Source organism: Rana temporaria, chromosome 3 (assembly GCF_905171775.1).
Source record: "Rana temporaria chromosome 3, aRanTem1.1, whole genome shotgun sequence".
Classification (NCBI taxonomy): domain Eukaryota; kingdom Metazoa; phylum Chordata; class Amphibia; order Anura; family Ranidae; genus Rana; species Rana temporaria.
In genome coordinates, this window is record NC_053491.1 from 488,214,729 (window position 1) to 488,286,817 (window position 72,089).

Here is a 72,089-nt window from a genome sequence, read left to right on the forward strand (position 1 = left end):
GCATACATAATTCTGTGGAGGAGGAGGTAGTGGAAGGAGATCCTGCATACATAATTATGTGGGGGAGGTAGTGGAAGGAGATCCTGCATACATAATTCTGTGGAGGAGGAGGTAGTGGAAGGAGATCCTGCATACATAATTCTGTGGAGGAGGAAGAGGTAGTGGAAGGAGATCCTGCATACATAATTCTGTGGAGGAGTTTAGTGGAAGGAGATTCTGCATACATGATTCTATGGAGGAGGAATGTACAATATCTGCAGTTAAAAATGGCAATAATCAAAACAGTTTTATACAATCTGATGACTATTGGCCAGATTCAGAGAGCTTTACGCCGGCGTTGTAGCCAAGATACAACTGCGGATGCCGTTGTATCTTAGCTGACTATTTACGCCGGCCGCTAGGGGCGTGTATGCTGATTTACGCCTAGAATGCGTAAATCAGCGAGAGACGCCTATTCACGAACGTATGCTTGCCCGTCGCAGTAAAGTTACGCCGTTTACGTAAGGCGTTTTCAGGCGTAAAGTTAGTCCAACAAAAAGCTGACCTAGCCAATGTTAAGTATGGACGTCGTTCCCGCATCAAATTTTTACATTTTAATGTCGTTTGCGTAAGTCGTCCGTGAATGGGGCTGGACGTCATTTACGTTCACGTCGAAACCAATAAGTCCTTGCGGCGTAATTTGAAGCATGCGCACTGGGATACGTCCACGGACGGCGCATGCGCCGTTCGTTCAAAATGTCATTTACGTGGGGTCATGGTTTATTTCCATAAAACACGCCCACCTCAACACAATTTGAATTAGGCGCGCTTACGCCGGCCCATTTACGCTACGCCGCCGTAACTTAGGACACAAGTGCTTTGTGAATACAGCACTTGCCTCTCTAACTTACGGCGGTGTCGCGTAAATTCGATACGCTACACCGGCTAAAACATACGCCGCCCTACGTAAATCCAGCTATATATCTTTAGGTTGATTTCTAAACATTTGCTTATGTGGGTCCTCAAACATCAAGAAAATTAATTGTTGAGAATTGTTTTTCTTTCTCAGATAAAAATATTGAAGATGCAATTTCACAGCTGAAGAGTAATAGTAAGTATTCAATGCCTCTGTCTTTTCATCAATTCAATTGTATAATAATGTAGCACTACCCCTGGAGGAGCTGCTGGATTGTTTTGAGCGGCATGTTACCTCTATTTCCTCACCGTGTAGGGTATCAGATTGAGTTGAGAAAAAGTTCAATGTCCACGCTTAGACTTCTTTTTCTTTGCTTTATTTGCTGAACTTGGTAAAAGGATAACATAACTAGTTGAAGGGGTGGAAGGGTAATAGGTAATAGGTTCAGGTGTATAACTGTCCGGAAACACTCCTGCTTCCAGTAACACAACTTTCGTTGCCACTCTAGCCAGAGTGGGTATTGCGCACCCGGATAGGCCTCCCTCACTAGCCTAGCAGCCAAGATGGCGCACAGACAATTTGGTAAAGTCTCTGCCACAGACCTTCCCAAAGATGGAGGTATGTTTGGTCCAAAATCCTCTCAACACAGGATTCAGCACCCGGATCTCTCCCGACTAACTTCTTGTGAACTTAGAACTGACAGGCGACCATCATTCAGCCTTTCAGTAATAGTGCGTCCTTCAATGAAGTTCAAGGCCTCTCCTGAGATTCCAGCCTTGTGCTCGGTGTTCTCCAAGATAGGTTCTTCATCAAGTGGCTTCCTCCCTCCAGGACAGACAGCACAGGACCACTCTGCAAACTTAGACCCAGTCTGACTACCGGGCTTACTTAGTAGATCACAACCCCGGACCAACGTGTTCCCGCAGCCAGGAACACTTGAACACGCACCCCCGGCCAGAAGGGCCACACACGGGGGTGGTGGGATGACAGACCATGATTAACGACCCCAGGCCAATGGCGTCTGTCCCTTAAGTACTCCTCCCCAGCATGCACAGCGAGATGATCAACAACCACTGATTGGCTGCCAGAGGGGAACACCCAAACACTTTGACCAGACTGCTGCCACCCTTGGCCTGGGGTGGTAACGGTACCCCAGGCAACATTAGTGGTCACTCACAGTACAGCCATTGCTGGAACAGAGGCCCAAATTTGGAAAAATCATACAGTCTGAGTCAACTAACTCTCAGACTCCCCTCTAAATTTAAAGCAGTGCCCGCTAAAAAGTAGCAGGCCGCTACACACTCCCCCCACTAAATTAGACACTGTCCCCAGTTTCAAAACCATGGTGTCTCAAGCCTGAGCACCACACCTGAACCCAGCTAAACAATGCAATGACAGTAGAGAGGAAAAGAGAGGGAATAATAAAAAATATAAGTGTTATCACATCACAGTATTCTGTACAATTCACACTATGGGCCAGATTCACAAAAGAGATCTTCTGAGATCTTCTGATACGCCGTCGTATCTCTGAGATCCGTCCGTCGTAACTATGCGCCTGATTCATAGAATCAGGTTACGCATAGATCTCCCAAAGATCCGACAGGTGTAATTGACTTACACCGTCGGATCTTAGGCTGCAATTCTAGGCCAGCCGCTAGGTGGCGATTCCATTGCGGTCGGCGTAGAATATGCAAATGACTACTTACGCCGATTCACGAACGTACGCGTTGCCCGTCGCTGTAAATTTACGTTGTTTCCGTAGAGATACGCGGCGTAAAACTAAACCTGCCCTCTAGGTGGTCTAGCCAATGTTAAGTATGGCCGTCGTTCCCACGTAGAAATTTGAAATTTCACGTCATTTGCGTAAGTCGTCCGTGAATGGCGCTGGACGCCATTTACGTTAACGTCGAAACCAATGACGTCCTTGTGACGTCATTTAGCGCAATGCACGTCGGGTAATTTTAGGGATGGAGCATGCGCAGTACGTTCGGCACGGGAACGCGCCTAATTTAAATGGTCCCCGCCCCATTTGAATTAGGCGGGCTTGCACCAGGCGGATTTACGCTGCGCCGCCACAAGTTTACAGGCAAGTGCTTTGTGAATCAAGCACTTATGCTGAAAACTTGCGGCGGTGTAACGTAAATGGGATACGTTACACCGCCGCAGCGTAGCCCAATTCTATGTGAATCTGGCCCTATTATTCCTATCTATCTAGTCTTCCCCATTCTCCGACGAAAGAAAACAAAAAGAAAAGCGCCTCTGAGTATTCTGTTTTTAATGGTATAACACTTAATGTATCCAGCACTTACATCACAGTAAGCATGGTGAAGCTCGGGAGGCTGGTGCAGTCCTGAGCTTCGCCATGTTTACTATGGTGTAAGTGCTGGATACATTAGGGCCCCGTACACACGAGGGGATCTCCGCTGGAAACGGTCCGCCGGACCGTTTCCAGCGGAGATTCCTCCTCTGGATTTGGATCCGATGGCTTGTACTCACCATCGAATCAAAATCCGCGAGGAATTCATCTGCAGTGACGTGTCGTACCGTCGCCGCGATGATGACGCGGCGATGTGCGCGACGCTGGAATGTAAGTACTTCCACACATGCGTCGAATCATTACGACGCATGAGAGGGAGGGGAGTGGACGGATTGATCCGGTGAGTCTGTACAGACCACCGGATCAATCCGCTGGACCCGATTCAAGCGGATAAATTTCTTAGCATGCTAAGAAATTTATATCCGCTTGAAATCGATCGGCCCGAGAAATCTCCGTGGATAAATATCCGCTAGGCCGTACAGACGACCAGATTTATCCGCTGGAACTGATCCGCGGATCAATCCCAGCGGATAGATCCGGTCGTGTGTACGAGGCCTAAGTGTTATACCATTAAAAACAGAGGGCCAAATTCTCAAAAAGTCTGCCTAACTTAAATTTCAGCAGTTAAGTTACACTGACTTAAAATTTCTACCTAAGGGCCATATTCTCAAACAAGTTACACCGGCGTATATGGAGATGCGCGGCGTAAGTGTAAAGATGCGCCGTCCTATCTATGCGCCGTAGTCACAGAACCAGATCCGCCAGAAATCAGGCTACTCCTGTCCGTCTTAACTAGTTTAAGTTTACGCAGCGTAGGCGTATATTTCAGCTGATGGCATCCTAGGCTGCCATAGAATTAGTATTCAAATATGCAAATGATGTAGATGCGCTGATTCCCGAACCTACGCGCGATCGGCTTAGGCTACGCGCTGTGCGCGTAAGACGATTGTCCGGCTGAAAGTTACCCCTTATAAAGCTCGGTTAACTTTGCTCCAGACCTGAGTAAGTTAGCTTGAAAAAAGCAAATACAGCAGCACCATCCCGGACGAGCTGAGCAACCAAAATTATCGGACAACACATTCGTATGCCAACATGCCAGGGGCAGGCGTGGTCTTAGCACTGCTAGTGTGTGAGGAGGAAGAGGCACTTAGAAGGAGGAGGGCACGGAGGAGGGCACGTGAGAGGATCTACCCACAGCGCATTAGCCTCTTTGGCATGGCTGATGTGGATGTGTATCACCGTTATAGATTCAGCCCTGATGCCATACTTGAAATTACCAGAGCCCTGAAGAATGACATCAGCAGCCCAACACAACGATCCCATGCAGTGCAGCCACTGGTGAAGGTCCTGGCAACATTGCATTTTCTTGCCACAGGCTCTTTTCAAAGAACCAGTGGAGACGTGGTTGGGATATCCCAAACCAGCATGAGTAGATGCGTGCACCAAGTTGTCCCCGCAATACTCCGACGCATGTCGCACCACATAATCAGACCCACCCAGGAGGACATGCGGCTGAAGGCAGTGACAGATTTCTGCCTAATTGATGGTTTCCCACGCACTGTGGGTGCAATTGATTGTACCCATGTGGCAATACAGCCCCCCCACGAGACCGAGCACATATACCGCAACAGAAAACATTGGCATTCTATCAATGTCCAAGTGATCGTGGATGCACATGGCCTCATATGGCACGTCCGTGCAAAACACCCCGGATCCAGCCATGACAGCTTTATATTCAGGCAAAGTGACATCCCAAGACAATTTGAGCAGAATGTGTATGGGGACAGTTGGCTGGTTGGTGAGTGACATGGGTGTCAGGTATGACTGTCCCCCCCCATGATGCAGACATCACGAGGGGCACATGCATGACTAACATCCTCCTGTCTTTTCCCTTCCAGGTGACTCTGCCTATGCCCTGGGACCTCATCTCATGACTCCATTCCGCAATCCGCAAACACCAGGAGAGAGAAGATATAACGAAGCACACGCACGCACCCGTGCAGTGGTTGAGCGAACATTTGGCCTCCTTAAGTCACGATTTCGATGCCTGGATAAGACTGGGGGTACCCTGCTGTATTCCCCCAACTTCGTGTGCCAAATCATCGCTGCATGTTGCGTGCTGCACAACTTCGCAGTGAGAAAGGGCCTGCAGATTGACCTACGTGATGACCTGACCCCCCAACCACCATGTCCCCCCCTAACCGAGGCTACCCCGTCTGCTGATGGTACAGCAGTCAGGAGATGTCTCGTGGAGCGAATCTTTGAACGTTAAACACAAACATTAAACATGGCACACAGAAAATGCACGCATGCACACCACTGTGGTCCCTAACACACACCCCACATGCACAGAACATTGGATTAGACCGAAGTACACCGCACGGTACTAAGGAGCAGCAACGCCGCGTCAAGGCCCCAATGATGTTGCTGTCCATTCATACGTCATTCATACGGACCTGGGGAGAACTTATCACCAGCGCCCGAGGGTGACACCCCTTACTGGCAGGAATGTCACCACCCCACATTCACACACCATTCACACTGTACTCTGCAACACTGCCTGTGTGCAGCACCCAAACTAAAAAAAAAAGCTCTTAACCAGAGCAAATAATAAAATAAGCTCTTAACCAGAGCAAATAATAAAATAAGCTCTTAACCAGAGCAAATGAACAATAAATAATCACTTGCCCCGGCGCGGGCTACGCCTGGTGCCCAGGTTCCTGGCCCTCACTTGCCTGGGGGGAGCTGGGGCATCAGGTGGAGGAACATCTCCAGGTGGAGGAACATTCCCAGGTGCCTCCCTGCCTGCCTGTCTGCCCTCCAAAGCTAGTGCTATGCGGGTGAGCAATGACTCCTGGGTAGCTGTCTGGGCCTGAACAGCCCTTCGCAGGCACCTGACCTCCCCCACAAGTTCGGCAGTTGTAGTCTGCAGCTCACCCAGGCTGGTGATTGTGGCTGCGCAGTTTCCAGCCACATCTTGCAGAGCATCTGGTACTGCTCCCGAGGAGGCCAAGCTGTCGGACAGGCGCCTCAACTCCACCAAGATTTCACCCATATGACGGGTTTGCTGGTCCTGCTGCCTGGCCAGATTCTCATGAAGCATTTCTGCCGCACCCCTTGTCCTGTGGGTAGCCCTCCTGGGGACAGGAGTGGCTGGGCCCCTTGCATAGAGTGAGGACCTGGAGGGGCTGGAGATGAGGGGGATGGGACGGGAGGGACTGGAGAGGGTGTTGGAGGACCCTGAGGGGCTGGATATGCGGGGGCTTTGTGATGGTCCTGCCACCACATGCGACTCCTCCAAAAAAAGGAAGACCTCCTGCTCGCTGTGGACCACCTCTTCCTGGACCACCTCTTCCTGGACCTCCTCTTCCTGGACCTCCTCTTCATGGACCTCCTCCTCAACAACCTCCTGCGCGGAGGACTGACCACTCCCCTCCACCAAGGCCTGTTGGCTTCCCAGGAGGTCAGTCACAGAAGCAGACTGCTCAGTGGATGATGGTCTGTGACGGCCACTGGCAGCATTGGATGGCCCCGCTTCATCCTGCTCACCTGTGGATGACACAAAACAGTCACATGTTGGTGGACCAACACACTTGTCACATAACCCACCACCCCCACCACACATGCAACACACCAGAAGATAAAACACACTTACCTGTCCTCATGGGTGGCTCACTTGAGTCATGGCCCTCCAGGCCCTCCACCTGCTCCCTCCGAAGGCAGCGGGCAATCACTTCCTCCTCTTGAGTGAGCCGGGTAGAACAGGGTGGCCCCCCTCCTGTGCCCCTGGCATGCTTTGCAATGATGGCCATCTTGTTCCTGACCACACCACGCAGGTCATTCATTTTTTTCTGAATTTCCTGGGGGGTCCTTGCCTCATGGCCTAAGGCATTGACCTGGGCAGTCACTTTCCTAAGGATCTCCTCCTTTTTGGTTTTACTTGTGCTGCCACTGTCAGCACCATGGAGTCTTGAATCGTATCTCTCCATGGCAGAGACTACGATGGCCCTCTCATCTTGGCTGAAATTCTTTTTTCTCCTTTCCTTCCTGGGTCCAGGCATTGCAAAGCTAAAGAGAAAAATCTCCACCAACAGAATCAATGGAGTCACTTTGCACTCGTTGGGCGCATGTGGTGACGCATTTATACACTGGGCCGGCCCAACTCAGCAGGGATTTACGCCTACTGTTGTTTTGCGCATGCGCAGAGGGCGGGGCACGTCCGGCGCATGCTCCGTTCGGTCTGGACATCATTTGCATGGGGTCACGGTTCATTAGCATTCTTCACGCCTACATCCCTCCTACCGTCACTTGCGCCTACTTACGCCGACACATTTCAGCTCCGCGAGCGCAACGTAGGACGCATGTGGTACGGGAATATGGGAGAGCTCTCTCCAAGTTAAGCCGGCGTAGCGCAACTATGATGCGCTACACCTGAGTAAATATGCGCCGATCTACGAGAATATGGCCCTAAGTGCCCGATCGTCAAAGCACTTACGTAGAAATTTCAGGCCGTGTAACTTAAGTGCGGCCGTCGTAAGGCGGTCCTCCTCTCCTGGGGGCGTTTAAAATTTAAATGAGGCGCGCTCCCGCGCCGGCCGTACTGCGCATGCGTGTGACGTCATTTTCCCGACGTGCAGCGCGCGAACGTAATTAACGCCGTGCGGCTTTGAGAATTTCGACGGGACACTAAAGTTGCGACGGGTGAAAAAAAAAGACGCGCCGGGAAAACAAATAATTATAAAAAAAAATGACAGCGTTGCTCAGCATGCATTCCTGAGAGGGAGAACTCCATGCCAATTTTCAAAGAAAAAACCGGCATGGGTTCCCCCCCCTAGGAGCATACCAGGCCCTTAGGTCTGGTATGGGTTGTAAGGAGACCCCCCCCACGCCGAAAAATCGACGTAGGGGGTCCCCCTACAATCCATACCAGACCCGTATCCAAAGCACGCTACCCGGCCGGTCAGGAAGGGAGTGGGGACGAGCGAGCGCACTGCGGGCCCCCCCACCCCAGAGCACCCTGTCCCCATGTTGATGAGGACAGGACCTCTTCCCGACAACCCTTGCCGTTGGTTGTCGGGGTGTGCGGGCGGGGGCTTATCGGAATCTGGGAGTCCCCTCAAATAAGGGGGCCCCCAGATACCGGCCCCCCACCCTAAGTGAATGGATATGGGGTACATCGTACCCCTATCCATTCACCTGGAGGCAAAAAGTAAAAGTTAGTAAACACACAACACAAGGCTTTTTAAAATAATGTATTATTCTGCTCCGGATGCCCCCCCTGTCTTCGTTATTAGCTCAATTACCAGGGGGGGCTTCTTCTTCCACTCTCCGGGGGGGGTTTCTTCTTCCGCTCTCCGGGGGGGGCTTCTCCGGACTCCGGGGGGCTTCTTCCATCTTCTCCCCTCTTCCGCTGTTGACTCGGCGAATCCCCGGTTCTTCTCCAGCTGGCCGGTGCCTTCTTCTTCAGCGCTGGCTGCCTGCTATGTTTGTGTGTTAGCTCAATTAGTAACAGGCAGCCGGCGCGGTCTTCTGTGACGTCAGGGTCTTCTGTTCTTCTCCCCTCTTCCGATGTTGACTCGTCGCCTGTTGTCGCTGTAATGATGGAAGCGCGCCTTGCATCCCATTTATATAGGCATCACCGTCCCATCATGCTCCGGCAGGTACCCACGTGGTGGGTGCACGTGGGTAGGCACCCACCACGTGGGTACCTGCCGGAGCATGATGGGACGGTGATGCCTATATAAATGTGATGCAAGGCGCGCTTCCATCATTACAGCGACAACAGGCGACGAGTCAACATCGGAAGAGGGGAGAAGAACAGAAGACCCTGACGTCACAGAAGACCGCGCCGGCTGCCTGTTACTAATTGAGCTAACACACAAACATAGCAGGCAGCCAGCGCTGAAGAAGAAGGCACCGGCCAGCTGGAGAAGAACCGGGGTTCGCCGAGTCAACAGCGGAAGAGGGGAGAAGATGGAAGAAGCCCCCCGGAGTCCGGAGAAGCCCCCCCCCGGAGAGCGGAAGAAGAAACCCCCCCCCCGGAGAGCGGAGAAGACCCCCGGAGAGTGGAAGAAGAAGCCCCCCCTGGTAATTGAGCTAATAACGAAGACAGGGGGGGCATCCGGAGCAGAATAATAAATTATTTTAAAAAGCCTTGTGTTGTGTGTTTACTAACTTTTACTTTTTGCCTCCAGGTGAATGGATAGGGGTACGATGTACCCCATATCCATTCACTTAGGGTGGGGGGCCGGTATCTGGGGGCCCCCTTATTTGAGGGGACTCCCAGATTCCGATAAGCCCCCGCCCGCACACCCCGACAACCAACGGCAAGGGTTGTCGGGAAGAGGTCCTGTCCTCATCAACATGGGGACAGGGCGCTCTGGGGTGGGGGGGCCCGCAGTGCACCCCCCTGCCCCAGAGCACCCAACCCCCCCATGGTGAGGGCATGCGGCCTGGCACGGCTCAGGAGGGGGGGGACGCTCGCTCGTCCCCACTCCATTCCTGGCCGGCCGGGTAGCGTGCTTTGGATACGGGTCTGGTATGGATTGTAGGGGGACCCCCTACGTCGATTTTTCGGCGGAGGGGGGGGTCTCCTTACAACCCATACCAGACCTAAGGGCCTGGTATGCTCCTGGGGGGGAACCCATGCCGGTTTTGAATTTAAAAATTGCCGTGGAGTTCTCCCTCGGGAATGCATACCAAATGCCGTCGCTGGAATGGGCCTTTACAATGTGTGACTAACTTTCCACATTATAAAACCAGCCCTAGTTTTGCGCAGGCAAATTCGGAACTTAGGCAGAAATCACAGTGCTGAAATGCTTTGAAAATCTGCTTAAGTCCTTATTTGCATACGCAAAGCTGCATTTCAATGAGAAATGCCCCCAGTGGCGGATGCGGTACTGCATCCTAAAATCTGACCGTGTAAGTGTCTTACACATGTTAGATTTTCTGCCTAACTTTGGAAAAAGCCTTTTGAGAATCGTTTCCAAAGTTAGGCACAGGGATACGCAGGCTGAACAGCAGTTAAGTCTGCGTATCTCTTTTGAGAATCAGGCCCAGAATACTCAGAGGTGCTTTTCTTTTTGTTTTCTTTTCTTGCATATTCTGAGCTGGCTTCACTCTTGAAGAGCTGCCCTGAGCACCTGCCAGCCATCCTCATTAACCCTATAGTATCCTTTATGGACTGGAATTTATTAGACCAACCATTTTATGGACTGTTTGACCACCAACATATGTTGTGGCTTTAGTTTTTCGTTTTTGTGCTATTTTAAATTGTGTATATCCCATGTATGATTGATTGTGTATGCAGACACCCTGAGCACTGTAACCATTTGCAATTCCATTCTCCGAAGTCTTGATAGAAGATCAACTGGACCTGAAAAATAAAAATAGAAACACACACACACACACACAATACCAAATTATTATAATACCAAATCTCCGCTGGAAATTATTACCAGGGGGGGCTTCTTCTTCCGCTCTCCGGGGGTCTTCTCCGCTCTCCGGGGGTCTTCCGCTCTCCGGGGGGGCTTCTCCGGACTCCGGGGGGGCTTCTCCGGACTCCGGGGGGGCTTCTCCGGACTCCGGGGGGCTTCTTCCATCTTCTCCCCTCTTCCGCTCTTGACTCGGCGAACCCCGGTTCTTCTGCAGCTCTCCGGTGCCTTCTTCTTCAGCGCTGGCTGCCTGCTATGTTTGTGTGTTAGCTCGATTTCAAACAGGCAGCCGGCGCGGTCTTCTGTGGCATCATCTTCTCTTCTGGTCTTCTGTTCTTCCGATGTTGTCTCGTCGCCTGTTGTCTCTGTAATGATGGAAGCGCGCCTTGCATCCCATTTATATAGGCATCACCGTCCCATCATGCTCCGGTAGGTACCCACGTGGTGGGTGCACGTGGGTAGGCACCCACCACGTGGGTACCTACCGGAGCATGATGGGACGGTGATGCCTATATAAATGGGATGCAAGGCGCGCTTCCATCATTACAGCGACAACAGGCGACGAGGCAACATCGGAAGAACAGAAGACCAGAAGAGAAGATGACGCCACAGAAGACCGCGCCGGCTGCCTGTTTGAAATCGAGCTAACACACAAACATAGCAGGCAGCCAGCGCTGAAGAAGAAGGCACCGGAGAGCTGCAGAAGAACCGGGGTTCGCCGAGTCAAGAGCGGAAGAGGGGAGAAGATGGAAGAAGCCCCCCGGAGTCCGGAGAAGCCCCCCGGAGTCCGGAGAAGCCCCCCCGGAGTCCGGAGAAGCCCCCCCGGAGTCCGGAGAAGACCCCGGAGAGCGGAGAAGACCCCCGGAGAGCGGAAGAAGAAGCCCCCCCTGGTAATTGAGCTAATAACGAAGACAGGGGGGGCGTCCGGAGCAGAATAATAAAATATTTTAAAAACCCTTGTGTTGTGTGTTTATTAACTTTTACTTTTTGCCTCCAGGTGAATGGATAGGGGTACGATGTACCCCATATCCATTCACTTAGGGTGGGGGGCCGGTATCTGGGGGCCCCCTTTTTAAAGGGGACTCCCAGATTCCGATAAGCCTCCGCCCGCAGACCCCGACAACCAATGGCAAGGGTTGTCGGGAAGAGGTCCTGTCCTCATCAACATGGGGACAGGGTGCTCTGGGGTGGGGGGGCCCGCAGTGCGCCCCCCTGCCCCAGAGCACCCAACCCCCCCATGTTGAGGGCACGCGGCCTGGCACGGCTCAGGAGGGGGGGGGGGGGCGCTCGCTCGTCCCCACTCCCTTCCTGGCCGGCCGGGTAGCGTGCTTTGGATACGGGTCTGGTATGGATTGTAGGGGGACCCCCTACGTCAATTTTTCGGCGGAGGGGGGTCTCCTTACAACCCATACCAGACCTAAGGGCCTGGTATGCTCCTGGGGGGGAACCCATGCCGGTTTTGTTTTTACAAATTGCCGTGGAGTTCTCCCTCGGGAAAGCATACCAAATGCCGTCGCTGGAATGGGCCTTTACAAGGTGTGACTAACTTTACACTTTGTAAAACGAGCCCTAATTTTACACTTGCAAAATAACACTTACGGCGCAAAAAAAAAGCTAGAAAGCTTTGTGGATCGCCTTAAGTGCTAATTTGCATACTAGCAACGGCATTTCGACTCGAAATGCCCCCAGCGGCGGATGCGGTACTGCATCCTAAAATTAGGCAGTGTAAATCAATTACACATGCCGGATCTTCTGTGTAACTTTGGAAAAAGCCTTTTGAGGATCGTTTCCAAAGTTACACACAGACTGAACAGCAGTTAAGTCGGAGTATCTCTTTTGAGGATCTGGCCCAAAGTCTCTCCTGATTGTTATGGAACACTGCCCTCTGGCGGCAGAGTATATCATCTCATTGTGCACCACTTTCTGCCAACGAAGATACTTTCTTGACCACAAAGTCCTCATGGGCCCTAATCTAAACTGACTAGGTTCTTCCCCCAAAGTCAAACACATCAGCAACAGCAAGGAAGAAAGTATAGTTGCTCATGGACTTCTTGAAAAGGGGGAAAAAAAACCCTGTGAACAAGTTCTGCCGGTTCTCCTTCTTTGTCCTACAAATAGAACCTAGGATCGGGCAAGGTAAGGGTTTTTCCCTGGTTGTCACAGGTGGTAATCGAGTAGACCTGGTCATCCTTCCCAGGATGGCTTTGGCACTTTAAGGTAGTCCCAAATGGCTTCCTGATACCATTTCTCTTGGTTCTCCTCAATCTCCTTAAAGCAGCGCCGGCTAAAAGGTAGCAGGCCACTACAATAAGATTTCCTGAATACATAGAAGTGAAAATTTTGTGTAAAGTACAAGGGCCCATATTCTCATAGAGATACGATGGCGCATCTCCAGATACGCCGTCGTATCTCTGCCTAGCGCCTTCGTATCTATGCGACTGATTCTTAGAATCAGTTACGCATTGATATTCAATAGATCCGACAGGCGTAAGTCTCTTACGCCGGCGGATCTTAACTGCAATTTTTTTTCTGCCCGCTATGTGGCGCTTCCGTCGTTTTCCCCGTCGAGTATGCAAATTATCTAGATACGCAAATTCCCGTATTCTAGGTCGCACGGCCGACGCAGTAAAGTTACGACGTTTACGTTAGGCTTTTCCCGGCGTAAAGTTGCCCCTGGGTCTATGAGGCGCAGCCAATGTTAAGTATGGCCGTCGTTCCCGCGTCAAAAATTTAAAAATTTACATCGTTTGCGTAAGTTGTCCGTGAATGGTGCTGGACGTAATTTATGTCCACGTCAAAACCAATGATGTCCTTGCGATGTCATTTAGAGCAATGCACGGCGCATGCGCAGTTCGTTCGGCGCGGGGACGCGCTTCATTTAAATGAAACACGCCCCCTACCCGCCGAATTTGAATTCCGCCGGGTGATTTACGCTACGCAACTTTACAGGCAAGTGCTTTGTGAATAAAGCACTTGCCTGAAAAACGCCCTAATTTACGCCCATCTACGAGAATCTGCCCCAAGAAATATAACTCAGTAGTGGAGGAGGATTGTAGTGGAAGGAGATCCTGTATACATAATTCTGTGGAGGAGGAGGATGGTACAATATCCGCTGTTAAGTTGACCAATATTCAAAACACTTTTGTCCAATCAGCTGACTATATCTTTAGGTTGGTTTCTAAACATTTGCCCATGTGAGTCATCAAACATGATGAAAATAAATTGTTGTGAATTGTTTTTACTTCTCAGATAAAAATATTGAAGATGCAATTTCACAGCTGAAGAATATTAGTAAGTATTTAATGCCTCTGTCTTTTCATCATTTCAATTGTATAATAATATTTCCTGAATACATAGCAGGAACATTTTTTGTGGAAATTACGGGAAACAGTTCTGTGGAGGAGGAGGTATTGGAAGGAGATCTTGCATACATAATTCTGTAGAGGAGAAGGTAGTGGAAGGAGATCCTGCATACATAATTCTGTGGAGGAGGAGGTAGTAGAAGGAGATTCTGCATACATAATTCTGTGGAGGAGGAGGAGGTAGTGGAAGGAGATCCTGCATACATAATGCTGTGGAGGAGGAGGTAGTGGAAGGAGATCCTGCATACATAATTCTGTGGAGAAGGAGGTAGTGGAAGGAGATCCTACATACATAATTCTGTGGAGGAGGAGGTAGTGGAAGGAGATCCTGCATACATAATTCTGTGGAGGAGGAGGAGGTAGTGGAAGGAGATCCTGCATACATAATTCTGTGGAGGAGGAGGAGGTAGTGGAAGGAGATCCTGCATACATAATTCTGTGGAGGAGGAGGGTAGTGGAAGGAGATCCTGCATACATAATTCTGTGGAGGAGGAGGTAGTGGAAGGAGATCCTGCATACATAATTCTGTGGAGGAGGAGGAGGTAGTGGAAGGAGATCCTGCATACATAATTCTGTGGAGGAGGAGGAGGTAGTGGAAGGAGACCATGCATACATAATTTTGTGGAGGAGGAGGTAGTAGAAGGAGATCCTGCATACATAATTCTGTGGAGGAGGAGGTAGTGGAAGGAGACCATGCATACATAATTCTGTGGAGGAGGTAGTAGAAGGAGATTCTGTATACATAATTCTGTGGAGGAGGAGGTAGTGGAAGGAGATCCTGCATACATAATTCTGCGGAGGAGGAGGTAGTGGAAGGAGATCCTGCATACATAATTCTGTGGAGGAGGAGGTAGTAGAAGGAGATCCTGCATACATAATTCTGTGGAGGAAGAGGTAGTGGAAGGAGATCCTGCATACATAATTCTGTGGAGGAGGAGGAGGTAGTGGAAGGAGATCCTGCATACATAATTCTGTGTGGGAGGAGGTAGTGGAAGGAGATCCTGTATACATAATTCTGTGGAGGAGGAGGTAGTGGAAGGAGATTTTGCATACATTATTTTGTGGAGGAGGAGGTAGTGGAAGGAGATCCTGCATACATAATTCTGTGGAGGAGGAGGTAGTGGAAGGAGATCTTGCATACATAATTCTGTGGAGGATGAGGGGAGTGGAAGGAGATCCTGCATACATAATTCTGTGGAGGCGGAGGTAGTGGAAGGAGATCCTGCATACATAATTCTGTGGAGGAGGAGGAGGTAGTGGAAGGAGATCCTGCATACATAATTCTGTGGAGGCGGAGGTAGTGGAAGGAGATCCTGCATACATAATTCTGTGGAGGAGGAGGTAGTGGAAGGAGATCCTGCATACCTAATTCTGTGGAGGAGTGTTTTCAGGGGGAGATACCTTTTTGTGTGTGGCATCAACAACTTAAATTACTGTTTAGCTGTTTGGACCCCCTTGCTTTTTTGTTATGGGGATGACATATTTATTTTACATTTTCATATTTTTTTTATGTTCGGTTATTTTTTTAAATGAAGGCGAAGTACATTTTTTGATAAAACTGCTTAAATACACTCCAATGTTGATTGGTTTAATGAAAGCTGTCCAGTGTCTCTCCTGTTAAATAGATTGTCATAGTAAAACTGCTTAAATACTGTTTATTTCTTAATTAAAAGCTGACCGAGGTCTCCATTTCAAAATGTGGTCTAGTAAAAGTGCTTACATATTGTGTATGTTGAAAAAAAAATTGAAAACATTTAATTTCTTCACAAATTTAGGCCAATATTTATTCCGCATCATGTTTTTATTTAAACAAATCTCAATAAGCCTATTTTGATTGGCTTGCGCAAAAGTTATAGCATCTACAAACTATAGGACAGTGATGGCGAACCTCCAGGTGTTTTGGAACTACATTTCCCATGATGTTCCTGCACTCTGCAGTGCACTAGAGCATGATGGGAAATGTAGTTCCAAAACATCTGGGGTGCCAAGGTTCACCATCACTGCTATAGGATATATTTATTGAATTTGTATCTATTTATTTTACTAGTAATGGTGAAGATCAGTGACTTATAGCAGGACCGCAATATCGATACAGCAGGACACTTTTGACACGTTTTTGGGAACCAGTGACACTAATAAAATGATCACGGTTAAAACTATGCACTGTCACTGTACTTATGAGACTGGGTAGGAAGGGGTTAACATCAGGGACAATCAATGGCATAACTCATTTTGACAATTAGTGACCGATTTGTCCGCTGCAATGTTGCTGCAATGCAGATTTGTCCTCTTTACCACAACCCTGACCTGGTAGTGGTGGGGGTCTGCAGGTGGGGATCCTACCCCACCTATTCCCTGGTTGCGTGTCCCTATCCTTTCCCCACTCATCTGGAACCTCTGTCTGCTGCTAATCACTGTGCCTGTCAGACAAGTGACCTGTCCCTACAATACCCACGCGCAAAATGCGAGCCAAGCCTGGAAGCCAGTGCCTTAAAGCGGAGTTCCACCTGTCGTGGAAATTCATATAAAATTTATATAAAAATAGAGCCTGATAGCTTCACAAATTGGCCAATCAAGCACAGGCAATTTTTCAAACAGGAGGGTTTATACAACATCCAATGAACAATGACTAGGGGAGTCTTATGGTCGTGTCTGGACAGGGACAGTGTGTATGATTTCCCTCCCCCTGTACCTATAAGCCATGCTCTCCAGTAAACAGGCTTGAAAACATGGATGCACTCCCCCGACCATAACAATTCAAAGGCTCCCGTTTTTACCGTTGGTGTGAATCCTTATTCTGCGTTGTTCAGAGAACAATGCATACCCGGATTATACTACCGTTCCTGTGGATGGGAGATTATCTCCAGGGGCACGCTACGGTCTCGCCATGTGCAGAGACACACGAGTGTACATCCCCTCATAACCGAGAATGTCTTTGCAGAGCGAACACACCCCCCAGACGATCGTTTTGTGCATCGCGCAGGGGCCCTTCCCGGGCGACATATCCCCACTCTGCAAACACTTCTCTGCATCCTAAAGAAGCTTTTTACTACCAGACGGGACTCTACCAGTGTCAGTCTACCCCAGTCAGCTCTCAGCAGGCTGTGGGAGTACTAACACTGGGAGACACTATGACAATACATATTATATACATCTTTATAACATTTCCGCAACACACCCAAAAGTGGAACTTCTGCTTATTCATCTCCCCCCCCCCTCCAGTGCAACATTTGACACATTTCAGGGGGAGGGGTAATGGTGGCCTGTTTTTGACAGGTCCCCTTCCCAACTTCGAGACTCTCGGAGTTCCTTCCTCCGCTGCTGGGCCAATTAGAAAGCTCAACGTACTTCACGCACGCACAGTTGGGAACTGGCTGTGAAACTGAAAGCCTTCACTGCCTGGTTCCCTTATCAGCAATGGTGGTGACTGCACTCGACAGTTGATCCGAACATTGGCTGTGGTGCCGATATTGCGGGCTCCCTGGACAGGTAAGTGTCCATATATAAAAAGTCAGCAGCTGCAGTATTTGTGGCTGCTGACTTTTGCATTTTTCTAAATGTTGGCAGACATCCATTTTAAATAGGCTCTGCCTGACAAAGATGGCTGCTGGAGTCACACTGAGCAGCAGCAGCCAATCAGATAGCTTTTCCAGAGACCCAGAAAACCATAGAGAAATCATGTGCCTCTTGATTTCCTTTGCTTTTGCAACTCTGCTGCGGTTGAGTGCCACCTGCAGTGGAGAAAGTAGATGGCACCTGCTTGTGAGCTTGCAATATAAAGCGAATGGGAGTTGGCACAAAAGATAATCATTTACCCAGACGTGTCTCCTCGCTCACCTGCTATACAATACACATTATCATAAGTGTAAACACAGGACATCTTCACACAATAGCACGGTCAATTAGCGCAGAGAACAGACAGATGGCTGGATGTGACGGCATTAGCATCTCCTTACACTGTATGTCCCAACAGTATGAATCACTCTAATATGGCATATACAGGGTCCCCAGGCATACAGCTCACAAAGAGCACTGTTCCCCCAAATGCCAGGGCCCATGATTGCAAGTCAAGAGGCTAGCACTCGTCCCCTCAAAAAGCCTCTGTCCTGGGTAAGTCTGTCACATTTCTCCCCATCAAAAGTCAACTAACAAAGTCCCAGACCTCCACCCGGTCTGGACATGCGTTAGTCGGACAAAGTGAACTCACATATTCTGTTCGCATGACCTCCAATCTTGGCTGCAAGGAGTAGTTGACACCAGTAGGTGTGGGGCAGAGGTCATTTACTCTCTGTCCGGCTGCCAGCGCTTCAGCTGGGTGGTTTTTAACATTCTGGGGCTTGGTCTGCTGCTGGGCAGAGGGGCCGACTGCCCCAGCTTCCTGAAGCTGTAGAGACACTGTAGGTGCTAGGCAGAGGCCAGCAGTGCTCTGCCCTTTTGCCATCACTTCTGCTTGGGACTCCACATCATCCGCTCAGGCTAACCTTTGGGGAAGGAGGCTGGATTCCTCCACACCCAAACTGTGTAGCTGCCATTGGGGAGGTGAGCTGGCTGCTTCCTTTTCCGTTCCCTCATCTGGCTGCTGGGACAACCTGTTTGTGGTATTGTCTCCCAGATGCATGGATCTTTGCTGGGGAGGAAAGACCACGTTCTCCACCCTGGCCAACTGTTGGGGAGGAACGATGAACACCTCCTCTCCCTTCTCCCCCTGTATCTGCTGCTGGGAAGTGATCGCCACCTTCTCACCCTGAGCCTCCGGAACTGCCACAGGGGTGGGGCAGAGGTCTTGAATCCTCTGTCCGGTGACCAGCGCTTCAGCTGGGGAAGTTTCTTGCAACTCCACAGATACTGCCCTTGGTGCTGGGCAGAGCACAGTGAAGTGTGGCTCTGATACCAGCTCTTCTGCTGGAGGCTCATCAAGTTGTTCTTCCTCAGCATAAAAAGTCTATCAAATCCCCTGTCTCTGCAACTGGTGTGTGGGAATAAAGGTTCACCCTCTCCTGTCCGGTGAACCCAGAAGATGCTATCAGTGCTGGGCAGAGGTTAGCAGTACTCTGCCCTGCTGTCAGCACTTCATCTTTAGGGATGGAAATCTCCAGATTTTCCACTGCCGATTCTCTGGCATACTGCAGGCCAGGCACATTCCTCCATCCAAGATCCTGCCATGCAGAAACAGGATCATCAAGGTCAGTCAGCACTTGCTGAATCTGCCATAACACCTCCGCATCCATAGCTGCGGGGGCAGGTTGGTAAAGCACACTGTTACTCTGCCACATTGCCGACTCTTCAGCCAGGATTTCAGCGTTGTCCACTGGTATTTCCTGATAGTCCCAGGCAAAGGGAGCCCAGTCCTTTGCGCTGAGCAGAGTCTCGCAGCCATCTGTAGGCGATCTCCAGCTCCTATTCCTGAATGGCCAGAAACTCTATCTTCCAGTGCCCAGTGCACTTCCGAGACGTTCAGTAGCCCTTCTCTGAAATCCATGATTTCATCCAACCACCACTCCAAATCACTCCCAAAGTTAGAGTCCCCTGTCAGCTTCACATTCAACAGTCCCAGGCCGCTGTAGCTTAAGCCTTTCAATGGGCTATTATCCGCTATCCATGAACATGCTTTGGATACATGCCATTGAAGGGCTCTGTAGCTCTCATCCAGCAGCATCTCTGCCCAGACCAGCCTGCTTAATTCAGTTGTCTGTTCCTTGTGCGGTTTTTCTCCCAACAGCACCCACAATCCATACTGCGACCAGTACCTTTCCCAGTTGGAGGGGAGAACTTTTCCCTGGTGTCGCTGCTCACTGGCTAGCGCTTCCTTCCAGAGTTCACAGCGGATAGAATCAAACCATCCTAGCAGAACCTGCTCTGATACTGGTCCTCTGTGCTGTATCTGCTTCTCTCGCAACCTCCTTCCGAATTCCTCTTCCATGGTGGCTGGTATCTGTACCTCTCCTCTCCTGCTATCCGGAACTTGGATCCAGGTGGAGGTTGGATGTCCCAGACTACAGGAAGTATCCCACTGCTGATCAACAATGTAACGGAACGTCCCACAATCCGCTTGAGTGCTTCCGTTATATACCGCTTCCTATCAGTCTGGATATAGATATTAGATATTCCAGCTGCTCACAAGCACACAACGAGACAAGACTTGTTTGTCTGCTGAACATGGAGTCTTTATTAGAACCAATAATACAACCTTATATACAGTTAAAGAGGAGGTAACCAGAACATAAATTAACATGAGCTAATGAGCTAATTAACTAATCATTTACCCAGACTAGGTGACTCATAGATATGACATTTCAGGGTAGACGTCACGTCTCCTCGCTCACCTGCTATACAATACACATTATCATAAGTGTAAACACAGGATATCTTCACACAATAGCAGGGTCAATTAGCACAGAGAACAGACAGATGGCTGGAGGTGACGGCATTAGCATCTCCTTACACTGTATGTCCCAACAGTATGAATCAGTCACTCTAATATGGCATATACAGGGTCCCCGGGCATACAGCTCACAAAGATCACCGTTCCCCCAAATGCCAAGGCCCATGATCGCAAGGCAAGAGGCTAGCATTCAGTCCCCTCCAAAAGCCTTTGTCCCAGGTGAGAGTGTCACAGTCCTATGATGTCATAGTCTTTTATTGGACATGAGGACACCAAAGGACAGTCTACTGATGTAGTATGGGGGAGTGCCATCTGCAGAAAGAGTGAAGGATTGGGTTGATAGAAGTGCATCCCCACTGCAAGGGAGACGTTTCAGATTTCCCAGAGTTGGGCATTAAACTTATGGAAATTTCAAGGTTGTCTTTTCTCACTTAGGAATTAGTTCCTGCTGCCCCGAAGGCTGGATACCAATTGGTTGCAAATGCTACTATTTCCAAAATACTCCGGATACTTGGGAGAGGAGCCGGGAGGCATGTGCCAAGAATTACAGCGTTCTTCTGATCCTGAAAGACAAGGATGAATTGGTAACTATCTGAGCTCTGGTTGCAGTGGTCATGACCGGTAACAGGTTCTCTTTATGTTTAGTTATATTAAAACATTTAGGGAGAAAATATGACAAAATATAAACATTTTTTCCAAGCTTAACCACTTGCCAACCAAGCCAATTCTGAAACTTCTCTCCTACATGTCTAAAAATCATTTTTTTTACAAGAAAATTAGAACCCCAAATGTTATTTATATTTTAGCAGAGACCCTAGAAAACAAAATGTTAGTCGTTGCAATTTTTTGTGTCACACAGTATTTGCACAGCGATTTTTTAAATTAAATGTTTTTTGGAAAAAAATATTGAAATTAATGCCCGGGTAGGGCAGCAGTGGGGGGAGGGGTCCCCTTTTCACTGCCCACAGAAGTGATCAAGTGTCTGTTCAGTCACTAGAATTAGAATATGCCTTAAAGGGAACTGGCAGCTGAAAATTCTGATACCAAGTTTTGCCTGTAGCTGTAGTCATCATCCCGGTATAACCACTGCCAACTGAGGATGTCATGTGATGGCCTTCAATTTTCTATCCTGTTTTCTGCATACTTGGAGGATCTACAAAGTAAATGACTTATTGAGACTTGTGGTGGAGGGGGCACTAAAAATGCATGTTTAAGCTGTGTTTTTTGCAGTCCCCTATCGTTCCCGCTTAAGCTGCAAAAGCAGGGGATATAGGGGAGTATCTACCGCTAGGCAACAAGGCGTTTGCCTTGGACGGCATTTTTCTGGGGGGGCGGCGCTGCCGTAGGCAGAAGGGACTCTATGAACACTGCACAGGAGCCGTGGAATTGCTACAGGGATGCAGGGGGTATTGACCACACCCAGGTGACACTGGCCAGAGGGGGGACACCAGGGGCAGCTACGGACTGACCATTTTGGTGACAGGGGAGGAAAGCAGAAGCAGGAGTTGTGGTGGCTGCAGCCTCCAATTCTAGAAGTAGCTCTCCCTCTGCTGCCAAACAAAGTCAATCAGCCAATGAGGAGAGAAAGGGGAAGGGTTGGGCCGGGCCGTAGCTCCGCGTCTGAATGAACACAGGGTCAGGTGGCCCCATAGTAAACTTTTTGCTGTGGGGGCACTGAACAGGAGGGAGGGGCCAGGAGCACTGAAGAGGGACCCGAGAAGAGGAGGATCCGAGCGGCTCTGTGCAAAACCATTACACGGAGTAGGTAAGTATCACATGTTTGTTATTTTTTTACTAAAAAATACAGACTTTAGTAGCACTTTAAGGACGCAGCGGCCAGCTTGCTAGGGTTGCCACTTTTTCATCCAGCCAAACCCGAACAATTTTTATTTTTTTAGCATACACTATAGGATTGTAACAGACCCGGGACACCTTTGGGCGCTCCAAAGAGATTAGTAATACAGCGTGCCCCCTCACCCTCCTGTCAGGCCCTGTTCTGAGCCACATTCCTGTCTGAATATTGTGTCTGGGTTTCAGGCAGACTATAACCCAGACACATGATTCAAAACTCCGAACTGTACGGGTGAATCCTGGATAGGTGGCAACCCTACACTGTGCCCTGTGCATTTAGCCAATCAGGGCTTAGAATGCATTGTGCAGTATGCAATACATTGTGGGGCACTCTATGGGCGCTGAGTGCCCCGCAAATTTGACTGTTCACGATCTCAACTGTGTATATGTAGCTCCCACCCCAAATCTAGGGGGCGCTATTTCAAATTATGGGGAAGTCTGGGCCAATACTTGGGCCCAGACCTGTTTGATTACCACAAATTTGCCTCTGTTCTGGCTGTGGTACTACTTGGTAGTTTCCCTTGTTGCCTGCAGGTGGTGTTGCCATCTTGGCCCTATGTTGGAACGCAGGTGTACCATGGTGTGTTGAGTGTCCCTTCTCGGCAGCAGTGGGGAGAGGTGACCCCGCTGTGCATGCTGGGGAGGGGTACTTAAGGGGCAGACACCATTTTATGGGGTCCTTCGCCTCGCGGCCCTCCTGGCGCGAGTGATGCATGTGTGTGTGTGCCCAAATTCGGGGGCCACGTTGGCCCGGAGTGGTTTCGCTGCTGAGTAGGCCCAACTATGCTGGCTGGGGCCTACAATCCTAAAAGGGGATCCCAAGCTGTCTGTTCGCAAGGGAGGAAGCTGTCTTAGTGAAGGAAACCGGGGGAGGACCTGCCCTGGAGGAGACCGGCAAAGTGCTGATGTCTCGGGTAAGGCCTGGTGACCTAATTAAGGAGGGATCCACTACATTGAAAGCCCTGCAGTCTGCTGGTTTCCGGCTCTTCTACTGCTCGGCTGGAGGGTTCGGGACTTTGAAATCCTGTGGCAGAGGGTTCCTGGACGCATCCAAGCTCATTCAAAGGTCTGTGGCAGAGACCAAGTTCATTCCAAGAGGTCTGTGGCAGAGACCGTCTAGACATTAGTTCGTGCTTCACCCCGGCTGCTAAGCCAAGTGAGAGGGGACTATCCGGGTGAGCAATACCCACTCCATAGCTGAGAGTGGAGACTGATTGATTCTGTACCGTGTGCCTGAACCTTCCCCTGCTCTTCTCCTCCCTCCTACTTTCTCTATTTCATGTTACCTTGTAGTAAAATAAATAAAACCCAACTGTTGAAGGTTTTATATCTGTCTGGACATTTATTATGGACATTCCCACCCTGACAACAAAGGTTAAGAGGTAACGTGCAAACCCAAAATGTAACCAGCAGCTCCTCCAGGGGGTCGTGCTACATACAGTATATAAAACCTTTTTTTTGGGGGGGAGAGAACTTGTGTGATCCTTTTACTTTATCCTACCAATGTACCATTGTGACAATGTCTCATCCAGTGTGATAATTCTGCTAATGAATTTTTCGTCCCTTATCTAGGATTCTCTGCGGCCCTTTCTGAAAGGAAGTTATTACTGGATAGGACTGCGGCGGGATGCCCAGAACAGCAGTCGCTGGCTGTGGGTAGATGGGACCCCTCTCACGTTCAGGTGAGTGTATCCAGACATTAAAATAATTCAGTCAGTAAAGACATGTAGCGTTGGCCCTGTGGGGTTGCTACGTGTTACAGCATCCACACTAGGGTGATCACATTTCCAATTCAGATATTGTCTTTTTAATTGCCCCAGCCCCTGTTCAAATCCAAACTGGGAACAAACCCAGGGACAGTGTCCTCAATCCGGTGACTGTCCCTGGAAACCAGGGATGTCTGGTCACCCTAATGACTAGGCCTCACGCTTAATAAGTCCCAGTGGGCTAGATCAGGGCTCAAAATTTCAAGTCCTGAGCTACTAGCCAGGCCTCAAGAGTTACTCGCCACCAGTTGCCCCACCTAATTCATACACTGCCCTGAGCCTAATTGCACCCGTAAACACGACCTCGTAGATTATCTCATGGAATGACACTGTTAAATGTTTTATGCAGAATCAAGTTACAAAATTAAATATTATCAACAACAACTTTAACAAAATGGGACAGGGCACTGGGGTCAGACCAGAGGGACAGGGCACTGGGGGCAGACCAGAGGGACATGGCACTGGGGGCAGACCAGAGGGACATGGCACTGGGGGCAGACCAGAGGGACAGGGCACTGGGGGCAGACCAGAGGGACAGGGCACTAGAACTGGGTCTCTTCCCCATTCTCTTGCTGTCTCCTCTGCAACTCCCATCCATCCTCTCTCTCTCTCTCCCATTCATCTCATCATCAGGAGCCTGTGTGTGTGGCTCCACGCTTGCATGTCCCCACTTCCCCCTTTTATTCAGGCTGGCAGAGAGCAGAGGAGGTGCAGCACAGCGGGAGGGAGTACAATCCAGCGCTGAGAACTGCACAGCCATTGACACCATAGCACAGCGCACACTGACACCGCACAGCACACATTGAGACCATAATGTAAAGAGAATAAATGCTGCGCTGCTAATATGGTAAGTGTGTGTAAATCATTACTGACATGATAAGGTAAACATTATACACATCACAAGACAAAAAGTGCTTATGTGCTAAAAAATACAAAGTGAAATAGTGCACAGAAATATATATAGTCCATATAGCTGTGATCAGCTAGAAGATGGTTAAACGTAACAAATCTTCATATAAGCACCGAGTTGTGTTTGGAAAGAAAATCCACAATAAGTGTAAGACAGCTGATTGAAGCACCTCCACCTCAAGTAAATATTCTGCTTACCGAACACCAATTAATAAATCACATGTAGTACTGAATCTGATAGATAACCTCCGTTCCCCAGTTAGGTTCTTCCACCCCAGATGGAAACAATGGGTAGTCCTTAGCCAGAACGCACTCATGCGTTGAACCCAGGAGTGAAGACAAGAAGGGCAAACATAGAGTAGTACTTACTGCAGTCCTGGTTTCATGTCCTCATTGTTCGTTTTTGCTCTGATGTTGCTGTAATCCTTCTCTGTTCTGAACACTTCCTGGTTGTCTGTTTTCTTGATTCCACGCATACACAGACACTCTCCAGTCTGCTCACAGTGCTCAGGCTAAACTGTTGGACACTTACATAGAGCACAAGGAGAAGAAAACTGTACAAACTAGAAGGCTGCCGCTCTCATGTCAGGGCAACTTTCAGTGAGCGCTGCACCGGAGTGGTAATTTTCGCAATCCTCCACCTCACTCATTACTTTCTGCTCTCCAGCTACATTGGTCAGTGGAGGGGGGGCAGGCTCAGAGAGGTCATACTGTTAGGTCCCATGGCTTAATGAGAATTGTAAGGAGAGCACCCGTGTACTGCTCTGCCTGTGCGTGGCTCACCAGACTACTTTTCCCGAGCATGCACCTTTCCTCTTCGGCCGCCAATCTCATCGGGACTCTAAGTGTAGGCACAGATTGGAGGGAGATTGGTCATGCAGCCCTGTCATCACTCGCCCCCAGCTTAACCTCTTGACCACCGCCCCATGTCAAAAAGACGTCCTCTTTTTAAAGTTGAATATCTCGATAACGGCAGCAGCTGCTGCCACAACCGAGATATTCATCTTTTCAGGGGGCGGTGGTGTACACGATAACGGCGGTCTCCGCGGCGGATTCGCCGCGAGATCGCCGTTATCGGTGGCGGGAGAGGGGCCCCCCCCCTCCCGCCGCTCTCCCGCGCCGTCCGCCGCTTACCGGAGCCGTCGGTAGCGGCGGAGGGGATCGGATGTGTCCGGCAGCTGAGCGGGGACGGGACTGAAGGAGAAATCTCCTTCACCCGTCCTCATAGCTCTGCTGGGCGGAAGTGACGTCAAAACGTCAGTCCCGCCCAGCCTCTTAAAGAAACATTTTTTTTTTTGTCATTTGAAAAAATGACATTTTTTTTTATTTATTTTTTTGCATTTAAGTCTAATTATGAGATCTGAGGTCTTTTTGACCCCAGATCTCATATTTAAGAGGACCTGTCATGCTTTTTTCTATTACAAGGGATGTTTACATTCCTTGTAATAGGAATAAAAGTGATCATTTTTTTTTTTTTTTTTTCAGTGTAAAAAATTATAAAACTAAATAAAAATAAATAATAAAACCCAAAAAAAATTTTTTAAAGCGCCCCGTCCCGACGAGCTCGCGCGCAGAAGTAAACGCATACGCGAGTAGCGCCCGCATATGAAAACGGTATTCAAACCACACAAGTGAGGTATCGCCGCGATCGTTAGAGTGAGAGCAATAATTCTAGCCCTAGACCTACTCTGCAACTCAAAAAATGCAACCTGTAGAATTTTTTAAACGTCGCCTATCGAGATTTTTAAGGGTAAAAGTTTGACGCCATGCCACGAGCCGGCGCAATTTTTAAGCGTGACATGTTGGGTATCATTTTACTCGGCGTAACATTATCTTTCACAATATATAAAAAAATTGGGCAAAATGTATTGTTGTCTTATTTTTTAATTCAAAAAAGTGATTTTTATCCAAAAAAAGTGCGCTTGTAAGACCGCTGCGCAAATACGGTGTGACAAAAAGTATTGCAATGACTGCCATTTTATTCCCTAGGATGTCTGCTAAAAAAAAATATATAATGTTTGGGGGTTCTGATTAATTTTCTAGCAAAAAAATTGTGATTTTCACATGAAGGAGAGAAGTGCCAGAATTCACCTGGTGGGCAAGTGGTTAAATCCACTCGCCAAATGCTAGTAGGCGAGTGGAAATTTTGAGGGCTGGGCTAGATTCACATACAATGGCGGATCTTTATGCCGGCGTAGTGCATCTTTTTTCCGCTGCACCGGACCAGCGCGGAGAGGCCTGTACATGATTCACAAAAATAATTTTCACCCAGATGCACCAGTGGGGCGTATTTTAGACGGCGTAAGGCGGCATAACTGTAAGTGGGCGTCACCCTATGCTAATGAAGCTCCGACGGTGGCGCAGGGAGATACGTCGGGCGCAACTTTTACCGCACATGCTCAGAACTGCGCCCCGGCGTGACCCCTAAGATACGCCGGCCCACTGCCTCCGCCCAGTCCATAAATACACCCAGACATGCGCCCTACAAGTGCAAAAGTATCCAAGCATTTTTGGTTACTGCTAGGTCTTTTGCACTTGTTTTTTGGGGGAATTATGGCTGCTGGAGATCCTCTCCTGTGCCCTCCTACGTGCCCGTCGACGCAGTTGTGCTATGACCACGGCTGCCCCTGGCATGTTGGCACACAGATGTGTTGTCCAGCAAGTGTGGTTGCTCAGGTCGTCTGTAACAGTGCTGCTGCAGCTGCTCTCCAGCTGACCTGTGCAAGTGTGGTGCAAAGTTACCCCTGCTTTATGAGGGGTAACTTTGTGCCGGAATTTCCAGTTACACGCACAGGGAGTAGCCTGTGCCGGCCAAACGTACTTTTCTGAATTGGCGTATCTCCCTCATTTGCATATTTAAAACCAAAAAAACCTGGCCGCGCCAGATCCGTCCAGCGTAAATATGCGCCAACGCCGCTCCGGCGTAGAAAAGTTACGCCGGTAGGAAGAAGTCAATTTTGAGGCGTATCTGGTTCTGTGGGTACGGCACAGAGATACGACGGTGCACATTTAGACTTATGCCGCGCATCTCGAGATACGCCGGGGTAAGTGCTACATGAATCTGGCCCAGTGTCTTTACTTGATGGCCCTTTGTAGGCCGGGGCCTGCAGTACCCCTTTGTGGCAACAACCAATTTACTTGAGAAGAATAAAGGTAGATGGACTACTGATCCCAGCAAGTCCGACATGCAAATCCTGCACACCCTCCTGGCTGCTGCGATTTGACACAAACTCCCACAGTCTCTCCCTCTGTCTCTACATTCAGCTCCTCTGGCATGTCTCTTCCAGATCCCTCCACTGTGCTTTCACTCACCGACTCCTGCCCTGGATCCTTTCTGAATGACTTTACTCCGGACGTGTGGACCAACTGTCTCCTCCAGTTCCTGTCCCGGGACACCTCTCCATGTTCATGTAAGGAGAGGCTCCCTCCCAGCTCCCTGCCTGAGGTACACACCCCCCACCACAGAGGGGTTTCCTCAGGCACGACAGGCTAACACTCCATCACACAGCCGACAACTCCTCCCCCAGCAAGCTGACCATATGCAAGAGGCCTACTCCCTGCCAATTCTAGTTGGGGATTGGTCAGAACTCCTTACATGCACCCTCATGTCACTCCAGCTCTCTGCCCTGCCCCTTTTCCAGAAACTGAGGAGGTGCCCAGTTTTCTTCTCCCTCCCCCGTTGTCCCACTGTGTGCGTCTCCCTCCCCTAGTGTCCCCCTGTGTGCTTCTCCCTCCCCCAGTGTCCCCCTGTGTGCTCCCTCCCCCAGTGTCCCCCTGTGTGCTTCTCCCTCCCCCAGTGTCCCCTGTGTGCTCCCTCCCCCAGTGTCCTCCTGTGTGCTTCTCCCTCCCCCAGTGTCCCCCTGTGTGCTTCTCCCTCCCCCAGTGTCCTCCTGTGTGCTTCTCCCTCCCCCAGTGTCCTCCTGTGTGCTCCCTCCCCCAGTGTCCCCCTGTGTGCTTCCCCCTCCCCCAGTGTCCCCTGTGTGCTCCCTCCCCCAGTGTCCTCCTGTGTGCTTCTCCCTCCCCCAGTGTCCCCCTGTGTGCTTCTCCCTCCCCCAGTGTCCTCCTGTGTGCTTCTCCCTCCCCCAGTGTCCCCCTGTGTGCTCCCTCCCCCAGTGTCCTCCTGTGTGCTTCTCCCTCCCCCAGTGTCCCCCTGTGTGCTTCTCCCTCCCCCAGTGTCCCCCTGTGTGCTTCTCCCTCCCCCAGTGTCCCCCTATGTGCTTCTCCCTCCCCCAGTGTCCCCCTGTGTGCTTCTCCCTCCCCCAGTGTCCCCCTGTGTGCTTCTCCCTCCCCCAGTGTCCCCCTGTATGCTTCTCCCCCCCCCAGTGTCCCCTTGTGTGCTTCTCCCTCCCCCAGTGTCCCCCTGTGTGCTTCTCCCTCCCCCAGTGTCCTCCTGTGTGCTCCCTCCCCCAGTATCCCCTTGTGTGCTTCTCCCTCCCACAGTGTCCCCCTGTGTGCTTCTCCCTCCCCCAGTGTCCTCCTGTGTGCTCCCTCCCCCAGTGTCCCCCTGTGTGCTTCTCCCTCCCCCAGTGTCCCCTTATGTGCTTCTCCCTCCCCCAGTGTCCCCTTATGTGCTTCTCCCTCCCCCAGTTTCCCCTTATGTGCTTCTCCCTCCCCCAGTGTCCTCCTGTGTGCTTCTCCCTCCCCCAGTGTCCCCCTGTATGCTTCTCCCCCCCCCAGTGTCCCCTTGTGTGCTTCTCCCTCCCCCAGTGTCCCCCTGTGTGCTTCTCCCTCCCCCAGTGTCCTCCTGTGTGCTCCCTCCCCCAGTGTCCCATTGTGTGCTTCTCCCTCCCCCAGTGTCCCCCTGTGTGCTTCTCCCTCCCCCAGTGTCCCCCTGTGTGCTCCCTCCCCCAGTGTCCCCCTGTGTGCTTCTCCCTCCCCCAGTGTCCCCTTATGTGCTTCTCCCTCCCCCAGTGTCCCCTTATGTGCTTCTCCCTCCCCCAGTTTCCCCTTATGTGCTTCTCCCTCCCCCAGTGTCCTCCTGTATGCTTCTCCCTCCCCCAGTGTCCCCCTGTATGCTTCTCCCCCCCAGTGTCCCCTTGTGTGCTTCTCCCTTCCCCAGTGTCCCCCTGTGTGCTTCTCCCTTCCCCAGTGTCCCCCTGTGTGCTTCTCCCTCCCCAGTGTTCCCCTGTGTGCTTCTCCCTCCCCCAGTGTCTCCCTGTGTGCTTCTCCCTCCCCAGTGTCCCCCTGTGTGCTTCTCCCTCCCCCAGTGTCCCCCTGTGTGCTTCTCCCTCCCCCAGTGTCCCCATGTGTGCTCCCTTCCCCATAGTCCCCCTGTGTGCTTCTTCCTCCCCCAGTGTCCCCCTGTGTGCTCCCTCCCCCAGTGTGCTTCTCCCTCCCCCAGTGTCCCGCTGTGTGCTTCTCCCTCCCCCAGTGTCCCCCTGTGTGCGCCTCCCTCCCTCAGTGTCCCCCTGTGTGCTCCCCCAACAGTGCCCCCCTGTTTGCTCCCCCAACAGTGCCCTGCATCCTGAGCAATACATGCTCCTGAGTTCTGCATAATATGCACTGCTAGATCACATACCCTGCAAGATAAGATTCTGAGACCTGCACTCCGTGCAATACACACTCCTTAGCACTGCATGCTGTGCAATACACACTTCTGAGCCATGCACCCTTTGCAACATACACTCCTGAACCCTTCACCCCGAGCAAAACATACTCCTGAGCCCTGCGCTACATACACTCCTGAACCCTTCACCCTGAGCAAAACATACTCCTGAGCCCTGCGCAACATACACTCCTGAACCCTTCATCCTGAGCAAAACATACTCCTGAGCCCTGCGCAACATACACTCCTGAACCCTTCACCCTGAGCAAAACATACTCATGAGCCCTGCGTAACATACACTCCTGAACCCTTCACCCTGAGCAATGCATACTCCTGAGCCCTGCATCCTGAGCAATACATGCTCCTGAGTTCTGCATAATATGCACTGCTAGATCACATACCCTGCAAGATAAGATTCTGAGACCTGCACTCCGTGCAATACACACTCCTTAGCACTGCATGCTGTGCAATACACACTTCTGAGCCATGCACCCTTTGCAACATACACTCCTGAACCCTTCACCCCGAGCAAAACATACTCCTGAGCCCTGCGCTACATACACTCCTGAACCCTTCACCCTGAGCAAAACATACTCCTGAGCCCTGCGCAACATACACTCCTGAACCCTTCATCCTGAGCAAAACATACTCCTGAGCCCTGCGCAACATACACTCCTGAACCCTTCACCCTGAGCAAAACATACTCATGAGCCCTGCGTAACATACACTCCTGAACCCTTCACCCTGAGCAAAACATACTCCTGAGCCCTGCGCAACATACACTCCTGAACCCTTCATCCTGAGCAAAACATACTCCTGAGCCCTGCGCAACATACACTCCTGAACCCTTCACCCTGAGCAAAACATACTCCTGAGCCCTGCGCAACATACACTCCTGAACCCTTCACCCTGAGCAAAACATACTCATGAGCCCTGCGCAACATACACTCCTGAACCCTTCACCCTGAGCAATGCATACTCCTGAGCCCTGCATTCTGAGCAATACATGCTCCTGAGTTCTGCATAATATGCACTGCTAGATCACATACCCTGCAAGATAAGATTCTGAGACCTGCGCTCTGTGCAATACACACTCCTTAGCACTGCATGCTGTGCAATACACACTCCTGAGCCCTGCACCCTTTGCAATACACACTCCTGAGCCCTACATTCTGAGCAATACACGCTCCTGAGCCCTGCATAATATGCACTGCTAGACCACATACCCTGCAAGATACACTTCTGAGCCCTACATAATATATACTGCTAAACCACACACCCTGAAAGATATGCACTCCTGAGCCCTGCATTCTGCCCAATTTGCACTCAGAAAATTTTATTTTTTTTATTTTTTTCTGTAATTTTTTTTCTAAATAAGTACGTTTTCTTCTTCAATTACGGGCACTGATATGGCTGCACTGATAAGGCGGCACTGATGGGAACCGATGAGGTGACACCAATGGGCACTGATGATGGTCACTGATAGGTGGCACTGATGGTCACTGATAGGCGGCACTGATGAGCACTGATAGGCGACCCTGGTATGCGGCACTGATGGGCACTATTGGGTGGCACTGATGGGCACTATTGGGTGGCACTGATGGGCACTATTGGGTGGCACTGATGGGCACTATTGGGTGGCACTGATGGGTGGCACAGATGGGAACTGATAGGTGGGCACTGATGGGCATGGATGGGCACTGAGAGGTAGCACTGATGGACACTGAGGGGTTGCACTGATGATACTGATGGTGGCATTGCTGGGCATCACTTTTTTTATGTTGTGCCCATGTTGCCAGTCAGTGCCCATTTGTGGGCACTGATTGGCATCTATTGCAAAGATTTTTTAACATGTGGATGGCCATGGGGTACATACCTGGCCATCCAAATGTCGCCCCGTTCCCTGGTGGTCCTGGTGGCTTCCCTGGTGGTCCAGTGTTGGCATCCGCGGGGGGGGGCTACACTGATAAACAATCAGCGTATACCCCCCTTTCAGGAGAGCCGCTAATCGGCTCTCCTCTACTCGCGTCTGTCAGACGCGAGTGTGGAAGACCCGATCACTGGCTCTTCCTGTTTACATCGTGATCAGCCGTGATTGGACACGGCTGATCACGTGGCAAAGAGCCTCTTTACCGAGATCGGAGATGCCAGGTGTCAGATTGACACCCCGCATCACCGATCGCCTCCTTCAGTCTAATGAGAACCTCCGGGGCCAGAGATAGCTGACCTCCTTCTTTATATGGTGGGTTGTGAGGCATAGTGGGTGCAAAGCAATTGGATTCATTGGGCGCCAGATACTTGGATGCAAAAGAGATTTTATTTCTCTTAACAGAACTTTGGGAGAGAGGGTTAGGGTAAGGATACCCTTATCAATTGTCAGACTCCGAGACTTCAACAGGAGGACAGCCATGCAGGGAAAGGCATCCAGCAAGACGCCACATCTGTATGAGTAGGAATGCTGTCTCCTATGGCAACCAGTCTTTAACAGTTCCTAACACAAAGCGTAACAGTTCCTTCATTTCCATTACAATCACTTCTTGTAGTTCTTCAGCCCACTGAGCTCCCAGTCTCTCTCACACTAGACTAGATGATTCACTGACTCTGAATCCCTTGTGGTCCTCCAATGTTCACGGTGGTATCTTCCTCAAACGTCAACCCCGCTTCTCTGCTGGGTCCCTATCTTGGCACTCTAGATATCTCTCAAGCTTCACCCCACTGGCTTGGCACACAAGGCTGCTCTACGAGTGTCACCTCTGCTGGCTGGGTCCCTGGCTTGATTCCCACTGAAGTTTCCAGATTCTTCACCGTCCTTGGTTGGTGAGAATGCCGGTACTGGCTTCAGTTACTCACTGTGGTTCCTGGTAATAAGGTGGTTGGTCCCTTAGTGGTGGCAGCTTCCCCTCTACCTCCGACCACAACAGGTTATCCAGCCAGTAGAACCGTTACTTCTGGTTGGACTGCAAGCTGTAATCTCAACCCTACGCTGTTCTCCTGCTTCTGGATAGGCCCTCAGACAGCCGAGCAGCCAGATGTGCCCGAAATAGGCCCCATCTTTGGCCTAGCAGTCTGGTCAATACAACACACGCAGAGGCGGCTCTTTAATTAGGCAAATTAGGCGGTCGCCTAAGGCCTTGCAATCACAGGGTCCTCGCGGCCGCCTAGCTTGCCCATTGCATTATCCCAGTTTTGAGGGACAGGGGACCTTAACGCTGCTGTGCTCAGGCAGCGTTCAGAGCCCTGACTCAGGAGCAGGGGGGCCGCCAGAACCCCTAACAACAAGCGAATATTCATGAAACCACCTCTTGTGACGTCAATGACCCAGCATGCCCTCAGTCAATGATGTCACAAGGGGGCAGGTTCACCAGGTGACATCTCCGGGTGGCCTCCCGCCCCTTAGTTATTAAAGAGCAGGATCTGGGGACTGCTTTGTTAAAGTGGGCTTCCAGATTCCGATAAGCCCCCTGCCCACCGGCCAGGGTTGTGGGGAAGAGGCTCTTGTCTTGAATTATTTTTTACTTATCCTGCTGGACATCAATAGACGACCAGTCAGGATAACTGAACCACTTCCCGGACGTCAATTGTCTATTGACCGAGCGGGAAGTGGTTTAGGCTGTAATATTTTAATTGATGTTTACTCCATCATGTAACATTGTACTCAAATGAACTTTATATAAGCTTCCATTTGTTGATATTTAATCACCACTGGGTTTTTTATTTTATGTTATTGTAGCAAGGTCCCAGGCCTCCTTCAGTCTAATGAGAACCTCCGGGGCCAGAGATAGCTGACCTCCTTCTTTATATGTTGGGTTGTGAGGCATAGTGGGTGCAAAGCAATTAGATTCATTGGGCGCCAGATACTTGGATGAAACCACCTCTTGTGACGTCAATGACCCAGCATGCCCTCAGTCAATGATGTCACAAGGGGGCAGGTTCACCAGGTGACATCTCCGGGTGGCCCCCCCGCCCCTTAGTTATTAAAGAGCAGGATCTGGGGACTGCCTTGTTAAAGTGGGCTTCCAGATTCCGATAAGCCCCCTGCCCACAAACCCCCACAACCACCGGCCAGGGTTGTGGGGAAGAGGCTCTTGTCCTTGAATTATTTTTCCCATCATGGACGTGAGTGGGGCCCCATGTCAAGTTTTGCCTAAGGCCTCACAAAGCCTACAACACAAGTCCACCCAGATAGTGTCCAGGTGGCACAGAACACAGATCACCTGACTCCACCCAAATATATAGGTTCTCCCAGCAGGCCAAGGGATACAAGAAAATCCCTGCCCATTGGCTGAGATACCCCATATACCCATAACCTAACCTTGCATTGCCCTTCTCATATATAATGCCACCAAGTACCTGGCTACCTAGTGGCAGAAGAGAAAAGTGCAACAATTGCAAAAATCAATTGATCCCCAATAATTAGCCAAGACCTTGCTTTGTGCACTGGTGCACAGTCATGTTGGAACAGGAAGGAGCCGTCCCCAAACTGTTCCCACAAAGTTGGGAGCATGAAATTGTCCAAAATGTCTTGGTATGCTGACGCCTTAAGAGTTCCCATCACTGGAACTAAGGGGCCAAGCCCAACCCCTGAAAAACAACTCCACACCATAATCCCCCTTCCACCAAATTATTTGGACCAGTGCACAATGCAAGGTCCATAAAGACATGGATGAGCAAGTTTGGGGTGGAGGAACTTGACTGGCCTGCACAGAGTCCTAACTTCAACCCGATAGAACACCATTGGGATGAATTAGAGCAAAGACTGTGAGCCAGACCTTCTCATCCAACATCAGTGCCTGACCTCACAAATGCTCTTCTGGAAGAATGGTCAAACATTCCCATAGACACACTCCTAAACCTTGTGGACGTTCTTCCCAGAAGAGGTGAAGCTGTTATAGCTGCAAAGGGCGGGGCCAACTCAATGTTGAACCCTACGGACTAAGACTGGGATGCCATTAAAGTTCATGTGCATGTAGAGGCAGGCGTCCCAATACTTTTGACAATATAGTGTATATAAAGTAAATGATCGTTCATCATGAGATCCAAGTAGCTGCATTTACTAGTTTGTTTTTTCTTTTTAGGGCTGACTTGGTGGCGGCTGCTGTCCGCCTCTTGTTAGTTTATATAGGCCGAGAGTCCTCCGCTATTCATAGTGAATCATTCTGACTTTCTTATTTTTTTTTCTTTTAGCACTTTGTGGAGAGAAGGGCAACCCGACAACCTAGGAGGTAATCAAAACTGCGCAGAGATTTGGAAAAGCCATCAGTTAGTGAATGACGTCAAGTGTGATGATAATGATCGCTCCATATGTAAAGCTCTGTCGAGGTGCTGAGATACGCTCCGTATACTGTGACCTCTCTTCTTTATTATATCTGCTTCCATGCTTCAGTAGTAGCGATGAGCCGAACACCCCCCCCCCCCCCCCCATAGTTCGGTTCGCAACCGTCTATGGGATACAAACATGAAAAATCTAAAGTGCTCATTTTAAAGGTTAATATGCAAGTTATTGTCATAAAAAGTGTTTGGGGACCCGGGTCCTGCCCCAGGGGACATGTATCAATGCAAAAAAAAGTTTTAAAAACTGACGTTTTTTCGGGAGCGGTGATTTTAATAATGCTTAGAGTGAAACAATAAAAGTGAAATATTCCTTTAAATGTCGTACCTGGGGGGTGTCTATAGTATGCCTGTAAAGTAGCGCATGTTTCCTGTGGTTAGAACAGTCCCTGCACAAATAGGTGGATTCAGAAAGACTTAGGCTGGCGTATCAGTAGATACGCCGGCCTAAGTCTGAATGTGCGCCGGCGCTAATTTAAGCGTATTCTGGTAACCAGATACGCTTAAATTAGGCTCAGATACGAGTGGCGTAAGTGTCTTACACCGTCATATCCTAAAGTGTAATTCTTAGGCTGACCGCTAGGTGGCGCTTTCATTGCGGCCGGAGTAGAATATGTAAATCACTAGATACGCCTATTCACGAACGTACGCCCGGCCGACACAGTACAGATATGCCGTTTACGTAATGCATTATCAGGCCTAAAGTTATTCCATCAAATATCTGGAATAGTAATGTTAAGTATGGCCGTCGTTCCCGCGTCGAAATTTGAAAATTTTACGTTGTTTGCGTAAGTCGTCCGTGAATAGGGATTTACGTCATTTACGTCCACGTCAAAACCAATAGGACCGCGCAGCGTACTTAGCCGCAATGCACACTGGGAAATGTACACGGATGGCGCATGCGCCGTTCCAAAAAAACGTCAATCACGTCAGGTCAACACAAATTAACATAAAACACGCCCCCTCAGCCTATTTTAAATTAGGTGCGCTTACGCCCGCCGCATTTACGCTACGCCGCCGTAACTTAGCAGGCAAGTACTTTGTGAATCATGTACTTGCCTCGCTAACTTATGGCAGCGTAGTGTAAACACGATACACTACACCGCCGCAAGGATAAGCCTGCCTACCTGAATCTAGCTAAAAGTGTAATTTCTGAAGGGAAAAAAAGTAATTTAAAACTGCTTGCGGCTATAATGAATTGTAGGCTCCCGGCAAAACAGAGAAAAGTCATTGAAAAAAATTAAAATAAAATGTGTGGGGGGTCCCCCAAAATTCCATTAATAGGCCCTTCAGGTCTGGTATGGATATTAAGGGGAACTCCACGCCAAAAAAAAAAAAAAATGCCATGGGGCTCCCCCCAAAAATCAATACCAGACCCTTATCTAAGCATGCAACCTGGCAGGTCGCAGGAAAAGAGGGGAAGACGAGGGAGCACCCCCCCTCTTAAACCGTACCAGGCCACATACCCTCAACATGTAGAAGATGCTTTGGGGGTCTGTGACCCCTTAAAGCACCTTGTCCCCAATGTTGATGGGGACAAGGGCCTCATCCCCACAACCCTTGCCCGGTGGTTGTGGGGGTCTGCCGGCGGGGCAGAATTGGTGAATTGGTAATGGGGTACATTGTACCTCTACCATTTCACAAAAAAAAAGTGTCAAAAATGTTAAAAAACACACATAAAAGTCCTTTATTAAAAAAAAAAAAAAAGATTCCTGCGGCAGCGATGTAATCCACTCGATCTCCAGCATTGTAATCCATTCTCTGTATCCAGCCATGATCTCCACTCTCCAGTGATGATACACACACACGATCCTGGCTCCACCGAAGGAACCCCACGAATGACACGCCGCCAGCCTGGGATTACTAAATGACGTGACGGGTGACCCCGCCCCCCTCTGATGCAACGGGAAACACACGCATCAGAGGGAAATCGCACCCCCCTCTGATGCAACGGGAAACCCAGGGTTACCCAATGACATGATGGGTGACCCCGCCCCCCTCTGATGCAATGGGATAACCGGGCATCAGAGGGAAACCCCGCCCCCCTCTGATGCAACAGGAACACATCATCGCTAGAGAGTGGAGATCATCGCTGGATACAGAAAATGTATTACAACACTGGGGATCGAGTGGATTACATCGCTGCCGGTGGAATCTTTTTTTTTTTTAATAAAGGACTTATCCCAACTGTGTCTGTGTGGTTTTTAACATTTATTATTTTTTTTGTGAAATGGTAGAGGTACAATGTACCCCATTACCAATTCACATGGGAGGGGGCGGAATCTGGGGGTCCCCTTTGTTAAAGGGGGCTTCCAGATTCCGATAAGCCCCCCGCCTGCAGACCCCCACAACCACCGGGCAAGGGTTGTGGGGATGAGGCCCTTGTCCCCATCAACATGGGGACAAGGTGCTTTGAGGCAAAAGCATCCTCCCCATGTTGAGGGCATGTGGCCTGGTACGGTTCAGGAGGGGGGGCGCTCTCTTGTCCCCCCACTCTTTTCCTGCGGCCTGCCAGGTTTGCGTGCTCGGATAAGGGTCTGGTATGGATTTTTGGGGGGAACCCCACACCATTTTTTTTTACATTTTTTGTGCGGGGTTCACCTTAACCACTTAAGACCCGGACCATTATGCAGGTTAAGGACCTTGCCCCTTTTTGCGATCCGGCACTGCGTCGCTTAAACTGACATTTGCGCGGTCGTGCGACGTGGCAACATTGGCGTCCTTTTTTTTCCCACGAATAGAGCTTTCTTTTGGTGGTATTTTATCACCTCTGCGGTTTTTATTTTTTGCTCTATAAACAAAAATAGAGCAACAATTTTGAAAAAAAAAAACATTTTTACTTTTGCTATAATAAATATCCTCAAAAAAAGATATAAAAAAAATGTTCTTCCTCAGTTTAGGCCGATACGTATTCTTCTACATATTTTTGGTAAAAAAATCGCAATAAGCATTAATTGATTGGTATGCGCAAAATTTATAGCGTTTACAAAATAGGGGATAGTTTTATGGCATTTTAATTAATCCATTTTTTTTTTACGACTAATGGCGGCAATCAGTGATTTTTTTCGTGACTGCGACATTATGGCAGACACATCGGACAATTTTGACATTCTTTTGGGACAATTGTCATTTTCACAGCGAAAAGTGCTATAAAAATGCACTGTTACTGTGAAAATGACAATGGCAGTGAAGGAGTTAACCACTAGGGGGCGCTGAAGGGGTTGAGTGTGACCTCATGTGTGTTTCTAACTGTAGGGGGGGCGGGGATGGACGTGTGATGTCAGTGATCGTCATTCCCTATATCAGGGAACAGGCGATCACCGACATTGCCACAGTGAAGAACGGGGAAGGTCACTCACTTATCCCCGTTCTTCAGCTCCTGTGACCGATCGCAGGACACCGGCGACAATCGGGTCTGCGGGTCCCGCGGGCGCGGTCACTGAGCTTCGGACCGGGTTGTGCACGCGACCCACGGCTGGGCTCTTAAAGGGGACGTATATATACGTCCATGTGCCTAGCCGTGCCATTTTGCCGACGTATATCGTCGTGCTGCGGTCCTTAAGTGGTTAATATCCATACCAGACCTAAGGGCCTTTTGGGGCACCCCCACGCTTTTTTTTTTTTTCAATTACTTTTATTTGTATTGCCAAGACCTGATCATTTATTACAGCCACGAGTGATTTTAAATGACTTGTTTTCCTTCAGAAATTACACTTTGTGCAGGGACTGTTCTAAACTTGGGAAATATGCGCTACTTTACAGGCATACTATAGACACCCCCCAGGTACGAAATTTAAAGGAATATTTCACTTTTATTGTTTCACTTTAAGAATTATTAAAATCACTGCTCCCGAAAAAGCGTACGTTTTTTAAAACTTTTTTTGCATTGATACATGTCCCCTGGGGCAGGACCCGGGTCCCCAAACACTTTTTATGACAATAACTTGCAAATTAGCCTTTACAATTAGCACTTTAGATTTCTCCCATAGAATTTTTTCAGGGTGTTCCGTGGCTTTTCGAATTTGCCGCAAACACCCCAAATTGTTTGTTGTTCGGCGAACAGGCAATGTTCGACTCGAACAGATAGCCCATCCCTATTCAGGAGTTCCATGACTGTACTAGGAGGTTAGGTTGTGGGAAACAATTTGCATTAGCTCCATGTTTTAAGTTCCTCTGATTGAGCCCATATACCATGAGGTCTCTATATATAAACATTCACTGTGCGATTATCTCCTAGCTGCCATGAATAACCCTCAGAATTTGCCTATTATGTCTTTCCTATGATCATCAGCTCCATCTAGTGCCCATAATGCAGTATTTCGGGAATAAAACAAATTATGGCCACTAGATGGAGCTGACGATCATAGGAAATAAACATATTAAGCAAATTACGGGGATTGTTTATGACAACCACCTAATAATTATGTGCGGCAGTTGTAAATGTAATCAAAATGTGGTTGAAATTTTAAATAAAGCTGTTTAACCACTTAACCCCCGGACCATATTGCTGTTCAAAGACCAGAGCACTTTTTGCGATTCGGCACTGCGTCGATTTAACTGACAATTGCGCGGTCGTGCGACGTGGCTCCAAAACAAAAATGACGTCCTTTTTTTTCCCCACAAATAGAGCTTTCTTTTGGTGGTATTTGATCACCTCTGCGGTTTTTAGTTTTTGCGCTATAAACAAAAATAAAGCGACAATTTTGAAAAAAAATTATATTTTTTACTTTTTGCTATAATAAATATCCCCCAAAAATATATAAAAAAAACATATTTTTTCCTCAGTTTAGGCCGATACTTATTCTTCTACATATTTTTCATTAAAAAAAAAAAATCGCAATAAACGCTTATTGATTGGTTTGCGCAAACGTTATAGCGTTTACAAAATAGGGGGTAGTTTTATGGCATTTTTATTAATATTTTTTTTTTACTAGTAATGGCGGCGATCAGCGACATTATGGCGGACACTTCGGACACTTTTGACACATCTTTGGGACCATTGGCATTTTTATAGCGATCAGTGCTATAAAAATGCATTGGATTACTTTAAAAATGCCACTGGCAGGGAAGGGGTTAAGTATGTTTCCTGGGTGTGTTCTAACTGTAGGGGGGGTGTCCTCACTAGGGGAAATGACTGATCGCTGTTCATACATTGTATGAACAGAAGATCAGCATTTCTCCCCTGACAGGACCGGGAGCTGTGTGTTTACACACACAGCTCCCAGTTCTCGCTCTGTAACGAGCGAGCGCGGGTGCCCAGCGGTGATCGCGACCGCCGGGCACGCACGTCAGAGGCGAGCGGGGGGCACGCATGCGCGCCTCCGGCAGTGCGCGCGCCCCTATTGGCTACGTGATCTCGCCCAGCAGAGCCGGCTGGTCGGCAAGCAGTTAAGTGGCTAAAACGGATGTTTTTTCAGGAGCAGTTTAGTTTTTCATTTTAATAATGCTTAATGGGAAACAATAAAAGTGAAATTTTCCTTTAAATTTCATACCTGGGGGGTGTCTATAGTATGCCTGTAAAGTAGCGTATGTTTCCCATGCTTAGAACTGTCCCTGCACAAAGTGTAATTTCTAAAGGAAAAAAAAAAGTCATTTAAAACTGCTTGCGGCTATAATGAATTGTCGGGTCCCGGCAATACAGATAAAAGTAATTGAAAAAATGACATGGGTCTGGTATGAATATTAAGGAGAACCCCTGTCATCGCTCTGTAACGAGCAATCGCGGGTGCCCGGCGGCGATCGCGCCCGCCGAGCACGCGCACGGGAGTCAGGGATGAGCGAGGGGCGCGCGCGCGACCCTAGTGGCCGATTCGAGAGCCCGACGTATAGCTACAGGAGCCGACCTGCCGCCGTATAACTGTGGCGGCTGGTCGGCAAGTAGTTAAGAATATACAGACCTTAACAGGAGAGAATAGAGTGACACCCCCCCCCCCCGGCGTATAATAATATCAATGTGGGGCGAAGGGTCCGCAGCCCAGATTGCCCCAACACATTGTATTGCTCCACATGACGCATCCAATGATAGAAGTCTGTATTTTGTATCTCGTTGTTCTGACTGCTGAGAAATAAAGTGTTTGCAAACCTGTGATTGGCTCATTCTTTTTATGTGTATGTTTACCTGAATGCTCACTGCCTTGGGGGACAAGACACCAAAGTTCAAAATAAATAAATAAAAATGGTGGGATTCCCCTTTAAATTTCCATACCAGACACCAATTCCACTTTTCAGGCTAGATGGGGGATGCCATGACTCTACCAGTAAAGTGGTGGAGCGTCTGTACAGCGTACATAACCTATTGCAGCAACTAGGGATGAGCTTTATGTTCGAGTTGAACATTGGCTGTTCGCGGCAGCAAACAATTTGGGGTGTTCACAGCAAATTCGAAAAGCTGCAGAACACCCTTTAAAAGTCTACTAGTACTAATTTTAAAGGCTTATATGCAAGTTATTGTCATAAAAAGTGTTTGGGGACCCGGGTCCTGCCCCAGGGGACATGTATCAATGCAAAAAAAAGTTTTAAAAACTGTTGTTTTTTCGGGAGCAGCGATTTTATTAATGCTTAAAGTGAAACAATAAAAGTGAAACATTCCTTTAAATTTCGTACCTAGGGGGTGTCTATAGTATGCCTGTAAAGTAGCGCTTGTTTCCCGTGTGTTTAGAACTGTCCCTGCACAAAGTGTCATTTCTAAAGGAATAATGAATTGTCGGTCCTGGCAATACAGATAAAAGTCATTGAAAAAAATTTCAGGGGTCCCCCACAGTACATTACCAGGCCCTTTGGGTCTGGTATGAATATTAAGAGGAACGCCAAACCAAAAAAAAAAAAAAAAACAGCGTAAGGGTCCCCCCAAATTCCATATAAGACCTTTCAGCGGGGAATACCCAATTACATCAGGTGACCCCACCCCCTCTTTCATCATGGGGGTTTCGTGTGGAGTGGAGTTTGGAGACTGCAGCATTGCTGTACATCAGATCACAGTGAGACATAGAGAACAACGCTGGACAGACTGTATTACATTGCTGGAATGTTTTTTTTTTTATTTATTTACTTTTTATTTTCTTAAAAAAGGACTTATCCCAACTGTGTCTGTGTGTTTTTTTTTACAATTTTTTTACACTTTCTTTGTGAAATGCTAGGGTTACAATGTACCAGTTCAAATGGGGGGGGGGTGAAATCTGGGGGCCCCTTTGTTAAAGACCCCCACAACCACCGGGCAAGGGTTGTGGGGATTAGGCCCTTGTCCCCATGTTGAGGGCATGTGGCCTGGTACGGTTCAGGAGGGGGGACGCTCGCTTGTCTCCCCTCTTTTCCTGCGGCCTGCCAGGTTGCATGCTCGGATAAGGGTCTGGTATGGAATTTTGGGGGGACCCCACGCCATTTTTTGTGGAGGGGTTCCCCTTAATATCCAAACCAGACCTGAAGTGACTGATATGGCATTTGGGGGGACCCGTATGCTTTTTTTTGGTTCGTGTTTCCCTTTATATTCATACCAGACCCAAAGGGCCTGGTAATGGACGGGGGGGGGGCTGCTGTTTTTTTCAATGACTTTGATCTGTATTGCCAGGACCCAACAATTCATTATAGCTGCGAGTAGTTTTTAAATTACTTTTTTCCTTTAGAAATTACATTTTGTGCAGGGACTGTTCTAAACACGGGAAACATGCACTTCTTTACAGGCATACTATAGACCCCCAGGTATGAAATTTAAAGGAATATTTATCTTTTATTGTTTAACTTTAAGCATTATTAAAATCACTGCTCCCGGAAAAAATTGCAGTTTTTAAAACTTTTTGTTGCATTGAAACATGTCACCTTGGGCAGGACCCGGGTCCCCAAACACTTTTTATGACAATTACTTGCATATTAACCTTTAAAATTAGCACTTTTGATTTTTAATGTGCGTGTCCCATAGACTTTAACGGTGTTCGTGTTTTCAAACACATTTTTTGCCTGTTCGCATGTTCTGGTGCGAACCGAACTGGGGGTTGTTCGGCTCATCCCTGGCAGCAACACTGACATTTACAAAGAAACAAATGCTGATAAATGACAGCTCCCAGCTGGTTACTTCTGGTCAGGAATTCCATACTTATCCTAGATAAAGGATCTGATACAGATGTTAATAGGGGAACCCACATGAAAAAAAAAAAAAAAAAAACATACCAGACTCTTAACCCTGGTGAAGGTATTGTATGGATGTCAATGGGGGAACCCCACGCAAAGAATAAATACCAGTAAATAAATAACAATGGTGGGTGTCCCCCCAAATTTCCATACCAGACCCTTATTCCACTTTTCAGGCTAGATGGGGGATGCTCTGACTCTGCCTGTAAAGTGGTGGGGGATCTGTACAACGTATAGAACATACTGCAGCAACACTGAGATTTACAAAGAAACAAATGCTGGTAAATGACAGATCCCAGCTGGTTACTTCTGGTCGGGAATTCCACACTTATCCTGAACGAGGATCTGTTACAGATGTTAATAGGGGAACCCACATGAAAAAAAAATACATACCCAGACCCTTATTCCTGGTGAAGGTGCTATATGGATGTTAAGGGGGAACCCCCACACAAAAAATAAATAAATAAATAAATACAAATTATGAGAGTCCCCTCAAATTTCCATACCAGATCCTGTATTCCACTTTTCAGGCTAGATGGGGGATGCTCTGATGGTGAAGTGGTGGAGCATCTGAACAATGGCCCGGATTCAAGAAGCAATTGCGTCTGCGTAACCATAGTTACGCAGCGCAATTGCTTACTTGCCCCGGCGTAACGAGTTCTCCTGATTCAGAGAGCTTGTTACGCCGACTACAGCCTAAGATATGCGTGGCATAAGCCTCCTTATGCCTTCATATCTAAGGCTGCATTCTTGCGTTGGCCGCTAGGGGGCGTTCCCATTGTGGTCAGCGTATAGTATGCAAATTGCATACTAACGCCGATTCACAACGTTACGCGAGTCCTGTGTACGCAATTTACGTTGTTTCCGTACGGCGTGTTTAGCGTAAGGCTGCCCCTTCTAATAGCAGGGGCAGCCAATGCTAAAGTATATCCATCGTTCCCGCGTCGCGACGTTTGAATTTTACGTAATTTTCGTAAGTGATTCGTGAATGGCGCTGGACGCCATTCACGTTCACTTTGAAGCAAATTATGTCCTTGTGACGTCATTTGCCGCAATGCACGTCGGGAAAGTTTCCCGACGGAGCATGCGCTTTACGCTCGGCGCGGGAGCGCGCCTAATTTAAATGATTCCCGCCCCCTACGGGATCATTTACATTAGGCGCCCTTACGCAGGGCAAGTTTACACAGCGCACACGCAATTTACGGAGCTACTGCTCCGTGAATCGCGGGTAGCGCAGGAAATTTGCGGGGGAGCAGGGCAAAAACGCTGCCCTGCGCCTCCGTAACAAAGGGGCAAATCTACCTGAATCCGGGCCAATGTATATAACCTACTACAGATGCTCCAGATCCCAGCCGGCTACTTCTGGTCAGGAATTTCATTCATATATACCAGATACTTATCCTAGATGAGGATCTGATACAAATGTTATTAGGGGAACCCACATGAAAAAGAAAAAAACACACACCCAGTCTCTTATTCCTGATGAGGGTGTTGTATGGATAACAAAAAAATAAAAATAAAATAAAAAAACAGTGTTTCCATACTGGACCCTGATTGCACTATTCAGGCTAGAAAAGGGAGGGGAGTGATGAGTGGGCACCCTTCCTTCTGAACAATATCATGCTACACATCTTCAATCCGGAGAAGGCACCTCATCAAGGAAGCCTACCCAGGAAAGTACCCTGCCCCAGAATTGATCAGCACAAGAACCTATCCTAATTAATTGTTTAATTATTATTAAAGTAGCAAATATATATACACACTGCTCAAAAAAAAATGAAAGGAACACTTTTGAATCAGAACTCCTGGGGTATTGATCTGGTCAGTTAAGTAGCAGAGGGGGAGGGGTGTATACAGAGGGGCAGGGTGTATACAGAGGGGGGGAGGTGTATACAAAGGAGGAGGGGTGTATACAGAGGGACAGGGGTATAAACAGAAGGTGAGGGGTGTATACAGAGTGGGAGGGGTGTATACAGAGGGTGAGGGGTGTATACAGAGGGGGGAGGGGTGTATACAGAGGGGAGGGGTGTATACAGAGGGGGAGGGTGTTTACAGAGGGTGAGGGGTGTATACAGAGGAGGAGGGGTGTATACAGAGGGACAGGGGTATAAACAGAAGGTGAGGGGTGTATACAGAGTGGGAGGGGTGTATACAGAGGGGGAGGGGTGTATACAGAGGGGGAGGGGTGTATACAGAGGGGGAGGGGTGTATACAGAGGAGGAGGCGTGTATACAGAGGGACAGGGGTATAAACAGAAGGTGAGGGGTGTATACAGAGTGGGGAGGGGTGTATACAGAGTGGGGAGGGGTGTATACAGAGTGGGGAGGGGTGTATACAGAGTGGGGAGGGGTGTATACAGAGTGGGGAGGGGTGTATACAGAGTGGGGAGGGGTGTATACAGAGTGGGGAGGGGTGTATACAGAGTGGGGAGGGGTGTATACAGAGGGTGAGGGGTGTATACAGAGGGTGAGGGGTGTATACAGAGGGGGAGGGGTGTATACAGAGGGGGTTGTTAATTTCAATTAACAGCAAAGCAGCTGAAACTGATTAACAACAGGTGCACTAGATGGGCAACAATGAGACAACCTCCAAAACAGGAATAGTTTTTCAGATAGAGGTGTCTGACATTTTTTTTCCCTACTCATCTTTTCTGACTGTTTTTCACTAGTTTTGCATTTGGCTAGAGTCGGTGTTACTGCTGGTAGCACGAGGCGATACTTGGACCCTATAAAGGTTGCACAGACAGTCCAACTCCAGAATGGCACATCAATACGTGTCATTGCCAGAAGGTTTCCCGTGTCTCCCAGCACAGTCTCAAGAGCATGGAGGAGATTCCAGGAGACGGGCAGTTACTCTAGGAGAGATGGACAGAGCGATATAAGGTCCTTAATCTATCAGCAGGACCGGTATCTGCTCCTTTGTGCAAGGAGGAACAGGATGAGCACTGCCAGAGCCCTACAATATGACCTCCAGCAGGCCACTGGTGTGAATGTCTCTGACCAAACAATCAGAAACAGACTTCATGGGGGTGGCCTGAGGGCCCGACGTCCTCTAGTGTGCTCTGTGCTCACTGCCGGACACTGTGGAGCTCGATTGGCATTTTCCATTGAATACCAGAATTGGCAGGTCCGCCACTGGTGCCCCATGCTTTTCACAGTTGAGAGCAGGTTCACCCTGAGCATATGTGACCGACGTGAAAGGGTCTGGAGAAGCCGCAGAGAACTTTATTCTGCCTGTAACATCGTTCAGCATGACCGGTTTGGTGGTGGGTCAGTGAGGAGGCATATCCATGGAGGGACGCACAGATCTCTACAGGCTACACAATGGCACCCTGACTGCCATTAGGTATTGGGATGAAATCCTTGGACCCATTGTCAGACCCTACGCTGGTGCAGTGGGTCCTGGGTTCCTCCTGGTGCACGACAATGCCCGGCCTCATGTGGCGAGAGCATGCAGCCATTGAATGGCCACCCACGCCCACCTGACCTAAATCCAAAAGAACACCTCTGGGACATTATGTTTCGCTCCATACGGTGCAGCCAGGTTTCACCTCAGTCTGTTTAGGAGCTCAGCAGGGCCAGACTGGCCCACCAGGATACCGCGAAAACTCCTGGTGGGCCGGCTGCTTGGCTGCTCCTGGAAGCTGCTGTGAGGGCAGCGCCACCTGAAAAAAGTATGGCTGCAGCCGGGCCAGCCGACATGCAACTGCGCATGCGCAGCGCAGTTCCGAAGCTAGCCGTGCTCAGTAAAGCCCGTACACACTCGGCAATTTTGTAAAGGCGGGCGCATGCGCAGTGACATTTTCACAATTTAAGCAGTAGCGTGCCGCTCGGTGAGATCTCATCTTGCGTGTGCCTCTTCCTATTTCCCCCCGCAGCCTCTGACCTCCTGCCCCCCCTCCAGCATCTGACCTGCCCCCCCACAGCCTCTGACCTCCTGCCCCACCTCCGCAGCCTCTGACCTCTCCAGCCTATGACCTCCTGTCCCCCCCTCCACAGCCTCTGACCTCCCCTGTACCATCCGCAGCCTCTGACCTCCTGCCCCCCCCTCTGCAGCCTCTGACCTCCCCTGTACCATCTGCAGCCTCTGACCTCCTGTCCCCCCCTCCACAGCCTCTGACCTCCTGTCCCCCCCTCCGCAGCCTCTGACCTCCTGTCCCCCCCTCCGCAGCCTCTGACCTCCCCTGTACCATCCACAGCCTCTGACCTCCCCTGTACCATCCGCAGCCTCTGACCTCTCCTGTACCATCCGCAGCCTCTGACCATCTCTTGTCTTATATCAGGTCTGCAGAGGAGTCGAGAGTGGGAGTGCCGCCAGGATGAGGGTCATGGGAGAAGTCAGACAGACATTGGACTGTGGAGAGGAAACTATAAGAAAACCAGAGCCACCACGCTGGAGCCTCTGATCTCCCCTGTACCATCTGCAGCCTCTGACCTCCCCTGTACCATCCGCAGCCTCTGACCTCCCCTGTACCATCCGCAGCCTCTGACCTCCCCTGTACCATCCGCAGCCTCTGACCTCTCCTGTACCATCTGCAGCCTCTGACCTCCCCTGTACCATCCGCAGCCTCTGACTTCCCCTGTACCATCCGCAGCCTCTGACCTCCCCTGTACCATCCACAGCCTCTGACCATCTCTTGTCTTATATCAGGTCTGCAGAGGAGTCGAGAGTGGGAGTGCCGCCAGGATGAGGGTCATGGGAGAAGTCAGATAGACTATGGACTGTGGAGAGGAACTATAGGAAAACCAGATCCACCAAGCTGGAGCCGACTGACTGAGCCCCACACGGTGCACCTGAGAGGAGGTCAGTGACGGCACCACCAGGCCAGTCTGAGGGGGGAGTCAATACAATATTGTAAGGGGGCACTGATCTAAAGTTTTCCCCAGGGCCGGCCCTATGATGGGACCGGGTGGTACCATGGGTACCAGGCAGCATTTTTAGGGGGGCAGCATACTGATGCCCGTCAGCCCGTTCCGCCAGCTCTGCTACCCAAATAAAATTGACATCCTTTTTTTCCCACAAATAGAGCTTTCTTTTGGTGATATTTGATCACCTCTGCGGTTTTTATTTTTTGTGCAATAAATATATATATTTTTTAACTTTTTGCTATAATAAATGTCCCCAAAATTTAGAAAAATAAACAATTTTCTTCAATTTAGGCCAGTGATGGGGAACCTTGGCACTCCAGATGTTTTGGAACTACATTTCCTATAATGCTCAACTTCACTGCAAAGTCCATGAGCATCATGGGAAATGTAGTTTCAAAACATCTGGGGTGCCTGCTTTAGGTCAATATGTATTCTTCTACATATTTTTGGTACCAAAAAAAAAAAAACACAATTAGCGTACATTGATAAGTTTGCACAAAAGACATTGTGGCCGCCGGCAATTCACAGGTCCCTTTATAGAGCCATGGCAGGTCCTTTTATACGCCTATATGCATGTATAGAGCCATGACAGGCCCTCGTTATACTCCTTTATACATGTATAGAGCCATGACAGGTCCTCTTTATACTCCTATATACATTTATAGAGCCATAGCAGGTCCTCTTTATATTCCTTTACATGTAAAGAGTCTCAACAGGTCCTCTATATACATGTATAGAGCCATGACAGGTCCTCTTTATACATGTATAGAGCAATGACAGGCCCTCGTTATACTCCTTTATACATGTATAGAGCCATGTCAAGTACTCTTTGTAGTCCTATATACATTTATAGAGCCATGACAGGTCCTCTTGATATTCCTTTACATGTAAAGAATAATGACAGGTCCTCTATATACATGTATAGAGCCATGACAGGTCCTCTTTATACTCCTATACATGTATAGAGCCATGACAGGTCCTCTTTATACATGTTTAGAGCCATGACAGGTCCTCTTTAGACATGTATAGAGCAATGACAGGTCCTCTTTATACTCCTATATACATGTATAGAGCCATGACAGGTCCTCTTTATACTCCTATACATGTATAGAGCAATGACAGGTCCTCTTTATACTCCTTTATACATGTATAGAGCAATGACAGGTCCTCTTTATACTCCTATACATGTATAGAGCCATGACAGGTCCTCTTTATACTCCTTTATACATGTATAGAGCAATGACAGGTCCTCTTTATACTCCTATACATGTATAGAGCAATGACAGGTCCTCTTTATACTCCTATACATGTATAGAGCAATGACAGGTCCTCTTTATACATGTATAGAGCAATGACAGGTCCTCTTTATACATGTATAGAGCAATGACAGGTCCTCTTTATACATGTATAGAGCAATGACAGGTCCTCTTTATACTCCTATACATGTATAGAGCCATGACAGGTCCTCTTTATACTCCTATACATGTATAGAGCCATGACAGGTCCTCTTTATACTCCTATACATGTATAGAGCAATGACAGGTCCTCTTTATACATGTATAGAGCAATGACAGGTCCTCTTTATACATGTATAGAGCAATGACAGGTCCTCTTTATACATGTATAGAGCAATGACAGGTCCTCTTTATACTCCTTTATACATGTATAGAGCAATGACAGGTCCTCTTTATACTCCTTTATACATGTATAGAGCAAAGGTCCTCTTTATACTCCTTTATACATGTATAGAGCCATGACAGGTCCTCTTTATACTCCTATACATGTATAGAGCAATGACAGGTCCTCTTTATACTCCTTTATACATGTATAGAGCTATGACAGGTCCTCTTTATACTCCTTTATACATGTATAGAGCAAAGGTCCTCTTTATACTCCTTTATACATGTATAGAGCCATGACAGGTCCTCTTTATACTCCTTTATACATGTATAGAGCCATGACAGGTCCTCTTTATACTCCTTTATACATGTATAGAGCCATGACAGGTCCTCTTTATACATGTATAGAGCCATGACAGGTCCTCTTTATACTCCTTTATACATGTATAGAGCAATGACAGGTCCTCTTTATACTCCTATACATGTATAGAGCAATGACAGGTCCTCTTTATACATGTATAGAGCAATGACAGGTCCTCTTTATACATGTATAGAGCAATGACAGGTCCTCTTTATACATGTATAGAGCAATGACAGGTCCTCTTTATACTCCTATACATGTATAGAGCAATGACAGGTCCTCTTTATACATGTATAGAGCAATGACAGGTCCTCTTTATACATGTATAGAGCAATGACAGGTCCTCTTTATACATGTATAGAGCAATGACAGGTCCTCTTTATACATGTATAGAGCAATGACAGGTCCTCTTTATACTCCTTTATACATGTATAGAGCAATGACAGGTCCTCTTTATACTCCTATACATGTATAGAGCAATGACAGGTCCTCTTTATACTCCTTTATACATGTATAGAGCAATGACAGGTCCTCTTTATTCTCCTATATACATGTATAGAGCAATGACAGGTCCTCTTTATACTCCTATATACATGAATAGAGACATGACAGGTCCTCTTTATACTCCTATACATGTATAGAGCAATGACAGGTCCTCTTTATACTCCTATATACATGTATAGAGCAATGACAGGTCCTCTTTATACATGTATAGAGCAATGACAGGTCCTCTTTATACATGTATAGAGCAATGACAGGTCCTCTTTATACTCCTATATACATGAATAGAGACATGACAGGTCCTCTTTATACTCCTATACATGTATAGAGCAATGACAGGTCCTCTTTATACTCCTTTATACATGTATAGAGCCATGACAGGTCCTCTTTATACTCCTTTATACATGTATAGAGCCATGACAGGTCCTCTTTATACATGTATAGAGCCATGACAGGTCCTCTTTATTCTCCTATATACATGTATAGAGCAATGACAGGTCCTCTTTATACTCCTATATACATGAATAGAGACATGACAGGTCCTCTTTATACTCCTATACATGTATAGAGCAATGACAGGTCCTCTTTATACTCCTTTATACATGTATAGAGCCATGACAGGTCCTCTTTATACTCCTTTATACATGTATAGAGCAATGACAGGTCCTCTTTATACTCCTATACATGTATAGAGCAATGACAGGTCCTCTTTATACTCCTTTATACATGTATAGAGCAATGACAGGTCCTCTTTATTCTCCTATATACATGTATAGAGCAATGACAGGTCCTCTTTATACTCCTATATACATGAATAGAGACATGACAGGTCCTCTTTATACTCCTATACATGTATAGAGCAATGACAGGTCCTCTTTATACTCCTATATACATGTATAGAGCAATGACAGGTCCTCTTTATACATGTATAGAGCAATGACAGGTCCTCTTTATACATGTATAGAGCAATGACAGGTCCTCTTTATACTCCTATATACATGAATAGAGACATGACAGGTCCTCTTTATACTCCTATACATGTATAGAGCAATGACAGGTCCTCTTTATACTCCTTTATACATGTATAGAGCCATGACAGGTCCTCTTTATACTCCTTTATACATGTATAGAGCCATGACAGGTCCTCTTTATACATGTATAGAGCCATGACAGGTCCTCTTTATTCTCCTATATACATGTATAGAGCAATGACAGGTCCTCTTTATACTCCTATATACATGAATAGAGACATGACAGGTCCTCTTTATACTCCTATACATGTATAGAGCCATGACAGGTCCTCTTTATACTCCTTTATACATGTATAGAGCCATGACAGGTCCTCTTTATACATGTATAGAGCCATGACAGGTCCTCTTTATACTCCTTTATACATGTATAGAGCAATGACAGGTCCTCTTTATACTCCTATACATGTATAGAGCAATGACAGGTCCTCTTTATACTCCTATACATGTATAGAGCAATGACAGGTCCTCTTTATACATGTATAGAGCAATGACAGGTCCTCTTTATACATGTATAGAGCAATGACAGGTCCTCTTTATACATGTATAGAGCAATGACAGGTCCTCTTTATACATGTATAGAGCAATGACAGGTCCTCTTTATACATGTATAGAGCAATGACAGGTCCTCTTTATACATGTATAGAGCAATGACAGGTCCTCTTTATACATGTATAGAGCAATGACAGGTCCTCTTTATACATGTATAGAGCAATGACAGGTCCTCTTTATACTCCTATACATGTATAGAGCCATGACAGGTCCTCTTTATACTCCTTTATACATGTATAGAGCAATGACAGGTCCTCTTTATTCTCCTATATACATGAATAGAGACATGACAGGTCCTCTTTATTCTCCTATACATGTATAGAGCCATGACAGGTCCTCTTTATACTCCTATATACATGTATAGAGCCATGACAGGTCCTCTTTATACTCCTTTATACATGTATAGAGCAATGACAGGTCCTCTTTATTCTCCTATATACATGAATAGAGACATGACAGGTCCTCTTTATTCTCCTATACATGTATAGAGCCATGACAGGTCCTCTTTATACTCCTATATACATGTATAGAGCCATGACAGGTCCTCTTTATACTCCTATACATGTATAGAGCCATGACAGGTCCTCTTTATACTCCTTTATACATGTATAGAGCCATGACAGGTCCTCTTTATACTCCTATATACATGTATAGAGCAATGACAGGTCCTCTTTATACTCCTATATACATGTATAGAGCCATGACAGGTCCTCTTTATACTCCTATACATGTATAGAGCCATGACAGGTCCTCTTTATACTCCTATATACATGTATAGAGCAATGACAGGTCCTCTTTATACATGTATAGAGCAATGACAGGTCCTCTTTATACTCCTATACATGTATAGAGCCATGACAGGTCCTCTTTATTCTCCTTTATACATGTATAGAGCAATGACAGGTCCTCTTTATTCTCCTATATACATGTATAGAGCAATGACAGGTCCTCTTTATACTCCTATATACATGTATAGAGCCATGACAGGTCCTCTTTATACTCCTATACATGTATAGAGCAATGACAGGTCCTCTTTATACTCCTATATACATGTATAGAGCCATGACAGGTCCTCTTTATACTCCTATACATGTATAGAGCAATGACAGGTCCTCTTTATACTCCTATACATGTATAGAGCAATGACAGATCCTCTTTATACTCCTTTATACATGTATAGAGCAATGACAGATCCTCTTTATACTCCTTTATACATGTATAGAGCCATGACGGGTCCTCTTTAGTTATCATGATATAAAATAATGAATGTGGGGGCCTTTTGGTTGGCGTGATTTTTTTTTCGGGGGGGGGGGGGGGGCAGCATTTCATTCTTGGTCCCAGGCAGCACAATGTCTTGGGCCGGCACTAGGTTTCCCCCTTATATCATCCCCCTTACCTTAGTGTTCACTTTACGCGGAAGGTGGTCTCTGGTCACCAGAGTCCTCCCCACAGTCCCAGAGTTCCCCTTTACATCATAGTCTGCAGGATTCAACCTTACAGTGCAAGGGGGCACTCTGATGTAAAGGGGAATGCAGTGCACTCTGATATAAGTGGGGTCTCTGGTCACCAGCGCATGACGTTATGATGTTGGGCTGGTACAATAATGCTATGGGGCTGGTATGAAATTATTTCCAGGGCTGGTTTTCATTCCCAGTACGGCCCTGGAGCTCAGTGATGCTCTGGTCCAGATCTGGGGGGGGAAATACCCCAGGACACCCTCCGTCGTCTCATTAGGAGCATGCCCTGATGTTGTCAGGCATGCATACAAGCACTTGGGGGGCCATACAAACTACTGAGGACCATTTTAACCACTTCCCGACCGCCGCATGTACATATACGTCCACAATATGGCACGTACAGGCACATGGGCGTACATGTACGTCCTTGCCTATTAGCGGGTGGGGGGTCCGATCGGGACCCCCCCGGTACATGCGGAGGTCGGGTCCGATCGGGGAGCAATCCGGGACGACGGCGTGGCTATGCGTTTATAGCCGCTCCGTCGCGATCGCTCCCCGGAGCTGAAGAACGGGGAGAGCCGTATGTAAACACGGCTTCCCCGTGCTTCACTATGGCGGCTGCATCGATCGAGTCATCCCTTTTATAGGGAGACTCGATCGATGACGACAGTCCTACAGCCACACCCCCCTACACTAGTAAACACACACTAGGTGCACCCTAACTCCTACAGCGCCCCCTGTGTTTAACTCCCAAACTGCAACTGTCATTTTCACAATAAACAATGCAATTTAAATGCATTTTTTGCTGTGAAAATGACAATGGTCCCAAAAATGTGTCCAAAGTGTCCGCCATAATGTCGCAGTCACGAAAAAAAATTGCTGATCGCCGCCATTAGTAGTAAAAAAAAAAAAAAATTAATAAAAATGCAATAAAACTATCCCCTATTTTGTAAACGCTATAAATTTTGCGCAAACCAACCGATAAACGCTTATTGCGATTTTTTTTACCAAAAATAGGTAGAAGAATACGTATCGGCCTAAACTGAGGAAAAAAAATGTTTTTATATATGTTTTTGGGGGATATTTATTACAGCAAAAAGTAAAAAATATTGAATTTTTTTCAAAATTGTCGCTCTATTTTTGTTTATAGCGCAAAAACTAAAAACCGCAGAGGTGATCAAATACCACCAAAAGAAAGCTCTATTTGTGGGGGGAAAAAGGACGCCAATTTTGTTTGGGAGCCATGTCGCACGACCGCGCAATTGTCTGTTAAAGCGACGCAGTCCCGAACTGTAAAAACACCTTGGGTCTTTAGCCAGCATATTGGTCCGGGGCTTAAGTGGTTAAGTTCCTGCAATGAAACTTCAGCAAAATGGACGAGCTTGCTGCATAATTTTTCACCATCGGGGTGTCTTTGAATTCAGCCCTCTGTAGGTGGATCATTTTCCTTTCCATCAAATGATGTGCCATCCTTTCATTCCTAACACATTACCCAGTCCATACCAGTATAGCTATCCAGCATGAGATTTTTGCCTCACCGTGCCTATCATTACCGCCTCACCGTGCCCATCATTACCGCCTCACCGTGCCCATCATTGCCGCCTCACCGTGCCCATCATTGCTGCCTCACCGTGCCCATCATTGAGCCTCACCGTGCCCATCATTGCAGCCTCACTATGCCCATTATTGCAGCCTCACTGTGCCCACCATTGCAGCCTCACTGTGCCCATCATGGCCACCTCACCGTGCCCAGCATTGCTGCCTCACCGTGCCTATAATTGCAGCCTTACCGTGCCCATCATTGAGCCTCACAGGGCCCATCATTGCCGTCTCACCATGCCCATCATTGCCCCCTCACTGTGCCCATCATTGCAGCCTTACTATGCCCATCATTGCAGTCTCACTGTTTCCATAATTGCAGCCTCACTGTGCCCATCATTGCCACCCCTCACCATGCCCAGCATTGCTGCCTCACCGTGCCTATCATGGCCGCCTCAACGTGCCCATCATTGCAACCTTACCGGGCCCATCATTTCCCCCTCACTGTACCTGTCATTGCAGCCTCACTGTGCCCATCATTGCAGCCTCACTGTGCCCATCATTGCAGCCTCACCATGCCCAGCATTGCAGCCTCACCATGCCCAGCATTGGAGCCTCACCATGCCCAGCATTGGAGCCTCACCATGCCCAGCATTGGAGCCTCACCATGCCCAGCATTGCTGCCTCACCGTGCCTATAATTGCAGCCTTACCGTGCCCATCATTGAGCCTTACAGGGCCCATCATTGCCGCCTCACCAAACCCATCATTGCCCCCTCACTGTGCCCATCATTGCCCCTTCACTGTGCCTATTATTGCCGCCTCACTGTGCCAATCATTGCCGCCTCAACATGCCCATCATTGCCGCCTCACCATGTTCATCACTGACACCTTACCGTGCCCAGCATTATCGCTTCACCATGCCCATTACTGCCACCTCACCATGTTCATCACTGACGCCTTACTGTGCCCAGCATTATCGCTTCACCTTGCCCATTACTGCCGCCTCACCGTGTTCATCACTGACGCCTTACCGTGCCCATCACTAATACCTTACTGTGCCAAACATTGTCGCCTCACCGTGCCCATCACTGCCGCCTCACCGTGCTCAGCATTGCTGCCTGACCATGCCTATCACTGCCGCCTTACCATGCCCAGCATTGCCACCTCACCAGTCAGTGCCTATGCCAGTGGATTACGCACAGCGCGCATCTCACGCTGCGTCACGGAGGTCAGTCGGAAATGTTCGGTTGCGCTGTGACAAAAGTCCCGCCCTCTTCCTAGACCAGCTCGTGTGATAGACAGAAAACTGCGTCTATCACACAAACGTAAGTTTCATTCTAAGGCCCCGTACACACGAGAGGATCCAGCCGCTGAAAAATCTCAGCGGATCGGTTTCAGCGGATAGATCCCCTGGTGTGTACGTTCCAGCGGATATTTATCCGCGGATATTTCCGATTTCCAGCAGATAAAAATTTGTTAGCATGCTAAGGCCCCGTACACACGAGAGGATCCATCCGCTGGAATTGATCCGCAGACCGGCTCCAGCGGATAGATCCCCTGGTGTGTACAATCCAGCGGATCTCGGATCAATCCGTCCGAATCAATCCCCCGCATGCGTCGTAATGATTCGACGAATGCGTGGAATTCCTTATATGACAGCGTCGCGCACGTCGCTGCGTCATCATCGCGGCGACGGCGCGACACGTCATCGCGATGGGATTTCGGCGCGGATTTCGATCCGATGGCGAGTACACTCCCTCGGATCAAAATCCTCGCAAATCCTCGAGAGGATTTATCCGCGGAAACGGTCCGGTGGACCGTATCCGCGGATAAATCCTCTCGTGTGTACCAGGCCTAACAAATCTATCCGCCGGAATCAGCTCCAGCGGATCGATCCGGTGGTCTGTACAGACTCACCGGATCGATCCGTCCGAACCCGTCCCTCGCATGCGTCGTAATGATTCGACGCATGCGTGGATTTCCTTATATGACAGCGTCGCGCACGTCGCCGCGTCATCATCGCGGCGACGGCGCGACGCGTCACCACGGTTGAAATCCGCGCAGATTTGGATCCGATGGTGAGTACATGCCAACGGATCCAAATCCGCCAGAGGATTTATCCGCGGAAACGCTCCGGAGGACCGTATCCGCGGATCAATCCTATCGTGTGTACCAAGCCTTAATGGCAAGCCTGGCTTGAAATGCCGGGGTTGGCTCTCACTTAACCACTTCCATACCAGGTACTTACGCAGCTTCCCGCCCAAGCCAATTTTCAGCTTTCAGCACTGTCGCACTTTGAATGGCAATTGCGCGGTCATGCTACACTGTACCCAAACAAAATTGGCGTCCTTTTTTCCCCACAAATAGAGCTTTCTTTTGATGGTATTCGATCACCTCTGCGATTTTTTTTTTTGCGCAACAACTAAAAATAGGCTGAAAATTTGGAAAAAAAATTACGTTTTTATTTTTTTCTGTTAATTTTTTTGTAAATAAGTTTTCTCTTTCAATTACGGGCACTGATATGGCGGCACTAATGGGCACCGATGAGATGGCACTGATGGACATCGATGAGGTAGTACTGACGGGCACAGATGAGGTGGCACTGATTGGCGGCGCTGGTATGCGACACATAGGCGGCACTGATGGGCACACATAGGCGGCACTGATGGGCACACATAGGCGGCACTGATGGGCACTCATGGGCAGCACTGGGCACTCATAGGCGGCACAGATGGGCACTCATGGGCGGCACTGATGGATACTTATGGGTGGCACAGATGGGCACTGATAGGTGGGCACTGGGCATGGATGGGCACTGTGGGGTGGCACTGATGGACACTGGGGTGGCGCTGATGGACACTGGGGTGGCAGCACTGATTTTTGTCAGGTTGCCAGTCAGTGCCCATTTGTGGGCACTGACTGGCATCTTTTTTCTTTATGCTTTTTTTTTTATTTATTTTTTAGACTTTTTTTTTTTCTGCCATTTTTTTTTTTTTGCCCAACCTGGTGCTCCAGGGTGGGCATCCCAGGTGGTCTAGTGTGGCGATACGAGGGGGGGCTGTGTTGATAAACAATCAGCGCTAACCCCCCCTGTCAGGAGAGCCGCCGATCGGCTATCCTCTACTCGCGTCTGTCAGACGCGAGTGAGGAAGAGCCATCGACGGCTCTTCCTGTTTACATCGTGATCAGCCGTGATTGGACACGGCTGATCACGTGGTAAAGAGTCTCCGCCGGAGGCTCTTTACCGAGATCGGAGATGCAGGGTGTCAGACTGACACCCCGCATCACAGATTGCCGCGATGCGCGCCCCCACGGGCGCGCGCGGCATGAAATCCTGCAGGACGTTCTAGAACGTCCTGTCAGGATTTCATAACCACTTCCCGGACGTAAATCGGCTATAGGCTGGGCGGGAAGTGGTTAACTAATCTTAGACTGGTTACTGCATGGGGAACATGTAATTAGTAATGTTCCCCATTTCACTGTTTGAGATACTCAATAAATGCAGATATATGCATGCTATTACCTTATGCTTTAACTGAAGTTAGGAATGCTAATGCCATGTACACAATATTACCAAAAGTATTGGGACGCCTGCCTTTTCACGCACATTCACGAACTTTAATGACATCCCAGTCTTAGTACGTAGGGTTCAATATTGAGTTGGCCCCGCCCTTTGCAGCTATAACAGCTTCAACTCTTCTGGGAAGGCCGTCCACAAGGTTTAGGAGTGTGTCTATGGGAATGTTTGACCATTTTTCCAGAGACGCATTTGTGAGGTCAGGCACTGATGTTGGATGAGAAGACCTGGCTCACTGTCTCCGCTCTAATTCATCCCAAAGGTGTTCTATCAGGTTGAGGTCAGGACTCTGAGCAGGTTAGTCAAGTTCCTCCACCCCTAACTCGCTCATCCGTGTCTTTATGGACCTTGCTTTGTGTACTGGTGCGCAGTCATGTTGGAACAGGAAGGGGCCGTCCCCAAACTCTTCCCATAAAGTTGGGAGCATGAAATTGCCCAAAATGTCTTGGTATGGTGACGCCTTAAGAGTTCCCTTCACTGGAACTAAGGGGCCAACCCCTGAAAAACAACCCCACACCATAACCCCCCCTCCACCAAATAATTGGGACCAGTTCACAAAGCAAGGTCCATAAAGACATGAATGAGCGAGTTTCCTTCCAGAAGAGTTGAAGCTGTTATAGCTGCAAAGGGCGGGGCCAGCTCAATATTAAACCTTATGGATTAAGACTGGGATGACATTAAAGTTCATGTGCGTGTAAAGGCAGGCGTCCCAATACTTTTGGTAATACAGGGTAACTGTATAGGATAATCGAGACTGGGTGAAACTCCTGCGCTGTCTTGGATAGGTGAATGGGGGAGAGGGGAATGTGGGACGTGAATGGGAACACTGCAGCAGACAAAGAAAGTCTATCCTAATTAGACAATAAAAGATCATTTGCAAAAGGTGATGATGTCTGCGCTGTGAATGATTACCACTGTGGGCAGGGGAGAGAGAAATGAGGGGGGGGGGGAGAGAGAAATGAGGGGGGGGGGGAGAGAGAGAAATGAGGGGGGGGGGGAGAGAGAGAAATGAGGGGGGGGGGGGGGAGAGAGAGAAATGAGGGGGGGGGGGGGAGAGAGGAAGGAGGGGGGGGGGGGAGAGAGAGGAAGGTGAGGGGGGGGGGAGAGAGAGGAAGGTGAGGAGGGGAGAGAGAGGAAGGTGAGGGGGGGGGGGGGAGAGAGAGGAAGGTGAGGGGGGGGGAGAGAGAGGAAGGTGAGGGGGGGGGAGAGAGAGGAAGGTGAGGGGGGGGGAGAGAGGAAGGTGAGGGGGGGAGAGAGGAAGGTGAGGGGGGGGGGGGAGAGAGGAAGGTGAGGGGGGGGGGGAGAGAGGAAGGTGAGGGGGGGGGGGAGAGAGGAAGGTGAGGGGGGGGGGGGGAGAGAGGAAGGTGAGGGGGGGAGAGAGGAAGGTGAGGGGGGGGGAGGGAGAGAGGAAGGTGAGGGGGGGGAGGGAGAGAGGAAGGTGAGGGGGGGGGGGAGAGAGGAAGGTGAGGGGGGGGGGGGAGAGGAAGGTGAGGGGGAGAGGAAGGTGAGGGAGAGGAAGGTGAGGGAGAGAGGAAGGTGAGGGAGAGAGGAAGGTGAGGGAGAGAGGAAGGTGAGGGGGGGGGGGGGGGAGAGAGGAAGGTGAGGGGGGGAGGGAAGAGAGGAAGGTGGGGGGGGGGGGGAGAGAGGAAGGTGAGGGGGGGGGGGGGGAGAGAGGAAGGGGGGGGGGGGGGGGAGAGAGGAAGGTGAGAGGGGGGGGAGAGAGGAAGGTGAGGGGGGGGGGAATTAAGGTTAGGGGGGGGGGAGGGGGTTGAAGTCAGGTGGGTCTCTGGAGCAGTAATGAAATCACAAAAATGGTAGACGTGCGGTTGCAAAGTGGTGATTAAATCAACATAAACTAGACAAAACTGTGCATATCACTGAAGAGGACTGAGAAAAAACTACAGTACATAGTACAGTGTGACAGTCCCAAGTTAGATGAAAAAAAGAACCAAAATCAAATTCCAAAAAGTGCTGTTGCAAGAAAGCATACTGAGTAAATAATCAAAAATAAAGTTCCAAAGCCAATGATGAATGAAGATGTGCGGGAAAATCAAATCCAAATGAATGAAGATGTGCGGGAAAATCAAATCCAAATGAATGAAGATGTGCGGGAAAATCAAATCCAAATGAATGAAGATGTGCGGGAAAATCAAATCCAAATGAATGAAGATGTGCGGGAAAATCAAATCCAAATGAATGAAGATGTGCGGGAAAATCAAATCCAAATGAATGAAGATGTGCGGGAAAATCAAATCCAAATGAATGAAGATGTGCGGGAAAATCAAATCCAAATGAATGAAGATGTGCGGGAAAATCAAATCCAAATGAATGAAGATGTGCGGGAAAATCAAATCCAAATGAATGAAGATGTGCGGGAAAATCAAATCCAAACAAGTGCGCCCACACCGTTAGTGATCCAAGCAGCTTACCTCCTGGTTATCATTCAACAACCCCAAACATGGGTGCTCTGGCCTTTCATTTGGTGGGGATCTTCCTGGTGAGTCTCAGTAGTTGGTCATGTATGGAAAATATATAATAATAAAGATAATGTGGCGTGATGCTGGTATCACACAAATAAAACAAAGGGGGAGCTCTGTATAAGGTGGATGGAAACTCACACAACTTACACGCTGTGTAGAAATGGAGTGCTTGTCTCCACGAGCGCCGAGCTCGTCTCCCTAAATTCTCCTGCACAACTTTTCTTCCCTAGATGTCCGCGGAGCAGATGGCTCATGCGAAGGCAGAGGGGGTGGAGGAAGGAGAAGAAAGGGGGCACATTGCGCGATTCCGTATAAAAACAATTTAATTAAAGCATAAAACAATCTTAAAAGACTCACATATAGCAGTCTGGTATCAGTTACATATCCTACGAGCGCCGCGCTCGTTTACCGTCCGTCAGGTGCTGCTGCCAGTGCTTAGTGTCCCACACGTGTTCGTCACGTCACTTCGTGTTCGTCACGTCAGGGGATGGTGACTAGAGCGCTGGTCTATGTTTAAATAAGGTCACACTAATTGAATATGACGGCGGCCATTTTGTTGAAGTCGGCTATGTGAGATGGTGTATAGCGTGTCCCAGGGGCGGACTGACAACTCATGGGGCCCCTGGGCAATAGAAGATTATGGGGCCCCTCTGGCTTACAGATGACCACCACGCCAGGAGGTAGTGCAGAGGCGGGCAGCTAAAATCTTGGGATATTCACATTAAAAGCATGTCATTTTCGGACATATCAGGGACAGATCTAAAAAAAACACAGATTTTTACATACTGTCCCTGGTTTTACTGAGCCTGGCAACCCGGATGGGGCCCCCTAGTGGCATGGGGCCCTCGGGCAGTGCCCGAGTGACTCAATGGTCAGTCCGCCCCTGGCGTGTCCAGCGCCATTTTCCCTGAGTCATCGGTTGTGTCAGTCGCTGCTGTGACAGCTAGTAGACCGCCGAATGACATGTGAAATCGGGCTAATGGACAATGGACTAGCGCGAATAGGACTATGACAATGAGAAAGGGGGCATTTATTTCATATTAGAACTGAGCAAGATGTATAATGAATCAGTCGAAGGGGACATTGGTGCAACAGTGCCACCTGTGGTCACAGAACACCTATGCGGCAATGATACATGCTATATGCCTAACGGCATGATGAATCAATTGCCAGGCTACTGTAAATGCATAAGATAGAGCCGCGGGTGAACACACACCGTTGGTCCGAGGGACACAGATGTCTGAATACATTAAACAGGGCTGCGTGTGAGTGGATAAAAAATAATAAGGGATAAAAATGAACAATAAACAATTGAAGTATGTGGAGACAATACACACTTCAATTGATAAACAAATGTCTGGATATCTAAGGCCCTTTTCACACTACAAAATAAATCCGTTTTAATAATCCGTTTTAAAATCCGTCAGATAATGTTAAAAAACGGAAGTTATACGTCCTTTATAAAATATCATTAAAGTCTATGGGATTTTTTTATGTTCCGTAAAGATCCGTAATAGTCCGTTATAACATACGGACGTTAGTTATAACGGAATATGTGACGGGTCTTGCACTATTTTTTGTAAATTTTTTGTCCGTTGCAAGTAACGGATATATTAACGTCCGTTATATTTTAACATTGAAGTCTATGGCACATGGACGTTAGTAAATGTCTCCGTAAATGTCCGTTATGTTAACGGACGTTAATTTTACTGAGCATGGATATTCAGGGGAACCCCGCCGTCAATTTAAAACAAAAGTGACGTGCGGTTCCCGGTAAATATCCATAACCAGACCCTTCAGGTCTGGTATGGATATTCAGGGGAACCCCGCCGTCAATTTAAAACAAAAATGACGTGCGGTTCCCCCTAAATATCCATAACCAGACCCATTATCCGAGCACGTTGACCTGGCCGGCCGCAGAAAAGAGGGGGGGACAGAGTGCGGCCCCCCCTCTCTCCTGAACCGCACCAGGCCACATGCCCTCAACATGGGGAAGCCCAAGAAGAGGAAAGGTCTTTCCTCTTCTTGGTCTTCCCCAGTGACGTAGCAGAGGTACGTCAGAGGGGGCGAGGTCACGTGACGGGTGGCTCTGCCTCCTCTATATAAGAAATGTCACAGCTTCAGCCGCTCATTCGCTGGGCTGTGCCCAGCGGTGAGAGGTGGTCGGGGATGCTGCTGCGCCAGATGGATGGATCTTCACATCGCCGGAGCGGAGATCACCCGACGCTGGATCTTCTCATCGCGGGAGATCACCCGCACCCGTCGCAGGATCAGGACAACGCAGGAAGCCGGGAACGAGTGGATTTTTCAGCGCTGGAGTTTTTTTTTTTTTTTTTTTAATAAAGGACTTTATTCTTTTGTGTCAGTGTGTTTTTTTACAATACTTTTTACTTCCTTCGTGAAATGGTAGAGGTACAGTGTACCCCATTACCATTTCACACAGGGGGGGGTCAGGATCTGGGGGTCCCCTTTGTTAAAGGGGTCTTCCAGATTCTGATAAACCTCCCGCCCGCATACCCCCACAACCACCGGGCAAGGGTTGTGGGGATGAGACCCTTGTCCCCATCAACATGGGGACATCCTCCCCATGTTGAGGGCATGTGGCTGGTGCGGTTCAGGAGAGAGGGGGGGCCCGCACTCTGTCCCCCCCTCTTTTCTGCGGCCGGCCAGGTCAACGTGCTCGGATAACGGGTCCGGTTATGGATATTTAGGGGGAACTGCACGTCATTTTTGTTTTAAATTGACGGCGGGGTTCCCCTGAATATCCATACCAGACCTGAAGGGTCTGGTTATGGATATTTACCGGGAACCGCACGTCACTTTTGTTTTAAATTGACAGCGGGGTTCCCCTGAATATCCATGCGACTTCTGGAGCTGGACTTCAAGAAAGGGTGAAATGTTTTTTATTAACGGACGTTAGAAAGGAATGATATAACGGATGTATACGGATATATACGGATAAACATTATCCGTTTTCAATAAAGGAAGAATGGTAAAATATTTATCCGTATGTATCCGTTATTAAATCCGTTAATAAACGTCCGTTAATAGGTGTAATACGGATATTATAAAACGGACATACAATCCATAGTGTGAAAGAAGCCTAAGGCTCAAAAAACAAAAGAACAAAAGCTGGACAGCCGCACTCCAAAATTTTCTTTAAAAGAGATGTCTTTATTTTCAACTGTGCATACAGTCACTGCAAGCCCACAAAAATCAGTATGGCCAACGTTTCGCACTGGCGTCAGTGCTTAGTCATAGCTGGATATCTAAGGCTCAATTTCTAGCCTGGAGGAGCGGGGGTGGCAATGCCCGACATGGCACTATGCAAGGCAACACCTAACGTACGGTTTACATAGTCATATGAAAAGCCACACATTTGCTGTTATTAAACATCCTAGGTGCATAAAAGATATAGTAAAAAAGGAAGAGAACAGAGGGGGACAGTGGGCCTATGGTCTAGAAGTCGCTTAAGAAACAATTCAAATCAAACTCGATATTAACCACTTCCTTACTGGGCACGTATACCCCTTCCTGACCAGGTGAAATTTCAGCTTCTGGCACTGCGTCGCTTTAACTGACAATTGCGCGGTCGTGCGACGTGGCTCCCAAACAAAATTGAAGTCCTTTTTTTCCCACAAATAGAGCTTTCTTTTGGTGGTATTTGATCACCTCTGCGGTTTTTATTTTTTGCGCCATAAACAAAAAAAGAGCGACAATTTTGAAAAAAAGTCAATATTTTTTACTTGTTACTATAATAAATATCCCATTTTTTAAAAAAAAAAATATATATTTTTTTCTCAGTTTAGGCCGATACGAATTATTCTACATATTTTTGGTAAAAAAAAAAAAATCGCAATAAGCGACTGGTTTGCGCAAAAGTTATAGCGCTTACAACATAGGGGACAGAATTATTATTCATTTTTATTATAATTTTTTTTTTACTAGTAATGGTGGCGATCTGCGATTTTTTTATTGGGACTGCGACGTTATGGCGGACACATCGGACACTTTTGACACATTTTTTACGCCATTCACATTTATACTGCGATCAGTGCTATAAAAATGCACCGATTACTGTATAAATGTGACTGGCAGTGAAGGGGTTAACAATAGGGGGCATGGAAGGGGTTAAATGTATTCCCTGGATGTGTTCTAACTGTGGGGGGAGGGGGGTGACTGGGGGAGGTGACCGATCTGTGTCCCTATGTACAAGAGACACAGATCGGTCTCCTCTCTCCCCTGACAGGACGTGGAGCTCTGTGTTTACACACAGAGCTCCACGTCTTGTTCCTGCAGCCGCCGATCGCGAGTGACTGGCGGACATCGCGGCCGCCAGGCACGCGCATCGGTATCTCAGGAATGCGGCGGGCGCGCCCTCTAGTGGCCTGGAAGAGCGGAGGACGCATATATGCGTCCTGTTAGAGATTTAGAACCACCCTGCGGCCGCACATATTCGTACGGCCGTCGGGAAGTGGTTAAGGCCTTTGGGTGTAAAAGTATCCATATCAAAAATAAATTTTGATTCTAGTTGGCTGAGGGCCCTGACCTTGTGGCCTCCCCGCCAAGGTCTAGAATATGGAACAATTCCCCAGAATTTCAAATGGGAAGGGTCCTTCTGGTGGACTTTGGCAAAGTGGCGGGATACGCTGTGGTTGGGGAATCCACATTCAATATTTTTGACATGTTCTTTGATGCGTATCCTCAACAGTCTCTTGGTGCGACCAATGTATTGTAGCCCGCGGCTCTATCTTATGCATTCACAGTAGCCTGGCAATTGATTCATCATGCCGTTAGGCATATAGCATGTATCATTGCCGCATAGGTGTTCTGTGACCACAGGTGGCACTGTTGCACCAATGTCCCCTTCGACTGATTCATTATACATCTTGCTCAGTTCTAATATGAAATAAATGCCCCCTTTCTCATTGTCATAGTCCTATTCGCGCTAGTCCATTGTCCATTAGCCCGATTTCACATGTCATTCGGCGGTCTACTAGCTGTCACAGCAGCGACTGACACAACCGATGACTCAGGGAAAATGGCGCTGGACACGCTATACACCATCTCACATAGCCGACTTCAACAAAATGGCCGCCGTCATATTCAATTAGTGTGACCTTATTTAAACATAGACCAGCGCTCTAGTCACCATCCCCTGACGTGACGAACACGAAGTGACGTGACGAACACGTGTGGGACACTAAGCACTGGCAGCAGCACCTGACGGACGGTAAACGAGCGCGGCGCTCGTAGGATATGTAACTGATACCAGACTGCTATATGTGAGTCTTTTAAGATTGTTTTATGCTTTAATTAAATTGTTTTTATACGGAATCGCGCAATGTGCCCCCTTTCTTCTCCTTCCTCCACCCCCTCTGCCTTCGCATGAGCCATCTGCTCCGCGGACATCTAGGGAAGAAAAGTTGTGCAGGAGAATTTAGGGAGACGAGCTCGGCGCTCGTGGAGACAAGCACTCCATTTCTACACAGCGTGTAAGTTGTGTGAGTTTCCATCCACCTTATACAGAGCTCCCCCTTTGTTTTATTTGTGTGATACCAGCATCACGCCACATTATCTTTATTATTATATATTTTCCATACATGACCAACTACTGAGACTCACCAGGAAGATCCCCACCAAATGAAAGGCCAGAGCACCCATTTTTGGGGTTGTTGAATGATAACCACTTAGCGCACTTGTTTGGATTTGATTTTCCCGCACATCTTCATTCATTTGGATTTGATTTTCCCGCACATCTTCATTCATTTGGATTTGATTTTCCCGCACATCTTCATTCATTTGGATTTGATTTTCCCGCACATCTTCATTCATTTGGATTTGATTTTCCCGCACATCTTCATTCATTTGGATTTGATTTTCCCGCACATCTTCATTCATTTGGATTTGATTTTCCCGCACATCTTCATTCATTTGGATTTGATTTTCCCGCACATCTTCATTCATCATTGGCTTTGGAACTATTTTTGATTATTTACTCAGTATGCTTTCTTGCAACAGCACTTTTTGGAATTTGATTTTGGTTCTTTTTTTCATCTAACTTGGGACTGTCAGATATATGTACTGTAGTTTTTTCTCAGTCCTCTTCAGTGATATGCACAGTTTTGTCTAGTTTATGTTGATTTAATCACCACTTTGCAACCGCACGTCTACCATTTTTGTGATTTCATTACTGCTCCAGAGACCCACCTGACTTCAACCCCCTCCCCCCCCTCCCCCCTTTAACCTTAATTCTCTCCCCCCCCCCCTCACCTTCCTCTCTCCCCTGCCCACAGTGGTAATCATTCACAGCGCAGACATCATCACCTTTTTCAACTATAGGATAATAAGTAGTTGGGCTGTTACCGGCCTATCACCGGTTTGTTTTTTGCTAAAAAGTTATGTTATCTTTTATTTGTTCACTTTTTGTAGGGTTTTATGTCAAAGCTGCCCTGTGATTATCATTTCCTTTGCTTATGCTACGCCATTTTGCCTTTCTGTTCAATGTGTTTATGGTTATTTGTATTGGATGTTTGCTATATCCTATATTATACGACTCGTTTTCATTATTGTACCATGATATCACAATGTAACTCTTTTTACTTCTTTCTAAGCAAACCAAAAAAACAGCAAACCAAAAAATTAACCGCTTGCTGACCAGCGCACGACGATATACGTTGACACAATGGCTCGGCTTGGCATATGGGAGTACAGATACATCCCCTATAAGACGGAGATTTGTGGGTACGTGCGCGCCCGGCACAAGCTCTGTGAGTTCGGCTGCGGGTCCCGTGGATTCAATGTCCGCCGGGAGTCCTGCGATCGTGTCACCGTGAGGAAGAACGTGGAAATGCTGATGAAAATAAGCATTTCCCCATTCTTCCTAGTGACAGGACACTGATCACAGCTCCCAGTGATCAGGAGCGGTGATCAGTGTCTTGTCACACGTAGCCCCCCCCCCCCCCCCCCCCCCCCCCCCACAGTTGGAATCATTCCCTAGGACACACGTAATACCTTCAGCGCCCCCTCCTGGTTAACCCCTTCCCTGCCAGTGTTATTTACACAGTAATCAGTGCATTTTTATAGCACTGATCGCTGTATAAATGGCAATGTTCCCAAAAATGTGTGCGCCATAATGTCGCAGTCATGATAAAAATCGCTGATCGCCGCCATTAGTAGTAAAAAAATATATATATATAAAAATGCTATAAAACTATCCCTATTTTGTAGACGCTATAAATTTTGCGCAAACCAATCAATAAACGCTTATTGCAATTTTTTTTACCGGAAATATGTAGAAGAATACATATCGGCCTAAACTGAGGAAAAAAAAATATATATATATTTTTTTGGGGATATTTATTATAGCAAACAGTAAAAAATTTTGAATTTTTTTCAAAATTGTCGCTCTATTTTTGTTTATTGTGGGAAAAAAGGACGCCAATGTTATTTGGGAGCCACGTCGCACGACCGTGCAATTGTCAGTTAAAGCGACGCAGTGCCGAATCGCAAAAAGTGCTCTGGTCTTTGGGCAGCCAAATGGTCCGGGGCTGAAGTGGTTAAAAAAAAAATAGTCTTCTCGAATTTTTCAAAAAAGCACATTAGACCGTGAGGAACAAGAATAATCTCTGGTCTGAAGAAAGAAATATAGAACTTTTTTGCCTCGGTTGTAAATGTTATTTATGTAGGAAACCATTTCGGCAGCCACATTTGAATCAAAAAATATTTTTTTTTTTAGTTCAGACGATTTAATTTTTTTTGCTTAGATCGTTTAGATGTCCTCCAATCATCTCACCACTGGACAATGAGGTCACTACTACAATCATTTCACCACTGGACAATGAGGTCCCTGTCCTCCAATCATCTCACCAGTGGACAATGAGGTCACTGTCCTCCAATCATCTCACCACTGGACAATGAGTTCCCTGTCCTCCAATCATCTCACCTATGGACAATGAGGTCACTGTCCTCCAATCATCTCACCACTGGACAATGAGGTCATTGTACTCCAATCATCTCACCACTGGACAATGAGGTCCCTGTCCTCCAATCATCTCACCACTGGACAATGAGGTCTCTGTACTCCAATCATCTCACCACTGGACAATGAGGTCACTGTACACCAATCATCTCACCACTGGACAATGAGGTCACTACTACAATCATCTCACCACTGGACAATGAGGTCACTGTACTCCAATCATCTCACCACTGGACAATGAGGTCCCTGTCCTCCAATCATCTCACCACTGGACAATGAGGTCTCTGTACTCCAATCATCTCACCACTGGACAATGAGGTCACTGTACACCAATCATCTCACCACTGGACAATGAGGTCCCTGTCCTCCAATCATCTCACCACTGGACAATGAGGTCTCTGTACTCCAATCATCTCACCACTGGACAATGAGGTCACTGTACACCAATCATCTCACCACTGGACAATGAGGTCCCTGTCCTCCAATCATCTCACCACTGCACAATGAGGTCACTGTCCTCCAATCATCTCACCACTGGACAATGAGGTCACTGTCCTCCAATCATCTCACCACTGGACAATGAGGTCACTACTCCAATCATCTCACCACTGGACAATGAGGTCACTGTCCTCCAATCATCTCACCACTGGACAATGAGGTCACTGTCCTCCAATCATCTCACCACTGGACAATGAGGTCACTACTCCAATCATCTCACCACTGGACAATGAGGTCACTGTACTCCAATCATCTCACCACTGGACAATGAGGTCACTACTACAATCAATGTCCGCCGGGAGTCCTGCGATCGTGTCACCGTGAGGAAGAACGTGGAAATGCTGATGAAAATAAGCATTTCCCCATTCTTCCTAGTGACAGGACACTGATCACAGCTCCTGATCAGGAGCGGTGATCAGTGTCTTGTCACACGTAGCCCCCCCCCCCCCCCACAGTTGGAATCATTCCCTAGGACACACGTAATACCTTCAGCGCCCCCTCCTGGTTAACCCCTTCCCTGCCAGTGTTATTTACACAGTAATCAGTGCATTTTTATAGCACTGATCGCTGTATAAATGGCAATGTTCCCAAAAATGTGTGCGCCATAATGTCGCAGTCATGATAAAAATCGCTGATCGCCGCCATTAGTAGTAAAAAAATATATATATATAAAAATGCTATAAAACTATCCCTATTTTGTAGACGCTATAAATTTTGCGCAAACCAATCAATAAACGCTTATTGCAATTTTTTTACCGGAAATATGTAGAAGAATACATATCGGCCTAAACTGAGGAAAAAAAATATATATATATTTTTTTGGGGATATTTATTATAGCAAACAGTAAAAAATTTTGAATTTTTTTCAAAATTGTCGCTCTATTTTTGTTTATTGTGGGAAAAAAGGACGCCAATGTTATTTGGGAGCCACGTCGCACGACCGTGCAATTGTCAGTTAAAGCGACGCAGTGCCGAATCGCAAAAAGTGCTCTGGTCTTTGGGCAGCCAAATGGTCCGGGGCTGAAGTGGTTAAAAAAAAATAGTCTTCTCGAATTTTTCAAAAAAGCACATTAGACCGTGAGGAACAAGAATAATCTCTGGTCTGAAGAAAGAAATATAGAACTTTTTTGCCTCGGTTGTAAATGTTATTTATGTAGGAAACCATTTCGGCAGCCACATTTGAATCAAAAAATATTTTTTTTTTTTAGTTCAGACGATTTAATTTTTTTTGCTTAGATCGTTTAGATGTCCTCCAATCATCTCACCACTGGACAATGAGGTCACTACTACAATCATTTCACCACTGGACAATGAGGTCCCTGTCCTCCAATCATCTCACCAGTGGACAATGAGGTCACTGTCCTCCAATCATCTCACCACTGGACAATGAGTTCCCTGTCCTCCAATCATCTCACCTATGGACAATGAGGTCACTGTCCTCCAATCATCTCACCACTGGACAATGAGGTCATTGTACTCCAATCATCTCACCACTGGACAATGAGGTCCCTGTCCTCCAATCATCTCACCACTGGACAATGAGGTCTCTGTACTCCAATCATCTCACCACTGGACAATGAGGTCACTGTACACCAATCATCTCACCACTGGACAATGAGGTCACTACTACAATCATCTCACCACTGGACAATGAGGTCACTGTACTCCAATCATCTCACCACTGGACAATGAGGTCCCTGTCCTCCAATCATCTCAC